The sequence below is a fragment of the Pteronotus mesoamericanus genome, unplaced genomic scaffold, assembly GCF_021234165.1.
Source record: "Pteronotus mesoamericanus isolate MK-2021 breed Mesoamerican mustached bat unplaced genomic scaffold, CSHL_Meso_final scaffold_651, whole genome shotgun sequence".
Classification (NCBI taxonomy): Eukaryota; Metazoa; Chordata; class Mammalia; order Chiroptera; family Mormoopidae; genus Pteronotus; species Pteronotus mesoamericanus.
The window spans coordinates 15245380-15307567 of NW_026555325.1; the positions used below are offsets into that span (position 1 = coordinate 15245380).

The following is a 62188-nucleotide window of genomic DNA, read 5'->3' on the forward strand; positions in this document are numbered from 1 at the left end:
TCCTCTTCCTTCCCTCCCATCTCCTGCCCAAGATTTCCATTGGCCAGATATTTTGAAGGCTAGATCGCACGTGATGTTGTCTATAAACCTCTGCTTCCCAGGAAACAAGAGTAAGGTGGCGACTGGTAGGGTAAGTTATAAAGACTAAATTAGTTAAAATATATAAAACCTTTAGAAAAATGACCATCACCTTTTAAATATTCAATATATCTTAGCAATTATTATTGTTAATTTTATCATCATTATTGTCATTAAGAGGGAAGTATAAAAATTCACATGAAATTAAACATTGACAAACTTTCCAATTGTTTTGTAAATCTCTTTCTTCTTTCCTTAGTAAGATTTTTCAACACAAATATATAACATGTATTATAAAATTCTATTAGTATAAAAAACAACTTTCCACTGACTCCCAGGGAATTTTTTAACTTTCTCCAGATTTATTAATGACACATCATTTGAAATAAGCTTTTATTGGACTTACTGGTAGCGATGTGTAATTCAGAAGTACCATGACTAGATGGAGAAAACTAAAAAGAAACAATTTTCGAAGAAAACATTATGGCCTTAATAGTATTATCCCTTGAAGTAATGTGATCAGATCACCATAGTGCAGTACTTTGCAAAATAAACACTATATTCCCCAGAATTGCTGTATAGGATGGAATAAGAGGATGGGGAAGGTGGGGCACATATAATAATAGAATTGAATCAATCTCAAAATATGATTAGCTCAAAACACAAGTAGTCACTACTATACAAACATACTTCCTCTCAATATTTCCTCTCAAAAGTAATCAATGAGACACAAGTTTAAATAATAATGAGATGCCAATTCTGGTGGACCAACTTAGCAAAGATTTTTTAAATTATGCCATCCAATGTTTGTTGGAGTAGAGGAAAATGGTGTTCATGCTGAAGATGGAGTGTATATTAGTTCAGTCCTTTCTAGAGGGCAAGCTGGTATTACATTCACACCCATCACGGTCTAGTGCAGGAGACAAGTATGTTAAAAGATATCATACTATGCACAGCAGAGATGCATCCCATGTGCAATGGGAACACAGGAGCAGAAATAATTCAATGATCAATTGCTCAAGAGAAGCAAAGATCACTTCACAACTGAGATGGCATTTGGATAGATTTTGAAGTAATAAAAAGTCACCTGGCAGAAAAGAAAATTTCAGGTGTAACCACACTTCTCATGTATCACTCATTACTATGCAAAATCACAGAGACACTGAAAGATCAGGCATTTCATCAGTAGTGAAAGTTCTGATGTGGCTAGAAAGGTGGGATATAGTGTCTGAAGACAAAATGTCATCATTTAACAACCAATGGACAATGAAGAAAGTAAAGTCATCTGCTTTTTTAGTTACGTGAACACTGCTTTTAAAATCACAACGTAGAGAGAAGTAGCAATTGCTCACTTGCAACATCCCTTCCCCCCAACCACCAAAAAATCCCAATCTGGCAAAAAAAAAAAAAAAAAAAGCAACAAGCCTGACATACAGAAAAATTTTAGAAAGCTAAAGTAGAATTTGTTCCATGCAAAAGGGCAACCAGATTAGCAAGGAATGAAAGAGCAGGCATGAAATGGTCAGTGGCAAGGAGCCTGAGATGCCACGCTACCACTGAAAGTTATATTAAGTTTTTAAGATAAAATAATCATATACTTTACAATAATTATATTGACTGTTTTGAGAAAAACTTCCATTTTAATAAAGAAGGGATGTGTTATATACGTAACGCGCAGACACCGACAACAGTGTGGTGATGCCAGAAGGAAAAGGGGGCAAGGGCTAGATGGAGGCGGGCCAAGCGGGTGGGGAAAGGGATAGGGACGTCTGTAACAGTGTCGGCAATAAAAATAAAGTTTTTTTTAAAACAAAAGTCCGGCCAGGTACCTCAGTTGATTAAAGTATTGTCCCCATATGCCAAGGTTGCGGGTTTGATCCTGGTCAGGGCACATACAAGAATCAACCAATGAATGCGTAAATAAATGGAACAACAAACAGGTATCTCACTCTCGCTCTCTCTCTCCCCTCCCCCCCTTCCTCTCTTTCTCTAAAATCAATGAATTAAAAACTCTTTAAAAATTTAAAGTAATATTTGCCACTTTTACAAGTGAACTTTATTGACATTCATCCATAAACATACCAGGAAGGATGACTGACATACATCAGAAGAATTTGAAAGAGATTTAAAAAGAAATGCCCAACAAGATGTACATGCAGCCGATAGCAGTTGGTAGTAACTGGTGTTAACTAAGAGAAAAAAGAGCAGCAGAGGTCTGTCGGCTTGCATTCTGAGTTTCCTTTCTTCTTTTTCCCTGATTTAGAGTGATATTCTATCTCCCCCCTCAAAAATCTCTCTTCCTTCTCCCCATCTTTTCTCATTTGGGAAATCCCTGATGAAAAGGGTTTGGGCCAGGAATCGAGAGCAGAGCGCCCCTGCCCCTCACTCACATCCTGCCCTGCACAGTTTCTCTAACACCCAGGGAGGGACAAAAAACAAGAATGGAAAAAAAGAAAGAAAGGAAATTTCACTAGGAGAATCCTAAATGCATTGCTATCTCCTGGAATGTCTTCTTATTTTCTCAAGCAACGTGTGTGTGTGTGTGTGTGAGAGAGAGAGAGAGAGAGAGAGAGAGAGAGAGAGATGGGGAGAAGGAGAAGGAGGGAAGAGAGAATTTGAAGGTTTTCAATCGCCAGTTGGTTTGCAATCCTGCTGCCATCTCCACCCTGCTCTTTTGGTGACAGAGGGAAATACAAGGAGACTTGCTAGCAATGAGTTTGGTTCTTTGCCTCCTAATATAAAAGAATTTAGATTGGGGAGACTGATAAAAGAAAATGCAGGTTTACTGAAGTCCTACAGAGGGTGAGAACACTGAGACAGGGTCCCAGGTTCATGCACCAAATGTGAGGCTTAGGGGTTTTATCACTTGGAAACACAGAAGTTGCTGGGGTAAGCCAATCAGAGAATAGATGAGCAGGCTTCTCCTTTTTTGGAAAACGGATGCCTGGGTATATGTCAGCAAAGCAAAGCATTGTGGGATTGTGCAGTGCTTATGGGATTCGGGAAGGAACATTCCCAACCAGGTATTGAGTCTGTCTCTGGGGTTTGTGGCTTGGCTTTAGATCTGAAAAACAAACTTAAAAGAAGTCAGGATAGTTCCTGGTCCATTGTTTTAAACCTACTTATTGATAAGTGCCATAGTTCTGGCAGGCTTGACTCAATGAGCAATTTGTTCTGGTAGGGCTTGACTCGATGGAGCAATTTGGGGGGACTTTTTATTCTACATTTCAGAATCACAACTTAAATGGGAAGCCTTTTAAAATATGAACTCACGTTTTATTCTAATTTGTAAATGAAATATTCAGAGACTAGTTGTGATGTGCCATAACTATCGGTAATTTTTCAAAACGAAGAATGTTAGCTGAATTGCAATTCTCCAATGAAATACTTGCTGAAGACTTTGAAAAATGTGCCCTAAAGCACCCAGGGAATTAGCATTCACTAAGTGCCTGTTGTACAATATATCTGACACTGGAAACTTGCTCACTTTTTCACTCACTTAAGTCTCAAAAACCCTACAAAACATGTACAGGATGGAGCATAAGTAGGTTTATAGTTGTTTGTATGGAAATTAGTACAATAATTACTAAATAATAATACAACAATAAACTCTGTGTTCTGCATACTTACATCTGTACACCTACATTTGCCCCACTCTGTATTTACCTACCTTTTACAGAGCAGTAAACTGAAGTTCAATGAGATTAAAATGAAAAGTTCACACCCTGGCTGGTGTGGCTCAGTGGATTAAGCACCGGTCTGCAAACTGAAGGGTCACTGGTTTGACGCCAGATCCCCAGTTGGAGGTGTGCAAGAGGCAACTGATCGATGTTTCTCTCCTTCTCTTTCTCCCTCCCTTCCTCTCTCTCTGAAAATAAATAAACAAAATCTTTTTTTTTTAAAGGCGATTTTTAGGGGAAGAAAGATGGCGGAGGAGTGAATGGGACTCACGCTGACCTCCTCCTCCCAAGACCAAACTGGAATTGCGACTAAATAGTGGAGAAATCACCTGGAAAACAATGGAACTATAGTGGGAGAGGAGCCTTGCATCTGCGGACAGACAGTGGATTCGACTCTCACACATCCCAAAGGGTGAGAAGTGTGGTGGAGGCTGGAGAGGGTGGGCTGACTGCCCACGGGCACCAGCACCAGAGGGACATTGAAATGGCCAGTTAGCTCCCCCCACCCGAGAAGAACAGGGTCTGAATCATAAACAGGGACCCCTAAACTACAGCAGCTAAAATCAGGAAGATACAGGCAAAAAGCAACCCCAAAAAGCTTAGGGGCGCTCTCTGCCAGAGACAGGTGGCTGGGGATGCAAAGAGACATTTAAAGGGCCAACGCAAAAATTGCAGTGGCAGCCACCCACCTTGATCTCTGGGTAGAGATGGCAGCAGGGTGGGCTGGTGCCCGGGAAAAAAGATTGGTGAGGAAACTTGGTGAAGAGAACTGAGACGGCAGCCAGTGCAGCCCAGTCATAATGCACTTCCCACTCTGCAGCTACCATCTAGCTCAGGCATAAGGGAATCAATTAACCTGACTTTTGTGCACCCGGCACACAGCTTGTGCTGTGTCAGCTGGGGGGCTAAGTGCAGACTGGCTGGGAGAGCCCTGAGGAAAGACTGGAGAGGGAGGCATTGGGGAAAGAACGGGAGGAGGAACCGGGGAGTCCCAACTTCCTCCCCATTCTGTAGTCTCCATTCTGGGCAGGCAAAGCGCTCCCCCAAAGAGGCAGAAGTGGGGGCACACGAACCAGACTGCACACGATTGAAACGCAGTCCGCACAGGTGGTGGATCCTTGGCCGAAGGGGTCACAGAACTGCCCAGAGACCCCTGAAGAGAAACTGGAAACAGAGGCACTGGGGAAAGAACAGGAGGAGGAACCGGGGAGTCCATACTCCTTCTCCTTTCCCTACTCTCCATTGCGCAGGAAAAGGACACTCCCCCAAAGAGCCAAAAGCCGAAAAGCACACAATAGAGAGCCCAAAACCACACACTTGGGCCGAGTGGCCGGCGAGGGCTGGCGAGTGTGTGTGTATGGACCCGCACAGGCTGGGGAGGGCTCACACAGGCTGGCAAGACCTCCTCCCACAGGTTGGCACCGATGGGGCCTGCGAGGGAGTGCGCAGATCGGCAAGGACAGGTGTAAATCGACCCGCGCGGGCCGTCAGTGCTGAACAGACCGCAGAAATAGTGGATCCTGGGCCAAAGGGGTCACAGTGCTGCCCAGAGTCCCTGGAGGAGAGACTGGAGACAGGATTAACCCAAGACTCCTGGAGCTGACTTCCTCCCATTTCCGTAGTCTCCATTTGGCGAGGGCAAGCAACGCATCCAAAGAGCCAAAAGCGGGGAAAGAACACAATAGAAGGCCCTAAACAGACCAGTGCCAGGGTGCCCGCCGGCCTGGAGGGCCAGATAAGTACACGAGGTCGCAAAGAAGCCCCCTGGGCTGGGGCAAGCATGTGCGACCCCAGGCGGGCAGGGGATCCTGCCGGCGGCGGTGGAGCGGGATCGAGGAGCCGGCAGGAGAGTGCAGAGCGATCCGCAGAAATAGTGGATCCCTGGCCAGAGGGGTCACCCAGCTGCCCAAACCAGGAGTCAGACACAGACAGTAGACTCCTGGCAGGCTCAAACAAAAGACACAAGGCCATATAGGGTCAACAACTGACATCATCAAAGGCAAGCCCAGAAAGAAAAGTAAAGGCAATAAATAAATAAATAAATAAATAAATAAATAAATAAATAAAAAGGCCCGCCTACTACCATAGAAGTTTAATCCACAAAGTCAGGAAATCTAGATGGATCAACTGAAGCAGAAGCGAAAATAAATAAATAAATAAATAAATAAATAAAAACAATAGACTCTCATAAAAATGGGAAGGAAATGAAGTCCCCCCAAATGAGTGGAAAAGGGGACTCCCCACAGAGAGAGCTAAATGAAATAGAGGCAAGGGAACTATCAGATATTGAATTCAAAACAATGGCTCTAAGGAAGCTCAATGAGCTCAGCCAGCTCAAAGAAAACTATTAGAAACTGCAGAGAAACTATCAGGATCTTACAAAAAACTATGTCAGCCTGGAAAAGGACATAGAAACTATGAAGAAGACACAAGAGGATATGAAGAATACCATTTTTGAATTGAAGAACACAGTAGAAGGAATCCAAAGCAGGCTGGATGAAGCCAAAGATCGAATCAGTGAGATGGAGGATAAGGTAGGAAAAAGCTCCCAGAAAGAATAAGAAATGGAAAAAAGACTCAAAAATAATGAAGAGGCATTTAGGGAAATGCAGGACAACTTGAAATGCAATAATATCAGTATAATAGGGATATCAGAGGGAGAGGAAGAGGAGCAAGGGATAGAGAACCTCCTTGAAAAAGTAATGATGGAAAATTTCCCTAATTTGAGGAGAGAAAGGCTCTCATGGATCCAGGAGGCACAGAGGACCCTACTCAAGAGGGACTCAAGGAGGTCCACTCCAAGACACATCATCATTAAAATGGCAAATGTCAAAGACAAAGAGAATCCTCAAGGCAGCAAGGGAGAAGGAGAAAGTAACATACAAGGGGGCCTGATATGGCTAGGAGCTGACTTCTCAACAGAAACACTACAAGCCAGAAGGGAATGGCAACAAATATTCCAAGTCATAAAAAGCAAGGGCCTATAACCGAGGCTGTTGTACCCAGCAAGGCTCTCAATTAAAATAGAAGGTGATAATCTTTTTAATGTATTGCTGGATGCAGTTTGCCAATATTTTGTTGAGGATTTTAGCATCTATGTTCATCAGCGAAATTGGCCTGTAGTTTTCTTTCTTTGTTGGGTCTTTATCTGGTTTTGGGATCAGGGTGATGCTGGCCTCATAGAAAGAGTCTGGGAGTCTTCCCTCCTCTTGGATTTTTTGGAATAGTCTGAGAAGGACAGGGGTTAGCTCTTCCTTAAATGTTTTGTAAAATTCTCCTGGGAAACCGTCCAGCCCTGGGCTTTTGTGTGCTGGGAGTTTCTTGATGACTGCTTCCATTTCCCCAGCTGTTATCGGTCTGTTCAAGCTTTCTGTTTCTTCCTCCTTCAGTGTTGGAAGATTATACTTTCCTAAAAATGTGTCCATTTCATCAAGATTTTCAAATTTCTTGGCATATAATTGTCCATAGTAGTTTCTGACGATCCTTTGTATTTCTGTGGTATCAGTTGTTATTTCTCCTCTTTCATTTCTGATATTATTAATTTGGGTCCTCTCCCTTTTATTCTTGATGAGTCTACTTAAAGGCTTGTCAATTTTATTTATCTTTTCAAAGAACCAGCTTCTGGATTGGTTGATCTTCTGAATTGTTCTTTTTGTCTCTATGCCATTCAGAATAAACAAGTGGGACCTCATCAAAATAAGAAGCTTCTGCATGGCTAAAGAAAACATCAGCAAAATGAAAAGGGAGCCAACCATATGGGAAAATATATTTGCTAATGATACATCAGATAGAGGTTTGATCTCCAAGATATATAAAGAACTCACTCGATTCCACTCCAAGAAGACAAATGATCCAATCAAAAAATGGGCAAAGGACCTGGGCAGACGCTTTTCCAAGGAGGAGATACAGAGGGCCCAGAGGCATTTGAAAGGATGCTCAGCATCACTAGCCATCAGAGAAATGCAGATCAAAACCACCATGAGGTACCACCTCACACCGGTCAGGATGGCCATCATAAACAGATCCACAAACAACAGGTGCTGGCGAGGCTGTGGAGAAAAGGGAACCCTAGTCCACTGTTGGTGGGAATGCAGACTGGTGCAGCCACTGTGGAAAGCAGTGTGGAATTTCCTCAAAAAGCTGAAAATGGAACTGCCTCTTGATCCAGTGATTCCCCTGCTGGGACTATACCCTAAGAATACGAAAACACCAATACAAAAGAACCTATGCACCCCAATGTTCATAGCAGCACCATTGACAATAGCCAAGTGTTGGAAGCAACCTAAATGCCCATCAGTAGATGATTGGATCAAAAAGTGATGGTACATATACACAATGGAATACTACGCAGCAGAAAGAAAAAAAGAACTACTAAACTTCGCGACAGCATGGATGGAACTGGAGAGCATTATGCTAAGCGAAATAAGCTGGGGGGCGAAAGACAAATACCATATGATCTCACCTATAAGTGGAACCTAACCAACAATACAAAGATGCAAGGAAAATAAGACCAGCAACACTGAAAGGAAAAGAAACGAACAGAGACAAGAGGGAAGGAGGGAGGGGGGCGGAGGAAAAGGAAGGGAAGGGGAAAGTCAAGGAACATATAGCAAGGACTCATGGACAAAACCAAAGGGGAAGAGTTGAGGGTGGGAGGGAGAGAGGGAGGGAGGGGGCAAGGGAAAGTGGTGGGGGGTAGGCAGAAGCAAATGTATTTGAAAAAATTAATTAATCAATTGTTTTTAAAAAAGGCAACTTCAGGATCACAAAATTAATTCATCTGAATAGAGATCTGTTCTCTTCCCAGTACCATACAGTTTCTCTCTTATAAATTATCACTATTATGATTGGTATGCTTCTCAGGTTGAAAGTCACACCTATGAATTCAGAGGAATAACTGCTGTATTTGTGGCAGGGCTTTTCCGAAACAGTGTTATTTTCAAAGAATATATTTGTTCATTCACTCAACAAGCCTTATCATGTGTCATGATATGTCCTGAATTCACTTTTGATTCAGAAAATATTGTTTTCATAATAATGAACTTTTTTAAAGAAATTCTTAGAGAGATTCATTCTACCTGGGAAGGATAAAGGAAGATTTCATAACGGATAAGAAGCAAAACTTTGAATAGTAAATATATTTTTTGGGGTGAAAGGAGGGGAAACATAGATGTGTGTGGTATGCTTGGAAGTGGCCAATAACAATACACCGGGGGGAAAAAAGGCAAAAGTTACTTGAAAAGCAATGCGCAGGCCTCCGATACTGAAGTGGATCCAATGGCATGAAAAAAATGAACATGGAAATATATCATAGTGAAACTTGAAGTCCCTTTTATGTTCATAAGGTAAATTCATGAGTGCTGACGTTTCTGACCTTCATTTCCTCCTCCTCAAGCCAAAAAGAGACAAAGGGCCCACAGTTCTCGGAGCTCATGATCCAAGTCATTCTACATTCTCACAAGAAGCAGAGATTACCAAACCTTAGATATATTTTCATGGTCACTATGAGGTACACTAGAGAGGCCTCCCCTCCCCCTTGCAACACTGTGTCTTTGACCTTGTGCAAAGGTAAACCTGTGAGTCATTATTCTTGCTAATCCTCAAAGCTTGATTAGCTTTAATGGTTCAGCCTAATATAAAAAAGAAGTCCCAAGGCTAGAAATACAAATAATAAACAAACATATGAGACTATATTCAGTCTCTTTGTTGTAGGACCTACCTAAATACATATGAAAACTATGGGGCTATAAAGTAATGTCTCAATATTTCTCATACTTTTCATATTTCTATCGTTTCATATTTCTATCATTTCATATTAGGCCTTGACATAATTCCTCTTTTTAGTTCTCCAGCATTTATTCAATCTTCAGTTATGTGCATTCTACCATTCAGCTCATTTACTGAGTTTTAGTTTCAATAATTGTATTTTTCATTGTCATCACTGTTCACTATTCTTTTTCATAATATTCTGTTCTTGTTTCATGGTTATTAGTTGAGTTTGGTACTTCCCTTTCATGGTGTTGATTTTTCCTTTAATGGTTTTCATTTCATCTGTGGCTTTGCCATCCTGTGTTTTCTTGTCTGAGAATTATGCTTCTGTTTCAGAGTCTGTACCAGTTATTGTTGGGAAGGGGTAGAATCTAATGCCTGATGCGATGGTAGCTTATCCTTTGGAAATACCAGTTCCCCTTCTTTTCTGAGGGTAAACAGTTTCCCAAGATATTGTCCTACCTCTGGCCAAGTGCTCACCCTCACTGCTCCATCCAGGAGGGACAAGTGCTGTTGTCTTCCTCCTGCCAGGACAGGGCTGACCTGGCAGACCATTTCAGAAGTTTCTCCAGTCATTTGGAATGATTGCTGGAAGCATCCTATTTAACCTTTACAGCCAGTGTTGTGCATTCAGAGCAAACCCGGACTTAATCCACCTTCAATAGAACTACTTTTCTTATGTAGTCTCCTCTTCCTGACTAACTATATCTGTTTCTCTTTGGAATTTTCCAAAATTTCTATTTGATGATAGCATTTTTCCTAGTTCTTAGTTACTTTATGGATGTATTCTTTTTTAACTTTTTCTTAAATGGCAGCTGTGGAATTTCTATATGGGAGAAATTTAAGGGCTACAACCTGTCTCTAAGAAGGGGACTATTAAATCCAATGGCATGCATTGGATGCTGTTGAAGCATGGGTAAATAAATAAGTATTTAAAAAAAATATATGTGTGTTTATGTTTGATTATATTTCTATTCATTCATTCATTCATTCATTCATTCTCCCAACAGGGATGGCAAGGTATATCAATACATGGTAATACACACACACCGTCCCCCCCGACACACACACACTTTTCCATTGGATTAATAATTCTCTTCCTTTAAAATGTTGCAGTGCTTTGCCCTGGCCAGGTGGCTCAGCTGGTTGGAATACTGTCCTGTACACCAAAAGATCACAGGTTTGATCCCTGGTCACGGCACATAACTACGTTGCAGATTTGATCCCCAGTAGGAGCATATGCAGGAGGCAACTGATCAATGTTTCTCTTTCACATCGATGTTTCTGTCTCTCAAATCAATAAACATAAAATATTGCAGCCATTAAATCTCTCAAATAAATGTGTATAATTGGTCCAAGGAGTCACTGGGGTTCAAGAACAAGAAAAGACTCTTGAAAAGAGTCTGGAAGCTTGAATTAATTAAGAAAGGAATATGTTGTAGACAGTTTGTTGGCCCCTAAGAGGTGTCCTCTAACTTCCAGGGTAAAATTCAAACTCCTTACATTTACAAAGACTTGGCTTGTGCTTCTACTGTGTCCTGTTTCCAGCTCTACTGAAGAACGTGCTGTTCTTCAAAGGAGTCAGATGTTTCCTTATCTGAGCCTCCATGCGTGTCTTTCCCTTTGCTTGGAACTTTTTGGCCCTGGCAAGTTTATCCCATCCAAATATTCACGCTGTTTAAAGATGATTCTTTGTTTAAAGAATTCGATGGCTGGTGCATTTATTGTGATTCACTACCCTGATTCATCCCATTATATGTGCTATTATCTTCCTTTTCAAGGGTGCCAAAGCATGATTTATGTGCCAGTCTCCTCTAGATCCCAGGGCCGTCCCCATGGCAGGGCCGTAGATGCGCAGTGACAGGGCATTAGATGCGTATCAAGGCTTTCAGAAAACACCCCACTTCCCCTCTCCGGGAGATGACATGTTGACTATTAATGATATGTGAACAGGATTCAACAGACTTGGCCTTAGTCCAATTCTTACAAATTTAACCTTGACAGGCTAAGACAGTTTATTTTTCTGGGCCTCTGTTTCTACACTGAGGGTGTATCTTCTACATGAGGGTGTGAGAAAGAGGCTTCCCAAGCTCTCTCCCAAGTTTCAAATTAGACAACAGATCAAATAGTTGTTTTTAATCTTTAGATTAATTTAATTACTCAGTAACTACATTGTCATTTACATATTCAAATAATACTGATTAAAAGATGTTCCCCTTGAATCTTGGAATTCTTCCTTCTAATTTTTTACACCGCCACAAGCTATCATTTATTTAATTATTCCTTTGTCGATTGACATCGTCGTTGCTTCTAATTTGTCCTATTATACACAAAGTTAAAGTGAGTATCTCAGTAAGAAGTTGCATATTTCCTAATGTATCTCTGCTTTACTTAGAGCAAAAATCTGTCTTCTGGGCTTTGTCCCAGACACAAACCAGCTAAGAAGATCTAAAATAAAGATCTTTAAAATAAAGGTCTCCAGCATATTCAGATAAAAGTCCCTTGGCATGGGAAGTAAGGAATAGTAATAAAGCATTTGCAGTTAATGCCAAAGGAAATCTAACAACTGGGACCTGGAACTAAGTGAACAGCAGCTGTGGGCAGCATTCCTTTGGAAAAAGATGTCAGGACTGACATCTGGGGTGCTAACTCCTTCAAGGTTTGGGCTAAGGTTGAGCATGAAAAGGAGCTTAGAAAAGGGAGTAAATCCTTAAGAGAACCCTGGAACCTCACAGCAAGGTGAGCCCCTTAGCTTTCTGAGTCACTAGAAAGACAGCAGGCACGCAACAGGGAATTTCTTCTCTCACTCCTTATATAGCACTGTGGGTCTCGTAATCACTAATCAGAGCAAGAAGGAAACTGGAAGTTTCACTTCTGCCAGCAGGGAAGTTGCTAAGAAAGGTCAGTGACCTCCCTGACCTGAGGAATTGGCACTACTGAGGAAGAAGCTCTGGATGAGGAGAGGGCGGCACTGCAGAACAAAAATAGCAAAAAAATTAAAAAATAAGAAAAGCAGTCTTATCTGAAGTTTCAAATGAGCCAAAGAAAGTTGGTAAATTGACTTCAAATGCAACAGGAAATGTATAAACCAAACACTACTAAACACAAGTATGATGCTAAGGGCTTTTATAGTCAGTATCTCCTGTAGTCCCTACAAGTACTCTGAAAGGGGTGTTTTTACATATCCTCACTGGACATAGGAAAACATAGACACTCAAAGAGATCCATTCTCTCTCCCTCTCTCTACCCCTGCATCCTTCCATCCCTTCTCACTCCCTCCCTTGCACAAATATTTGTTCAGAGTCTATGATATACCAGGTACTGTTCTTGGCACTGTGGATATAGAGATAAACCAGGAGATAAAGTCCCTGGTTTCATTGTCCTACATTCTAGTGGATGACAAATAATAAAACAACAAATGAGTAAAAAATACAAATGAGTACGTAAACAAGAAGAACATTAGGTTGCAAAAAGTTAAATGTGGAGATTCAAAATACAGTGATAACGAAGGAATTTCAATGCGGTAATGGAAATGCTCTACATTTCTATTATGGTGGTCCCACAACTGCATGTAACTTTTATCTCAATAAACTTGACCTTTAAAAAATAGAATTCTACAGTAAAAAGTGATAGGAGGCTACTGTAGATTGGGCAACTAAAGCTTCATTGAGAGGGTAGCAATTAAGTTGAGATATGAGAACCAGAAAGAAAGGAAGGGGAAGCTCATTCCAGAGAAAAGAAACAGTAATTACAAAATCCTTACTATGGTAATGAACTTGGTAGATGAGGTTGAAGATGTTGACAGGAACCAGAGAATGGACAATTTTAGAAACCAAGATCAAAAGATTGATGTTATTTTTTAGTGTCGCAGGAAAACTTGGATTTTTAGTGGGGGGCTCCAACTTTTGACTTACACTTTTAAAAGATCATTCAGGCTGCTCTGCTGAGAATGACTGTAGTATGCATGAGTAGAAGATGGAAACCAGGAAGCTACTGTAATAGTCCAAACAAGAGATTATGGTATCATGAACTAAGGTGGAAGGATAAAGGTAGGAAGAGGCAGATACTCTGTAGTTCCCCCTTATTCACAGGGAATAAGTTCTAAGACCCCCAGTGGATGCCTAAAACCACAGATAACACTGAACTCTATAGATACTATGTTTTAGCCTATATATACATACCAATAATAGTTTAATTTATAAATTAGACACAGCAAGAGATTAACAACAATAACTAATAAGACAGAGCAATTATAACAATATACTGTAATAAAAGTTATGTGAATGTGGTCTCTCACTGATAACTGATCTGATATCCAAGATGGCTGCTGAGTAACTAAAGGGCAGGTAGCATCATCAGCCTAGATACACTGCACGAAGGGATGATTCACATCCCAAGCAGGAGGGAGAGAGAGAGCATGAGATTTCATCGCACTATTCAGAATGATGCAACTTAAAACTTATGAATTATGTTTTTTCTAGAATTTTTCCTTTAATATTTTTGGACCACCATGCCTACAAGTAACTGAAACCTCAGAAAAACCAAAGACAGAGGGGACTACTGTAATATAATGTAATATAATAGTATCAGTTAGAGTAACAAATCCCACTCTCAGTGGCTTAACACAGTAACATTTTATTCCGCATTCCTGACTGGTGTGCTTCTCTCTATCTGGTCACATAGAGAATGAGACTCCATCTACCTCTTGACTACTGGGGGTGCAAAAGTCCTCCTCATTCAGTCATAAGAGGGCAAATAGGTGACCACATGTGAGAGCTTTCTAGGGACCTGGTCTGCAACTGCTTTACATCAAGTTAACCCACACTCTATTAATTAGGCATATACTATATGCTCCAAACTGCAAAGGAGGCAGAGACATGTAGTTTATGACTGTGTCCAGTTTATGACTGAAGGGAACCTGGTTTGGTAATTATCTAATAATCTCTGCCACCATTTTGGAGGTAGAGACCACAGAAGATGGAGAAGACGGAAATTGGTGAGAGGAAGAAAGGAATCAAGAAGGAAGCCTTGGGCCCTAGCCGGGTGGCTCAGTTGGTTAGAGGTCATCCCCATACGCCCAGGTTGCAGGTTCAATCTCTGCTCGGGGCACACATAAGAAACAACCAGTGAATGCATCACTAAGTGGAACAACAAAATTCATGTATCTCTCTCTCCCCTCTCCCCTTCCTCCCTCTCCCTAAAATCACTTTAAGAAGAAAAAAAAAATGAAGCTTCAGATTTTTTTCACAGCTTGGTAACAGATGTGAAGGAGGATCTAGGAAATATGGTTGATTCCTCTACTTTCTGTGGTTCCATCTGTTGTACTGAAAGGAAGGATGATGAATGGAAAGAGTCACAAAGCAATTGAAGACTTAATCAGACGGAACAGTCTGATTGGAATGAGAGCATATCGGGACGTACTAGTAAACAAATTTAGAAGGCAGCTCATAGACCACTTGGGGAGCTCTGTGTTGTAGGAGGTGGGATGGAGGAGACAGAGGATAGTAAGTATATTAATCATTGTTTCTTTCTCTTTGTTTTCATTCCTCTTTCTCCTCCTTGTAATAACTTTCACATCTGAATGTCCTTAGACTCCCAACCTTCTGAAATCATTCTTTGCTTCAGTAGCCATATAAGCTCACTTCTTCCTATAAATCAGGACAGATTAAATTTTGCTAATAGTAACAAACAACCCCAAAATATCAGTGACTTAAAACTAGGTTTATATTTTGTTCATGCTACATAGCATTAGAGATCAGTCAGGGATTCAGGTGATCAGGCAGCCCCCCTCTCAGACATTACCCTCCATGCCCAGGGAAAGAGAGTTCTGGAGCATCAACAATCAAATGCTCATCTCTGAGATAACGTGTAGCATTTCCAGTCACATTTTGTTGGCCAGAAATAATCACATGATTCCACCAAACCACAAAGGACCAGGGAGTGCAACATTAATGTGCTGCCAGAAGGTGGACAGCCAGAAATGCTTGGTGGGCATTACTAATGACTATCATACCATATACCTACAGAAAGTTCAATGTCAGTTTCAGATCTCTTTCTGACGTGCTTCCTCATAAATTTGAAAGCACATTATTCTATGTAGTGTCATATTCGCTTTCTAAACGCTTTTTGATGTAAAATAATTAAATATTTCACCTTTCCATATACTTGCCATTGTTTTATATAGGCTCTATTCTGCTTACTGGTCCTGTAAAAGTTTGCTGCATTCTACCTCAAGATTTTTAAGATCTTGATTGAATGAATGAGTGCAATGTCATATATTTCATTTCTTTAAAGTTATTCTATGCTATGCATTAGAATTTCTCTCCAATTGTGTTAAATCATGCTCAAGGAGAATGAGCTTTATTTTTTATTTTGCCTCTATTCCTATCCTAGTTCCTGTGGAGATCTTAAGGTGGCTGGGGGCATTCCTGTACTGTAATTTCATGGCCTTGTTGGCTGTGTTCTTAAAGATGTCCTCTACTGATGTATTTGGCAATTCACTGAGCTCCACCCTTTTCTTTCCTTCTCCTCTTGCGTTTTCTTTCCAACAATACAAAATACAATCAATATATGATATAATTTATGTTTTAATTTTCACACTATTCACCAAAGAATTGCAATTTTCCACAATGTCTTGTTATTCAAATCCAGTCTTTTTTAAATTCTTGTTTATTCTATTACAGGTGTCCCAATTTTTCCCCCTTTGGCCCAGTTGTTCCCCCCTACAGTTCACCCCCAAACTATTCTCCATGTTCATGGGTCATTCATACATGTTCTTTGACTAATCCTTTCCCCTTCTTTCTCTCATTCTCCCCCGCCCTGCAACTATAAGTCTGTTCCCTGTTTCCATGTTACTGCAAATCCAGTCTTTAAGTAAAATGTGATCTTTTAGAACTTCTATCTCTTTCCTCCCTTATTTTCCTGCATCTGTCTATATCCCCCTAACATTTCTCCATACATTTTCCCTGTCAGCAGAGACTGAGCGGTTAAGTCAGGTGGAAGAGCACAAAATCGGTATGATCTCACTCATATGTGGAATATAAAACAAAAAGTAACAAAAGAACTGACAAAGCAAAACAAAACAAATGCACAGATACAGAGGACAGAGTGGGGATTACCAGAGGTGGTGGATGGGGGAAATTGGGAGAAGGGGGTCAAATACATGGTAATTGAAAACTAGATGGAAACTAGACTTTTGATGGTAAACACACAATAGAATATGCAGATATTAAATCATAGTGTTGCATATATAAAATTTATGTTATAAACCAATATAATAACCTCAATAAAAATTAACTAATTAAAGTTTTAGAAAAGACTTTAAAAGGCCTTATCCTCTTGCCTTCTGATGTTTGAAATTCTGTTTTAGAGTCTCATTTTATTTTTTTAAGAACATTTGTGTAATAGTGTTATCAACAAATCACTGTGCCGGTTTAGGAGATCTTAGTCTTCTTGTTCAGTGCAGTCTCAGCTCAAACCGGATGTGGACTTCTCCCCACCATGTCTTTAGGTATCTAGTAGCTGCTTAGGTTTATGGCCATTGGAACATTGTGGGAAAGCAACCAAGAGGGGAGCTGCCTCTGCAAAAAACAAGCAAACAAGAAAACAGTCTTTCTGGGTTTTCAGCCAGTCACTGGAATGTGCAAAAGGGGTCAACAAACACCCTGCCCAACAGATGGAGGGGCAGGGGAGGGGAGGCAAGTTGAGGGTGTGGTGGCATTTAATCGTCAAGGCAGAGCATTTCGCCGGTAGAATTTTCTACACCCTTGAAAGGAATTTTTATCCAATGTATCTTCTCTCTGCTCCTCACACACATCCTGGGTAGTGCGTATCGGGAGTTGGGTGGGGGTGCCCACTTACCTTAGGCAACTTCCAAGGTAGGTTCCTAGGTAACACTCCCTCTGCTTCTCCCTCTTACTCTGCTGCTTCTCATCTACACCCACTGCATCTTTTCCACATAAAAATCTCATTCTCTTTTCTTCCACAAAAGAATTGAACACCCCCTTGTGGACAAAAATAAAAAAGGTCCGTGTACTAAACCTGATAAGCTCAGGGGAGGCCAGCATGGCAGGCCCTACAAGCTCACAGACTGAAAATAACCACGTAAGATGATCTAAACATAAAAAAAGCGGGTCATGAAGGGTATTCATGTCTTAGGCCTGTAGCTTTCCAGACAAAGGTCAATTTTTACCTTAAGTGAGGCTTCCCCATTGTCTTTTTGCATCTAGGATAACATATCTTTGAATTGTCAGAGTAATCTCTTTTCCAGACCCCTCAAGGCACACATGTAACCTTCCTTATGTCTCCACCTTTGATTCTAATGTATAAAATAAGCTGCAAAACTGCCATTTTCTGGAGCATTTTCTCAATTCATTGAAATTTTGCTTCTTGGCAATTGTGGTCAGTTTAGTTCAAATAAACTCATGAAAGTTCTCTACAGGTTTGGATGTTTCTTAAGTCAGTCCTCAAAACCAGAGCCCACATCATTAGGCACTATTTTTCTATTTGCTGGGTGATAGGACAGACAGGGTTTCCAAACTTTGCAAACAGAAATCCTTGTCCTCTGCATGGGGAGCTAGGAAAGGGGGGAAAAAATTCTCCACTCTGGATTGGGTTAATCCATCACAACAATCATTAAATTTTCATGTTAAAACAAGATGAACATTCACACCCTGCTGTACCTGGAGCTTCATTAAAATGCAAATGAATAAAGGAAGGGTATGTGTTGCTAGTTATTTGACCCAAATAAAGGTTAATTTCTAACCCTTTCCTGAGAGTAATTCTTGATAAATGAGAACCAGGGACAGACATCTTAGATGAGATGCAGAAGGCATGGCCAGAGGTTGTACCGGGCAAAGAATAGGGAAGGCTGTCAGGGTTTTGCTGTTTCCCTGTGCAAGGAAAGTTATATTTACTTCCTAAACCGCACACTTAAAATACCCATGTAATTCTACTTTCCAAAGCAATATCACAGTATGTTCCTCCCAACTATCTATTCATCCATTCTTGCTGACCATGCTTAAACTTGGTAACCCTATCAGTGAACTGGGATGCAATTCTCTCATCTCTCATTTGCGGAGGGCCCCAAATAGAGATTTTGAGCCCTCTTAACATTATGTGTATCTCAATGAGCATCCAATAAATTCTGTACCCTCAACCTATATCCCCACAACTGCTTTTCTGAGGAGAGATGAAACCAAGGCACGCCTTCCATATTCAATGCAGTGTTAGCTAAAGGATTCAAGGCTGACTTCAGACCAGAGCATGTCCAGAAAGTTGGTTTTTTCAAAGAATTCGGATCACTGGAGGAACTAAAAAAGTGTTCAATATTAGAAAAGTGAACATAAAGGAAGCAAATGGGAAGCAGTTTAGTAGCAAGACTAGAGATACTAAGTAGCAAAGAACAACTTTCAAGAAAGAGAAGCCAAAGTTGCAAAAAATTGGCTGCGAGTCCACAGGAAATGCCACTAGCATCAGAGCACTGGGGTTATTGCCAGGCATGTTATTGAAAGACCCTACACATAAGGAGAATGAAGTTTGGGATATTTTAGGGTGTGGAGACTTTACTGTGATAATTATTACCTACTATTTTGATCATCTTCAAAGTTAGAGTGGCTGGGGAAGGTAGGACCGTATTTTTATTAAGTATAACTATCACTCCTCCATCTTTCCCCCCAAATTTCAAGGATTTGTGGCTTGGGGAAATTTGTGTTAAAATGCTGCTGGAATGTCCTAAGGCTCCAAAACTGTGTTACTTTTCTGGGAGTTGATGTACTTACCTGCCAACCACAATAAAGCAAGGACTGCAACAGACCCTACAACAGGAGAAAAGCAGACAGAGTGTAAAGAAATCCTACGTCACTGCAGATGGTTTAGGATTTGCCAAATTGTGCACACTTTTTATTTTAAATCACTGCTGACACTGCATCAAGTTACACGAACTTCCTAATAGAAAAGTGTCTGTGACTGATGGAATTAATGAACACCTTCTTGAGTAAGTGAATTTTAAAATGTAGATGATCACTATATCCTTAGTTGTAGTTGCCAATGCAAATGAGTCAAAGGATTTGCTTCAGACACTGAGTTAATTGTGAAACTCTGCAGCGGGGAATGCCATTGGAGAGGAGCTGCTGACCTCACAGTTGAAAAAACTATTTAAAAGATGTGGAAACCAGATGTTTCAGTCACATTGCAGCCTCTGCTCAGAGGTTTTACCCTGAGGAGCCCCTGGTAGGCTATTACCTCTCTGCGACGGAGATATGATCATCCTAATTTCCTTATTTGCCTTGCTGTGGGAAGAGGCTGACGGATGGGGATATAAGAATGGCATTTTCCATAACTCCATATGGCTGGGTAAGAAACTTCGCTCATTCAGCTTCTTCTTGGGAATCTCACTTCTTTGAATTCATGAAGAAGTGAATCAAAGCAATAGTTTTTTCTGTTCTGTTCAAGCCTGATGTTTTCAAAGAAAAAAATCTTAGGAAAGGTAGCTTTCAGAATGTCTATATCATTTTTAAGTAGCATTCCTGCCTTCTAAAATTTAAAAATGGCTTTTTATAAAGTAAATTGTTCAGTAGGAGACAGAGGTTAATAGTTATATTCCATATGAAAAATATACTTTAAATTTTTCATAGCAGATGTGGTGGTACAGTGGGGAATGTTTCTTCAACAGAAACACCAATATATTATTTTGCTTTTATTTCAATGCATTTGCCGTTAGATTTTATAGCAGGTAATAGTAACAGGATCATAACAGGTAAATTGGAATATACAATAACTTTGTAATCATTACTCCATGTATTCTGACCTATAGTGCATATCTTGCTCTTTCCAAACAACTTTTGACTAGTTTGGCAAAGCCAGTTTGTAATACAGAAAAAAAAAAAGATTTTAAAGCTTGTATTTCTTAATGCATCCTTACCACTTTGATTCCTTTTGTTTGAACTATCCATGTACTTTTTTACCCCTTGTGTTAAACAAAAAAAGTTCTTTTGTTGTTTTGTTTTGTTAAATGTAAGTGAATGACATGGGCCTGTGAATATAAACAATAGACCAGAAAACAAAAAAAGCCAAATACTCAAAACCCAAAATACACTTTACCGTATTCTAAACAATGTTTTGATTTTCATGATACAAATTAATATTGTTTTATGTTCATGACTGTGTTTGATAGTGAAAATATTTTGAATTCTCAAGAAGAAAATTTAGGGATTCCTGTATAAAATAAAGAAATAAAGAGAAAGCAAAATTAACCTACATCCTGGGTTTGTGCTTGCTAAGCAGCACACAGTTATAGAATATTTCAGCATGTTTCTCCCTGGTAATAATAACTGCAGTCATGCGGATTTCATTAAAAAGCTTGATTTGCAATGCACGGCCTTGCTGCCTCTTTTTGCAGCTTGAGACAGTGAACTAGTTTCGTGCTGAGCAGTGAGATCCATTTGGCCAAGATGGGGTCTGGGATTTACTAGAGGAATGAACAAGTCTCTGTTTATTGTCACTGCACACAATCAAACTTAGGAAATATACACATTTTTTTTAGACATAAGAAAGATTGTCATGGAGCCAGTAAGAATCAAACCCACATGGATGAACTTTGAAATGCTGTAAAACTCTCTGATGATCAAGTAATTTGGAGCTATTGTTGGTTTTCTTAAAAAGTGATTTTGTATTTTACAAAAGTTCAGTCCTAGAGGTAGAGAGGAGCAAACCCAAATGTTTGTTAATAGTATGCTGCAAATTTGAGGCTTGGGGTAATTGCACATTGCTTCAATCTGGGACAAATTATTGACCAGCCAACCTAGCACAAATTATTTGCAGTTGGTTATCTCAGGAGAGTATGAGAAACTATTTAAGGAGGAAAGAGAGTTGGATTAGAAGGCAAGAATCAGGTACCAACTATAAAGAACCAGGCACTTTAAACTCTTGGTCTCAGTTCCACCCTAGTAAAATGAGAAGGTTGAAATAGAGGACCCCTAAGGTTGATTTTTAACTCCGGTATCATAAGTTGAACCACTGTAAATGGGGACCACATGTGCTGGCATTGCCAACTAGTGTCCAGGTGATTTGGGAATGCGGCTTCACCCACAGCACCTAGCGAAGTACCTCACGGCATATGCGCAAAACAACCAGATTGGAAACTAGTGAAATTTTCTTTAGTTACTGAGGCTTTACCACATAAAGGGGAAAATGATGACCTTGTGTTCTCTGACTTATAAGTATCAGATTGATTAAGGTCTTCAGTAATGGCCCTTTACCATATAATGTATAAGAGTCCAGAAAAACAGGGAAAATGCCAAATAGCATCTCCTGTTGAACTGTGGCAATGTCCACTTTAGCCTGGGGAGGAGAGCAAGGAACAATATTTCTAATAGAGCTGGCTTCATGTCACTATGTGCCAAGATATATGCGTTCTCATGGAAAATGGTCTTGATGGTGGTTGCACAGGTCAGGTACAGGAACTAAACCATTACGACAGTCTACATGGAACTAATAGAGCTATGTTATGATTATTGTCCTGGGACTCTTTCCACATTGTTTCCATGGCAAAACGCACTCCAAACTCAAAACAGTCAATTTAAATAGTGATCTACTGGGAGACAACTCATGTGTGATTTAACACAACCAAAAATATGTTGGGAACAAATGAGAACTCAAACAAAAACCAAACAGATAAAGAACTTAGGAACCAGTAGTTAGGTGTGCCCAGGTTTTTCTCTGCTGTGTTTGAATCTAGTTTGGTTTTTAATTTTTTTTTTTATTGATTGATTTGAGAGAGAGAGAAAAACATTGATTTTTGTTCCACATGTTGATGAATTCATTCGTTCATTTTTTGATGTGCCCTGACTGGGGATCGAACCCACAACCTTGGCATTTTGGGGACAATGCTCCAACCAACTGAGCTACCCAGCCAGTGCAGTTTTCTTTTCTTTTCTTTAATGCAATATTTGTTTGCTTTGGATTCCTTTAAACTTTCCCTCAGTTTTTGATTTGTTTACTAAGTTCTCAATTATATTGCATTAGTCATTTCCCTCAAATGGATATTTTGGCTTATTTTTCCCCATCGTTGTGAGCCTACATAATGGATCAATTTTCATGGTTTCTTTTGCCTTCACCTCCTTTCTTCTCCTTTATTACCTTTCCAAGTATTTAGATGACTTAAAGCCAAAAAAAAGTAAAACTGTATCACCTTTGGTAGTACAGAAATACAATGTACTAAAAATCTTTCCTGTTGCCAGTTCGGAAACATAATTTAGCCTCAAATTTCTGTCTACGCCTCCAGATTCCCCTAAAGTCCCCCCTCATCTGTATTTTTTTCTCCAAAGCTTTCTAATAATGAAAAATGTAGCTACTCAATAAGGCAGCTGGCCCAGGGAACCCTTTGGCAGGAACAATAGCTGATGCAATCTTCCAGCTGAGGTCACAAAATTTCCTCTCTTCCACAAGATTTATAGTAGTGCATTTACAACATTTTGTGAATTCACAGAACAAGCAGCAGGCGTGTACCACAGAGAAGCTCGGTCTGGCAAATACAAGCTCACCTACGCAGAAGCAAAGGCAGTGTGTGAATATGAAGGCGGCCGTCTTGCCACTTACAAGCAGCTAGAGGCAGCCAGAAAAATTGGTAAATGATTTGACAATGACTTTCTTTCTCTGTCACCCTTGGAAAATATATTCCACCTTTCCTGTAACAACCCCCCGCCCCCCACCCCCGTAAGTCTTCTCTATTCTCCCCTGCTAACTGTTCTCTAAGCCCCTATTCTCTCTGCCCTATGGCTTTTCCCAAGTTCTCTACCTGGAGCTAGCTGGTGGAAATTTCCTAGTACTAGCAACTTATTTGGGGTCACAGCCCATTGTGAGATAATAAATAAAAATCATAAGATGAAGACATTAACTCGGTATCATTTAAATTCCTCATAAATTTAAAGCCATTGCTATTCATCTTTAATATTGTTTCATCTCTTATTGACTTCTGAACATAGGTTTCCTCAGCTGTTAAATGATGTTACTACATTGAATCTTACATGGAAATTTACTTGGTAGAAAAAAAATTGAATTTAGTGGCTTTTTTCAAGTTTTTTCAATTTTTCTTTTTTTTTATATTAAGTAGGAGAATGTATTTGTATTTTAGGATCAAAAGCTATGAGGAAAAGGAGGATAAGTAAGTTATAAGATGGCAGGAGAAAGGAACTGGGAAGATGATGTCAGGAGACCTCATGAAAACCCCACAATTACCAAGTGCTTTTAGTTTCTTTATTTAAAACAAAACAAAACAAAAAAGCCTGCTACCATCTCTCCTAGGCTTTCAGGAGTCCCCAAAAGGCCACCCACATTTGGAACCTTTCTCCAATGAAGAAACCTCTTTGCTGATAGGAAAATAGCTGGCAAAGCTTATGCTATTATTATACATTACCCAAGGCAAAAATACAGGTGTTCTCTCAAATTCCCCACAGTCTCCCCAAGATAACTGCTCATTCTGTTCCCACAGAACTGAGTGTCACAATAGCTGGAATGATGGGTACAAACCCAGAGCCATTACTAGCTGCTCTGGGCTTCAAGTAAAATTGTCCTTGGATGGTGTTGGCAAATATTTAAACAGCCACCAAACTTGAGTAAGAAAAAATAGGGCTGAGGTTTTGTTTGAAATTTATGAGTGCTTTTATCCCTCTTCAAATATTTAAAAATGTTAGCAATATCTTAATTGATCCTGAAATATAAATTAATTAAACTATCATCTGAAAATTTTTTTCATGATTGATAATAATTTCAGAAATTATTTCTGAAATTGCACTAGGTAGGTCATTGGTGAAAAAAAGCCAGCCCTGAACTTGTATTGTTTTCGTATTTATGGTATTATAATTTCTAGTTCATCTGCATCTTATTCTTTGAGATGTCATTTTTCTAGTGAAAGTCAAATGTTATATTTTATAGGTGTTCCACTTTTATTTTATTTTTTTTAAAGAAAACAGTTTTTCCCCTTTTACAAGAAACTGTCACTGTTAGAAGGTCATCACCGTAAAGATGACCTTCTCTCAGCTAAGTTTACCAGTTAAAAGTAAAACCGCTTCATTCTCTTGCAGGATTTCATGTCTGTGCTGCTGGGTGGATGGCCAAGGGCAGAGTTGGATACCCCATTGTGAAGCCAGGGGCCAACTGTGGATTTGGAAAAACTGGTATTATTGATTACGGAGTCCGTCTCAATAGGAGTGAAAGATGGGACGCTTATTGCTACAACCCACATGGTTTGTTAAATATAATAATTTTACACTTTGCAAAAAAAAGTTACATGTTACTAAGAGGTTGTTAAAACAAAATAGCTTCTTTTTCCAGAGATAAATCAATTTAGTGATGATAATCATTAACAAATACCATGCGCTGAGTGATTATGCTGTGTCAGACACTGATTTATGTTCCTTAATCTACACTATCACTCAATATTCACCACCTTGCAAGGAACTATTTTTATACCCATTAAAAAAAATGTTAAATATGTTTGTTGATTTGACAGAGAGAGAGAAACATCAGTCAGCTGTCTCCCACACCTACCCCCACTGGGGATCAAATGTATAAACTAGGTACCTGTATTCTGCTGTGTATAATGTGCACCCACATTTTTGACCCAGACTTTCAGGAAAAAAATCTTCTGTTTCAATTTTTTTAATTCAATTATTTATTTATACTTAGATATTTAGATACTTGTTTTTTGTATTATAAAAGAATTTCAGCATTTATTTTTGAACATTTTTTGTATATATTTGCACAAGAAATTTTATGTAACAAGTAATTACAAAAACACAAAAATAGATACAAGGTACAAGAAATTTTATGTACTGGTAACAAATGTATGATATTTACCCATCATAGAAGGCCATAAACTCTGTCACTGCCAATATCAGAAGTATCATCGTCTTCAATTTCTACATTACATTATAAACATAAATAAGAGAATTAAAGACATTTATATACATAAAGGATTAGTACCACCCATGTATAATGTATTTCCTTATTTTTCCCTCAAAAATTTGGGCAAAAAGGTGTGCATTATAATCCTGACAAGAAATTGGGCCTTCAACCTTTTGGCGTATACATAATGCTCCAACCAACTGAGCCACACTGGCAAGAGATACATACACTTTTAGAAATCAGGAAACTGAGAGTTTAAGAATTGGCCAAATTGATGCCTTTCTCTCTCTCTCTCAAATCAATAAACATTAAAAAAAAATTTTAAGAAGAATGACTTCAAAAAACAAACATAAAAATCTTGACCAAATCCTTAAATAAGATTAGATGTTAGTTTAAAACCCATAAAGAGTGTAGAAAGATTATAAATTATTCCTTTTAACTGGATTAGAGTGACCTTCAAGGTCTCTTGTAATCTTGAAAGTCTATAAGGATTTTTCAAACAGAACTTACTCTACTCCTTATTCTAAATATTCAAGTCCCTGAAGACACAGTGATGATACTGGGGGACAAAAAAATCCCTGCCATCTTGACTGGGCTACTAGTAGCATGAATACACGTATTTGTCAAAACATATAGATGTGTACTCATAAGATTTGTGCATTTTATGCTTAAAAGAAAAATAAGCAAAAAATGTAACCAGGAACACAATTAAACTTCTATTTTTTATTGTTACTTTATTTTTTTAGTTCACAAATGTCTGTTTATTTTAGAAAATTGAGCAACTATTGATGAAAAATACATTTATTCTTTAGCTGTGAGAATACATTACATACTATAAATGATGTATTTAAGCTATTGCTTTACTATTTGATAAAGAGTAATAAATAGATGAACACTAGGATGTGAATATCATTTTAAAGTAGGAATAGTTTTTTTCTAGTGCTTTCTTATCTGTTTTTCTTTTTTTTCCTTTTCAGCAAAAGAATGTGGTGGTATCTTTACAGATCCAAAGAGAATTTTTAAATCTCCAGGTTTCCCAAATGAGTATGATGATAACCAGATTTGCTACTGGCACATTAGACTCAAGTATGGTCAGCGTATTCACCTGAGTTTTTTGGACTTTGATCTCGAAGATGACCCAGCTTGCTTGGCTGACTATGTTGAAATATATGACAGTTATGACGATATCCATGGCTTTGTGGGAAGGTATGTGTTGTTTCCCTGTACAGGGAGTTAAAGGAATATTCAATATTTTGTTTAATGTTCCTTTAATTTTTCCCCAACTGTCCCTACAATGTTGATTTTCCAGTGTTTCTACACTCCTACAACACCATATGCTTTTTAAATGAAGATTTTTTCTTAGCATGTTAAGTCACCCTCAGCTGCTACTTATTTTTAAAATAGTGAGAGCTGCCTTTTGATTATGGTAAGCTGTAACAATTAGTTTATTTATAAAGGCTCAGGATTGACTAACAACAGGAGGAGGAACGATGTGAGATGGGAAATTCGTTGAAGTTTTAAGTGTTCTAATTTCTGTCAACCTCTAAAAATAATGATAAATTCATTATTTTGTGCCTTTCTTCTATGTACAAAGCATTGTGCTAAGTACTATGGGTATAAAGTAAATAGGTAAAGCATAGTCCCTCTTTCATGCAATTTAGCTAAACCTACAATAGGTAGCTTTTTAAAAGTAGCTCTCTTTGCCAAAGAAAGCGAGTGCTCCTCTCCTCAATATTTCTCCCTTGGTGTTCAACATGTGTGCTGGGACACAATTCTTTTGTGTTTTCACTCTAAAACTTTAATATTGTTTAAATTTTGAGAGCCTTACAACATATTGCAATCTCAAGAGTATACAATTAGGTGTTTATATATTCAGGTCATTATTTAATAATATGTATTTTAGACTATCCATTGTCAACAGACTCAATTATCAATTCTCCATTATCCATGACAATAATTTAACAAAAGAATATGATATGGGGACCATTAAGAATCACAGACTTAATAGTTTTTTATGTTAACTTTGAAATGTATAATTAAATACAAAGGGAAACAAAGACATTTTTTGCATAAATGAACGACAATTTTTAGAAAGTATTTTTTGCTTTGTTTCGCTTTGTTCTTTGGCTGAGACTACTGCTTTATTTTTTTAAAAAAAGCAGTAGTTTTTAAAGTATTTTTTAAAAGACAAGAAGAAGACTGAAGGAATTGAGAACAAAATATTTTTTGAAACAATGTACCTCTCCTTTGGGAATTAGGATGATGTTTTTATTCTAAACCTAGTTTCACAAATCAATTACAGCCCTAGATTTTTTTAAAAATTACCATTTTAAAAGGATTTCAATAGGTTATAAATTTTTATTGTGTAATTTACCTTTGTAATAGATTTTCCACCCCCTGAAATAAATTACACTTTTAGACAGTGACAGAACCCTTAACTTTTATATAACGTGTAAGGGAGTCCCTTTCAAAGAATGATTCTAATTAAATTCAAACCCTCTTAGACCTATAAGCTCCAATGTAATTTTTCCATGTTTAAAACTTTAGAATTCCAAAATATAATATCACCAACTATATACTCATTGTCCTTCTACTGCAAAGAAAACTTGATGAGATTAATCAGAAACAAATTTTTAATTTTTCCAAAAAGATTCAAATTGTCAGTTACACAAATAGTTTTATAGGTACAAAGAGTAGAAATGCCACATACACTTTCTTAAAAATATCATTACTTCTTTCAGATTACTTCAAATAATGTTTTACCCTCTTCTCCCTTACAAATTCAAATTTTAAAAAAACAATGTGATAAAACATTAGTAAAATGAGCCATTACTTAGGGGAAATAAAGCACTTTAGTTATCAGTAAGAGCTACTTGCAATAGCTATATAATATTCATTCATGTGACCTCTCTTTTCAAAAAAATTTCTTTTCAGATACTGTGGGAATGAGCTTCCAGAAGACATCACTAGTACAGGTAATGGCTCAAAATTAAGGAGCAAAAAATTATGATTTCTTTTCTGAATATCATTGAAAGTGAAGGACCCAGTAGTCATTACTATTTACTTTTTAAAGTTGAGAGAACTGTGGACAGATTTGGATTGCTGGCTCGTAAAATTCAAAGAAGTATTTATTTATACTTAGAGACACATTTATGCCAACTTCTTGCACTGAAAATGTGTAGACTCCTTATTTGCAGGAAATGCAGTCTGAGATAGTCTTGAATCTGCAATTCCAAGAATACTGCTGTGGCTTATGATTTCTGTAAAATGTAATGAAAGGCCCAAATTTTCATTGATAAAGAATTGAAGTAATTTATAAAATAGTTAAAAATACCTTCTGTTGCCATGACGGGGTGGTTCAGTTGGTTGGAGCATCATCTCGTACACCAAAAGGTTGTGAGTTTGATCTCCTGTGAAGGCACATACCTAGGTTGTAGATTCTATCCCCAGTAGGTACATATATTGGAGGCAACTCTTTGATGTTTCTCACATGCATGTGTCTCTTTCTCTCTCTTTCCCATGCTTCTCTCTCTAAAATCAATAAACATGTCTTCAAGTGAGGATTAAAAAAATACCTTCTGTCACTGAAAAAAATTTATATCTTATTTATTGCATTTTTTAATCTTGGTAAAGCATTTCCCAAAGTACTATGTAAAGAACATAGTACTGCGAAGTTTTTAAATAGGCGCTACATGAGAAAAGGACTCTAAGGTCAAATAAATTTGGGTAACATTGGGTTCAATAATGTTAAACAGGTTTCTTTATTGGAAGACAGCAGAGAGCTTTTAATGTGTTTATTATGCATAGTGAATCTCAAAAGGCTAGCTGTGGTAGGCAATGCTTTCCAAATTGTTTTCCTCTTGCAAATTATTTTGTGTGCCTTGTTCCGTGAAACATAACCTCAAGAAATATCCTTGTAGTAGCATAAACTTATTTCATTAAGTGATACCACTGCTATTAACCCAAACTGCTATTTTCTGGCTAAGAATTTTTATTTTCTTAGATGTCATTTTCTTTTTTTTTATTTTCATCACCAACTTTAGCATTTGGCATTTTACACACTCTTTTTCCTTCAAGCCATAAAATTATCACAACGCTTATGCAACTAAAAACAGTCCTTAAGCTCAGATATTACTAGCTACATGACTCCCACACTCTAGCCTTGCACATAATTTCATTTATTCATCTCTATCCCAAGAGATGGAACTACTTGTTCAATTCTTGAATGCATAATGCTTAAAACTTATTAATTCATTACTCTGTTACAATCTCCCCAGGAATGACAAACTTTTTTTGTTCATCTCATATTCTTGTCTAAAGGATATATTTTGTTAACTGACAGTTAAAAGAAGACGAGCTGTAGGAGGTAGATGGGAGGTGAGAATCCTATTTTTAGAAAGAGAGGGAGGGAGAGTCAAAAGGAAGCCCTGAAAAGACATTTTTGTCAGCTAAATTGAAGGAAAGTAACATCTTTGTTCTTTTGCATCCTCTTCCTCCCCAGGAAATGTCATGACCTTAAAGTTTCTAAGTGATGCTTCAGTGACTGCGGGAGGTTTCCAGATCAAATATGTTGCAGTGGATACCCAATCAAAATCCGGTCAAGGGAAAAATACAAGTACTGTTTCTACTGGAAATAAAAACTTTTTAGCTGGAAGATTTAGCCATTTATAAAACAAAAAAAAGGACATTTAGTATTTATGTTTGTATCTTTTGGAACTCCTTGGATCTCACTTTTTTATTATTATTATTGTTGTCATTAACATTTATTTATTACTTTTCTAAATGTAAATGCAATACCTAATAATTTTGAGAAAATTGAAAAATGCAAGAGTGCATGCATATGCTGTGTTGTAAAGAAATACAGAAAACTTTAAAAGAGAAAATAAAATCTCTCATAATCTCACTACATGAAAATAACAGGTATTAACATTTACATATTTTTCCTGTAGTCATTTTTTTGATTTGTGGTATCTGTATATATATGCATTTGTATTTGAAATTGTGGAATTCTGCTCTGTATTTTATCTTTTTTTAACCTTGAAATATGCATTTTAAGCATTTTCCCATATCACTGTGTATTATGCAAAAATCATGATTTTGAACAGCTGTAAAATATTCTGTGGTATAACTCTTCCTTACTTTATTAACCTGTCTCTATTATGGGATTTTTAGGTTGTTTTTCATAAATATTGCTTCAATAAACATTCTTGAACATATGCATTTGTATAGTTCTCTAATTATTTGGAGTAAGGTCCTGGAAGTAGAATTACTGAGTCACAGATAAAATAGAATTTTATTTTTTGATAAGCAAAAATAACATAACATTGTGGGTTATGATTGATTTATATGTTATTTGTCGTTTCATTTCTTTTGTAATTTATTATTCTTTTCTACTTTTTTTAGTATATTATGTTGATTATATTATTAGAGTTGTTGCACTCTTTTCCCCTTTCTCCCCTTCACCTGGCACCCCCCCTTCCCTCTAGCAATCTCCCCCCTTAGTTCATGTCCATGGGTCATGCATGTAAGTTCTTTGCTTCTCTATTGCCTATCCTATTCTTAACCTCCCCTTGTCTATTTTGTACCTACCAATTATGCTTTTTAATCCCTGCACCTTTTCCCCCATTCTCCCCCTTCCCCCTCCCAACTGATAACCCTCTAAATGTTCTCCATATCTATGACTCTGTTCCTGTTCTGGTCGTTTGTTTTTTTGTTTGTTTGTTTGTTTTAGATTCAGTTGTTGATAGCTGTGAATTTGTTGCCTTTTAATGTTCATAGTTTTGGTCTTTTTCTTAAATAAGTCCCTTTAATACTTCATGCAATAATGGCGTGGTGATGATTGACTCCATTAACTTTACCTTTTCTGGGAAGCACTTTATCTGTCCTCCCATTCTAAATGACAGCTTTGCTGGATAGAGTAATCTAGGTTGTAGGTCCTTACTTTTCATCACTCTGAATACTTCTTGCCAGTCCCTTCTTGCCTGCAAAGTTTCTTTTGAGAAATCAGCAGATAGTCATATGAGTATTCCTTTGTAGGTAACTGCTTTTCTCTTGCTGCTTTTAGGATTCTCTCTTTATCTTTAAACTTTGGCATTTTAATTATGATGCGCCTTGGTGTGGTCCTCTTTGGGTCCAACTTGTTTGGGACCCTGAGCTTCCTGGACTTGTATGTCTATTTCCTTCACCAAATTAGGGAAATTTTCTTTCATTACTTTTTCAAGTAAGTGTTCAATTTCTTGCTCTTCCTCTTCTCCATCTGGCATCCCTATGATTCAGATGTTGATATGTTTGGAGATGTCCAAGAGTCTTCTTATTCTATCCTCGATTTTTTTTTGAATTCCGCATCTCCGTCCCTTCTACCTGTCTGTATGAATATAGTTTCTTTAGATCCTTGGTTATTGGACTTCCATAGAGTTCAGTTTTCTTTCTGACAGTTCTAGGTGTTATTTGTTTTGATATTTAGTTGTAATTCCTTTTTGTGGTTGCACGAGGAAGTGAAGCATGTCTACATACACCTCCATCTTGACAGGGCTCTGAATTATTGTTCTATGTATCTCACCCATTTTTTTAACCTGTATCATCTTTCCTCTTACTGATTTATAAGAAATCATTATATATTAGCCATATAATTTCATGTGTCATACATGTTGCAATTTAATTTTGTTAGAAGTTTGATTATTTTATGCTGTTTTTAATGTACTAAGATTAAATTTTATTTGCTGTCATACTTATTGCTGAGGTCATTTGTCTTTATATTTACAATAAATATTCTCATTACAAATTGTCAAATGAACTCAAAAAGAGTCGAGAGGCTTTGCTAGAAAACAAAGACAAAGACTTATTCAAGGATCTTAAGAGTTTGCAAACTGGAAACACATCAAAGAGAAAACTAGATGTGTTCTGAAGGAAAAAGAAAAGCTGAGGGTTGGTTCCTATTGTAAAAAAATTTTTGAGAAGAATAGGTCTTGCATTCTTAGTGTCAGTATTTGTCCAAGATAGTGTGAATGAAAAAGGAGCCACATACTAACCCTGACAAACTCAGGGGAGGTCTGATGGCTGGCCCTAAAAACTCAGAATTCAAAAGCAACCACATAAAATAGTTTGAACATAAGAATTCTTAAGCAAAAGCAAGTCACGTCCCTTGCCAGTTTGGCTCAGTTGGTTGGAGCCTCGTCCCATACAACAAAAGGTTGAAGATTCAACTCCCAGTCAGGGCACATACCTAGGTTGTGGGTTCACTTCCTGGTTGGGGCACATATGGGAGGCAACCAATCAGTTTCTCTCTCTCTCTCTCTCTCTCTCTCTCTCTCAAATCAACAAACATATATGTGCCCTCGACAACGGTAGATCAACAAGATGTCCAGTAGCCTGAACAATGAAAAAATTTCTTCTTGAGGTAATTCAGATGATCGTCTGAGGGTTTGATGTATGCCCAGGTATCCAGGGACTGATGCGTGACTAGAAAGTTCAGAAGTTTAAGTTCCCAGACCACTTAAGGTGAGAATAAAATTGTACGTTCATGCCTCAACCTACATTGTTTTAATAATTTAGCATCTTGACCATAGTGACTCCATTTTCTATAACTTCACTCTATTCTTCAAAGAGTAGATATGTATTCATTCATTTATATTTTATTCTTGTTGCTTTATGGCTTTGCTTTTTTAGAGGGAAAAAGTCATAGTTGCTAATCTGTATATGAAGGGTAACACTCACTATCCAATTAAATTGAACAAAAATTTATTCTAGAACCCTTCTGGACACTTGAGTGTTACATACATTGGACTACAAAGAAAACTAATTTTATTTAAACAGTTATTAAATCATTTTAAAAATTGAATCTGTAGTATCCCAATGCATGTTCTTCTTAATTAATGCTAAAAATAATAAGATCTAACATTAGGCCTAATAACTACCATAATTTCAAAGTAGGGATATGTGTGTACAATATTGTGAGATATCTGCAAAAACTGTTTTACAATATAAATATAGGTATTTATGATGTCTACTGATGGCAGAAGTATAGGTATTGTTAATGCTATTGTGGTTCACTGTGGTTTGCTACCTACATCATAGTTGAAGGAAATGCTAGACTTAGGAGTGAATGGAAGTAAAGATGCATTTTTGCATGCAAAATCATGAATGTCTGGATTCAGCCCAAAGATCCTTAGGAGGAAGGCAGAGTGTGAGAACAGAGAAGCTGACCTGTGAAGAGATACATGGGGAATCTGCAGAGCCCTCTTCTGCATGCTTTGCATTTCTCAGTGAGGAAAGAGTCAATTCATGAGCCAAGAGGGAGGATGGGGAAGTAGAAGTAAAAGGTATAACAAGGAGAAGGCAAGAAATAGTCTTCTGGGAAAGTAGGAAAATAAACAGACAAGGAAAATAACATGCCAAGCAGCATCAAGGGCTCATTTGAAACCTGGAGGAGACTGGACAGCAAGACTATGTGTTACTCCAGCCATTCTCAGCTATACAAGGACAAGATTAGGGAGAGAAATGGAGTCACCAAAGTTTGGATTCTACCAAGTGAGTGTGACAAAAGAGGCCAAGGGTGTAGAGGATGTACATAAGAAGTAAATGTAATGATAACCCATGGAATTTAGTTTAATAAGAAGGAGAAAAATGATATTAAGAAAACGATGGACCGTGAAAAAACAGTAAACTTGATTAAGTGAAAGTCCCAAAAGAGCTCAAGGGATTGTAAAATCAGGGTATGAGAGATAGAAAGAGGTAAGCAGTGTTCAAAGAATGGGATTTTAAACATAACCTTTTGTGGTAGGCAGACTAGTGCCCCACCCTCCCCTGCCCCAACAAGTCTTCATACTAATCATGCAAAGTTTGTGAATATGTTACCCTATGTGACAAAAGGAATTTTGCACATGTAAGTGAAGAACCTTAAAATGGGATATTATCCTGGAGTATCCCAAGGGGCCCAATGTGATCACAAGGGTCCTTAAAAGTGAGTGAGGTAGGTATTAAAAAAACGTTCTTTGGTAGGTATCAAAGAACGAGATGCGATAAAAGAAGGAGGATCAGAGAGATGCAACTTTGATGGCTTTGAAATGGAGGAAAGGGGCCATGAGCCAAGAAATGTGGGTGGCCTCTGGAAGCTGGGAAAGGCAAGAAAAGGGATTCTCCCCTAGAGTTTCTGGAACGAATACATCCCTGATGACACCTTGTTTCTAGCTCAATGAGACCCAAGTCAGAGTTCTGACCTACAGAACTCTAAGATAAATTCATATTGTTTTAAGCCATTAACTACATTATACTTTTTTTACAACAGTGATAAAAAATAAAACGAACACATCTTTTAATCAGTTTCATCCAGGCATAGACTTTGAGGAATTAAACTATAATTCTAGATGGCAAAGCATAAACAAGAAGAAGCAATACACCGTAGATAGCTATCTTTTTAAACTTGCAGAAATTAACCCAGGTGAAAAATATTTAAGGCTATTGTAACATCTCTCTGTTTATATGTTCTCCAGCCTACATCTAATACTTTTTCACTTCCTTGCTCATGAATAATCATGAATTTTTTTACTCTTCTTTACTTTTTTCCTCACTTCCCTAGGCTTTTCGGTCTTTATCAGAATTCACATTTTTTGTTTGTGTTCTTTGGGAGTCTTGATGAATGGGATTTAAATAGGAAATTGAAGAATGGGTGTAAATTTGAAAAGTATAATGCACTCTAGGATATAAGGTATTATTACTCATAATGTCAATAAATGTAAATCATCTAAGATTTTCCTGAAAATATTCAGTTGTGTGAAATATTTAGAATGATATTAAATGCCATCTATTACCACTGACCTACATTCCCCTAAATCTCAACAATGTAGTGAGAGTAGCATGCACAGGATTAGATACGGGTTATAATGACTTCCAGAGACTTGGCTGCATCATATCCAAACCTTCCCACCAAGCTTTGTGATAGATTATGATTATATTCTAAGACCTATAGCAATAGTTGGAAAGGAAAAGTTGTAATAAAAATAGATGATTTTTTTAAATAAATTGCTAAGTGACCTTGTAGAACATTTCCCAAGATTTGATTTTCTTTATTCACTTTAACATTCTTTTGTACGTCTACGTTAATATTCTTTACATTCTACTAATTCTACTTTATTTGAATGTTTTCGGTTTAATATCTGCTCAGATGTAGTTATAAAATATTTTTCTCTTTGTCATGTTTGTATGGATTTGGGAGTTTCTGTTTTTTAAGTTGTCTTTACTTTTAATTTAATGTTATCTTTATATCAATATTGTTTATGAAAATAAAAAATGTACTGAGGTTTGTGTATGTATGTACATTCAGTGTCTTATTTAATATGATACTTGAGTTCAGATTTTTATGGAAGAACATTTTGAAAAGGAAGTTTTTTCAGAAATACGTTACAACTCATCTCCTTCAAAAAAATATTTTTTCTAGGCTCTATTATTGTGAAGGCAAGTTGTTTACATGTCTTGCAATGTTTTTAAGTTTTCTAAAACAGGTACCTGCAGCTGTTTCATTTCCTTCTGAACAAATGGCCAGTAAAAAAAACCACTAGAAATCACATCCTGCAAAGCCTAGGCGTATAAAAGTAAACTCCCTAACAACACAGGCTCCACTGGAATAGCCACATTCTTAAGAGCACTTATACCCACGTTCACGTTGTTTATGTACCAGGTAGAAAAATAAAGATGCCACAAAGGAGATTGTAAGCTTAAAAACAAAACAAAACAAAACAAAAAACAAAACAATTTTTGAGCATTTATTTAATTGTCAAACAATTATAAATAGCCTAACATTAACATCCTCACAGTGATTCTCTTGATGTTGAAGGAAAAGTTACATTAGATTTAATTGAATCAAGACCTTTTTAAAATAAAGTTATATGTACAGTACAGTATAAAAACTAATTTTCACATTGCTCTCTGAAATTCTATCCCTCCTAGAGTGAATGGGTATCACTTACAAAACAATCTTAAAAGGGTTATTTTTGTTTTTCTATTCTAAAACACCAAATATTTTAATAATCAATATTTTTCAAACACAAACAATTGCACTTAAAATAATAGTGACTCAATGATGATGATAATAATAGCCTCCTATATCCCTCAGAAAAAAAAAGCCAGTTATTCCTGTGACCTAGAAGACCTGTTACGATCTGACCCCTCCTCTGAACTCTCTCATCTCATCTCTTATTCCTCACTGACCCTGCCTCTACCATTATCTCCACCAGCCACACAGGTCCTCACTGCACTTTGACGTAGCACACGTGTGTCTCAGGGCCTTTATCAACGCTATTCTTCTGCCTGGAATATTCTTCCCCACTTAGCCCTGTGGCTCACTCACTGCCTTTAGATCTTTACTCAAAAGTCACATTCTCTATCTTCCTAGACCTTTTATTTTAACTATTATCTATCATCTCATATCCCCTTTCCTACTTTATCCTAAGAGATTATCATTGTTTTGTGTGATAAACAGAAGCTGCCTTTAAATTTGAGTTGGGAGAGCCTGTAAGGGCAGCTCTGATACCCTGCCTCTCATTATCAATTATCCCAAACAGGAAGAGACTGACTTTTCATCTCCAACAGAAAGATATTTTATCTCCTCTACTACTCCTGCAAGAACAAGGAGAATCTTTTCCCCCCAAGCAACCAGTCAGCCAATGGAAGACGGTACAACTCGGGACAGTGAAAAGCCACTACACTTCAGACCCCCACTGTCTTCCCATGGACACTTTGGTTACAACAGCCGCTCTGAGCTTCCCCTTTCCTCTGTTGAAAAAAGCTCCTCTCCTTCATGCCCTGGACCTGTGGTTCACCATGAGACCATTGCATTTCCTGAATTGCAATTCTTTGTTGCTCTCAAATAAACTCATTTTGCTAGAGAACTATCTGGCTGTCTTATTTATTTAAGAACAACATTAGCATACTACATATTTTAATTATTTACCTTGGTATAGTCCCCCACTAGAAATTAAGTTGCATAAGAGCAGTAATTGTTGCTATTATTGTCCCCACTGTTGTATCCACCTGCCCTGCAACAGAGCCAGTACATTAAAGATCCTCAATTAAAAGAAGAAACAGATTATTATTAGCCTTTTCTTAGGAATGGAATATGGTAATAAAATATAATTAGCTTAAAAATTATAAAGCTAAGTGGAAAAACTGTTAAAGTATGAGCTATCATGAACATTCTTACTATTTGCCAAGAGCTAATTAATAGAAAAATGTATGTTTTATATCTGTATCAGTTAGAGTCCTGTCAGGAGAGAAACCACACAATAACTTAAACAGGGAAAGCTTATACAAAATAAATAAATAAAATCAATCTGCATTTAAAAAAAAGAAGGAAGGAAGGAACTTTTTGCAACAACATGGATGGAACTGGAGAATGTTGTGTTAAGCGAAATAAGCCAATTGTTGAAAGAGTAATACCATATGATCTCACCTGTAAGTGGAATCTATTCAACAAAATAAACTAATGAGCAAAATAAACCACAGGCAAGGAAACATGGAGCAGACTGGAAGTGACCAGAGGGGATGGGGAAAGAGGACAATGGTGGAAAGAAGGAGAAGGGACTAAACAAAGAACATGTATGAATGACCCATGGACATGGACAACAGAGTGGGAATTGCCTGTGGGGGGGCGCGGGCAGGGTGGGATGGGAGGAGGAGGGCAAAAGGGGAAAAACTGAGACAACTGTAATACACATGATTTTTTTAAGAAAAGAAAAAAATTAGATAATCAATCTGAAAACAGTCTTAATATGCTGAGAAGTTTGAATTACCCAAAAGGAAATCAAACTCTCTGCCAAGCTATGAGGAACTTGACAACGGACGCTCATTATTACTGCCTTAAGCTTCTTTATATAGCTACAGAATTCTTACTTATAGCAACATGTGCTCAATAAGAAATTATTAAGTGAATGGCTAAACTTCCATTTTCAACTATTCACAATTATGGTAACTTGTCATTAAGATACTTTTTCTTTTTTTAATAAACTGCACCAAGTTTTAAAAAACTGAAAAAAAAAGAAAGGATTATCAACCATTGCAGGGAAATGGAGCAACAACAGATTGACTGGTAGAAAGTAAACGTATAAAGAGATACAAAGCATACATGTATACAATGCAGCCGCAACCCCTAGGGCAGAGAGAGAAAACCCTAGCAAGCATGCCCCGCAACCCTCAACAGCCCAGAACTGAGATCCAGGCCTTGCTAGAGAAGGTAAGAGTGTTGTTTAGGTGACAGAGGAGTTGTGTGTGGTGTGGCTCTGGTGGAACGTGCTGGAAAGCATGCTGCCAGGGAAAGCTATTTATAGAGAGGTAGGTGTCTCACAGAAGACCTTTCATTACCAAAATCATCTGAGGTGGGTGCCTGAGGAAGCTGGGTATTGCTGTCCGGATGGCATTGCAGGAGCTGGGTGCTGAAGAAACCATGCGCATTGAAGGAACTTGCGGCGCAATCACACTGAAAACGGAAAGAAAAGCTTTCCCCTCCCTCTCATCTTTCCTGAGCCCTCTGCTGACAAAGTTTAACATCACCTAACATGAAGAAAATAAAATTTAAAGGGCTTATCTCCATTTTCACAGGGCAGGTAATCCCATTCCCATTTTCACAAGGGAGGAGCGATAAACTTAATACTATATCTATGTCCAAAAATTATTATAATAAATTCTGTACTATATTATATAACCTTGAATATTTGGAAAAAATGTTTATTTCCTACTCTAAACCTGTATTCTTAGAGAACTACGTGGCATGAAGGTCTATACTTTCTTCCACACAAGTACTGTCTGAAATATGTAGGCATTCAGAGTAGTTGGACTTCTATACTGAAAATGCCATCTGTGCTTAGTGTTCTGGACAAATTCATTCAAGTTTCACAAGTCGTAGGTATGTTGATGAATTAATGAGCTGTTTAGGAATGGTAAATTCAAGGGTAAAAATATAGAAGGACAAAAAGAAGACTTTAGAACTGGAAACATTTACTGTTAACTGCAGCAATTATGTAATGTCTTTTATGTTGTCATGTTTGGTATGTTCCTATTTTAATTACAGTGATGTAGATTTGCCCAAAATATTGTGGTGCACTTTGAACAGCAGTCCAGGAGATGGCAACTCTTAAGAAAACTCGGGTCTATTATCATAACAACATGCATGAAAATTGCCTCTTTTCTACTCACTTACATTTTTAGTTGTTATGTTTCTTTTTAATCCAAAGTGACCAGAATGTTCTTGGACAAGGCTGCTAAACATTCTGTCTCAAGGGCTTTCGGTCACAGTTACCCTCAAAACATTTTCCAGTAAAATCCCACAGTTTCTTCTTTGTATAGCTTACTCAGGATATATTAAGCGTAGCTACTGCCCTAACCTCAATCTGAAAATATAAGATAACATAGGGCTTTTCAATGTCACACAAAGTCAGATATTGGAAGAATGCATGCTGAGGAGTCATTGACAAGACCCAGGAGGCTGAGTCTGGAAGGTTTGTTGCATTTGAAATCAACTTTTCCCACATTTCTGATACATTTATGTATCAGGTAAGTATGCCTTATCAATGGTTTAGTCACACATTTTAGGCAGAAATAGAAAAAACTGCTCCCGTGTGTGAGCTATTTCTTACAAAACTGGAACAGCACACTTAGAAGGTAAAAATGATTCTAGAGTTGCAATGCATTTTTTCTTTTAAAACAACCTTTAAATTGCAGTTTACATTCAATAATTGTATTAGTTTCAGGGGTACAGCATGGTGGTTAGACAATCATATACTTTACAAAGTGTCCCCCCTGATATTTTCAGTACCCAACTGGCATCATACATAGTTATTAAAATATTATTAACTATATTCCCTATGCTGTATTTTACATCCCTGACTATTTCATAATTACTAATTTATACTTCTCAATCCCTTCACCTGTTTGACAAGTCTCCCAATTCCCTAGTGTTCTTTTTTTTCCATGCAAAAGTTATACGTGGTCAAGTTTAAAAGTGCTGTCGAAAATGATGCAGTGTTAGACAAATCATTAGTCCTGTCCAAAGGTGAATGCCTTGGAGGAAAAGCAATGTGTGCTCTCTGCTTCAATATCACAATCTTCATCACACTTTTATACTTATGTATCTAGTCAACCAAGATTTCTTTCTTCCAATTTAATTTAATTTTGGGGTGGTTCATCTGATTATATTTACAGAACTTAGAATTTACAGATGCTGTATTATGAATAGTCTTCCTTCTCTCCTGGTCTCCATCTACCCATTTCTACTGCTCAGGAGCTATTATTCCAGTGTCTTGCTATCTTTCAAAAGACAGTCTACTTAAATGTGTATATACGTGTGTGTGTGTGTGTGTGTGTGTGTGTGTGTGTGTGTGTAAAATCTTTTCTCCCTTCCCCACCCCATTTTTTGATAGCATATTACATATTTTTTAAAATTAATTTTATTGGTGTCCACCTGTTATATTATGATATATTGTACATAAAATGCAATTCTACCAAGCCTATGTGTACAAGTCAATGAGCTTTGATAAATGTATACACTCATATAACCGCCACCATAAATATTATATAGATTATTTACTGAAATTGTGATTTTCTGCCTCCGTAGTCAGTCTTTTCCTGTCATCCAGTGGAATCTGACAATAACTGAAATTTTCTTTTTTTTTTTAAATAACTGTTGTTTTGTCTTTCCTAGAATTTAATATAAATGGAATCATAGAGTATTTCTTATTTTGTGATTGGCTTCTTTCATTTAGCACAGTTCTTTTGAGATTCATATGTTGTTGCTTGTATCCTTCCTTATTATTGCTGAGTACTATTTCATTGCATACTACAATTTGTTAATATTTATTAGATGGTGCACATAGACTTTTTCCAGTTTTTAACCACTATGAATAAAGCTATTATGAACATTCTTGTACAAATTTTTGTGTTGACAGATATTTTTATTTCTCTTAGGTAAATACTTAAAACTGAAATTACAGGGTTGTATGGTGAATTTATATTTAACTTTTAAAGAATTTCCCTACTATTTCCTAAAATTCTGCCATTTTGTATTCCTGTCAACAATGAATAAAAATTCTAGCAAGTCATATCATCATCAAAACTTGGTGTGATAAAATTTTTTTAAATTTTGCCATTCGGTAGATGGAGTGGATTAAAAGTTGTGGTACATTTACACAGTGGAATACTACACAGCAGAAAAAAGAAGGAAGACTTACCTTTTGCAACAGCATGGATGGAACTGGAAGCTATTATTCTAAGTGAAGTAAGCCAGTCGGTGGAAAACAAATACCATATCACCTCACTTATAACTAGAATCTAATGAACAAAATAAACTAAGGAGAAAAACAGAACCAGAGACGTGGAAACAGGGGAGGAGGGGAGTGGTGGAAGGAAAGGGAAGGGACTAGTCAAAGAACATATACGGGTAACACATGGACATGGACAATGGAGAGGGGATTGACTGTGGGCTAGAGGGGTGGGCTGGGTGGAGGAGGGCAAAAAGGAAGAAAATTGGGACAACTCTAATAAGTAAATTTTAAAAATTGTCACTCAAGCAAATATCTGGTGGTATTAATTTACATTTCCTTAATGACTAAAGGTGTTGAGGCTCTTTTTATGTCCTTATTTGCCATTTTTATATCTTTTTTTAGTGGAGTGTCTGTTCACATCTTTGCCCATTTAAAAATTTTGCCTTTTTATTATTCAATTCTAAGAGCTCTTTGTTCTGGATACAAGGCCTTTAGTAAATACATGTCTTGCGAATATTTCTATCAGTTTGTTCTTTCGTTCTCTTGACAGTGTTTTTTGAAGAGCAAAGGTTTTAAGGTTTTAAAGTAATTTTTTATTTTTCAGTTACAGTTGATGTTCAATATTATATTAGTTTCAGGTATACAAGATAGTAATTAGACATTTATACAACTTACAAAGTGATTCCGCAGATCAATCTAGTACCCATCTGACACATACACAGTTATTGTAATATTATTGACTATATTCCCTATGCTGTGCTCTACATACTTTTGACAATTTTGTAATGACCAATTTGTACTTCTTAATTCTTTCATCTTTTCACTCATCCTCCCAACTCTCTTCCCAGGTGGCACCTGTCAAAATGTTCTCTATATCCAGGAGTCTTTTTCTGTTTTGCCTGTCTGTTTATTTTGATTTTTATCTTATTTAGTTAGTTAGTTTTTTAGATTCCACATATAAGTGCAATCATCTGGCATCTGTCTTTGTCTGACTTATTTTACTCAGCACAATACCATCTAAATCCATCCATATCATTGCAAATGGCAAGATTTCATTCTTTTTTTATGGTTGAGTCATATTCCATTGTATATATGTACCACTTCTTTATCCATTCATCTGTTGATGGATGCTTCGGTTGCTTCCAAATCTTGACTATTGTAAATGATGCAGCAATAAAAATATATAGATGCAGATGTCTTTTCAATTTAGTGTTTTCAGTTTCTTCAAATAAATACTCAGAAGTGGAATTGCTGGATCCTTCTTTGTCTCTTGTTATAGTTTTTGTTTTAAAGTCTATTTTGTCTGGTGTAAGTATTCCTATACCGCTCTTTTTTTTTTTTTTTACCATATCCACTTTCATAAAACATCTTTTTCCATCCCTTTATGTTCAGTCTGTGTATGTCTTTGATCTGAAGTGAGTCTCTTGTACACAGCATATATAAGGATTCTGTTTTCTTTTTCAGCAGCACTATGTCTTTTGATTGAAGCATTTAATCCTCTGCATTTAAAGTAATTTTTTTAAGAGTTCTGAATGTTGATATTACAACTTTTGTTTTTAAGAAATAAGACTGAATTACTTTTTAAGGGTTTGTTTTTATTTTTTAAGCAGGTATAATTTACACAAAATGCACAGACTTTATATGCCCCATTCAATGAGGTTTTTTTAATTTACTGATTTTAGAGAGAAGAAGGAGAAGAAGAAGAGAAGGAAAAGGAGAAGGAGAAGGAAAAGGAGAAGGAGAAGGAGAAGAAGGAGGAGAGGAGAGGAGAAGAAAGAGGAGAGGAGAGGAGAGGAGAGGAGAGGAGAGGAGAGGGAAAATATTGATTTGTTGTTCCACTTATGCATTTATTGGTTGATTCTTGCATGTGCCATGACCAGGTCTCAAGTCTGCAACCTTGGTTTATAGGGACAATGCTCTAACCAACTGAGCCAGCCCGGGCTTAAAGTGATATTCTTTTAATTTTATTTTTTAAAGATTTTATTTATTTATTTTTAGAAAGAGGGGAAGGGAGGAAGACACAGAGGGAGAGAAACATCATTGTGTGAGAAAAACATCAATCGGTTACCTCCCACATGCCCTCAACTGGGGACCTGGCCCAAAACCTAGGCATGTGCCCTCACTGGGAACAAACCAGTGACCTTTGGGTTCGCAGGCTGGTACTCAAGCCACTGAGCCACACTAGTCAGGGCTAAAGTAATTGTTGATAGATATGTATTTATTGGCATTTTATTATTCATATTTTTATCTTTTTTTCCTTCTTCTTAAAGATCCTTAACATTTCTTCCCATGCTGGTTTGGTGGTGATGAACTCCTTTAGCTTACTCTTTTCTGGGAAGCTCTTTATTTTTCCTTCAATTCTAAATGATAGTTTTGCTGGATAATCTTGGTTGTAGGTCATTGTTTTTTTTTTTTAATCATTTTGAATATTTCTTGCCAATTCCTCTGGACTGCAAAATGTCGGTTGAGAAATCAGTTGACAGTTTTATAGGTAACTAACTGCTTTTCTCTTGCTGCTTTTAAGACTCTCTCTTTGTTTTTAACCTTTTGCATTTTAACTATGATGTACCTTGGTGTGTGCCTTTTTAGGTTCATCTTCTTGGAACTCTCTGCACTATTTCTATTTCCTTTGCCAGGTTAGGTAAGTTTTATATTATTATCTTTTCAAATAGGTTCTCATTTCCTTGCTCTCTCTCTTTTCCTTCTGGAACCCCATATGATGTGAATGTTGGTATGCTTGAAGTTGTCCCAGAAACCCCTTAAACTATCCTCATATTTTTTTATTCTTTTTTCTTTTTGCTGTTCTGATTGAACATTTTCTACCACCATATATTCCAAATCTCTGATTCAGTTCTCTGTTTTGTTTAGTCTACTATTGTGTCCTTCTATTGTGTTCTTCATGTAGTTATTGTATTCTCATTTCAGACTGGTTCTTTTTTATAGTTTCTATGGCCCTTTTGTGCTCCTAAGTGTTGTTTTTATTTTCTAATCTTCACTTGAAGATATGTTTATTGATTTTAGAGAGAGAGAGAAGAATCAACCTGAAAGAAACATCAATTGGTTGCTTCCTATACATGCCTCAACCAGGGATTGAATCCAAAACCTATGCATGTGCCCTGACTAAAATTGAACCTGCAACATTTTGGCATATGGAATGACACCCCAACCAGCTGAGCCACCTGGCCAGGAATACTCAAGCATTCTTATGACCACTGTTTTGAACTCTGTATCTGGCAGTTTTCCTGCCTCCAGTTCATTTCATTCTATTTCTGGAGATTTCTCCTCTTCTTTCATTTGGGACATGTTTCCTTGTCTCTTCATATTGGTTGCCTTCCTGCATTTCTTTCTATGTATTAGGTAGAGCTGCTATATCTCCCGACCTTGGTAGAGTGGTCCTTTATAGTAGGTGTCCTATAGAGCTCAGCGGTACGCCTTAACATTGCCCCTAGCTGGGCAATCCAGATGCATCCCTCCCACTCCCTGTGTGGGCTTCATGAACCTTCCTGTCGTAGTTGACCTTTGATCACTGTTGGCACACAAATGAGAGGGACTGACCTCCAGGCCAATCATCTATGAGGACCAGCCACAACTACAGTGAAGGAGCTGCTGTGCAGGTGCCAACCCCATAGGGCAGAACTTGCTTCAGCGGCACTCTGATGTGCAACTAGTCCTATGCTTGAGTGTCACTTGTAGAGGTGTTTGGGTGGAGTTCTGGTGTGGTCCAAAGCTGTTCACTAGCTGCCTGGCTCTGGGGCCGCCTCAAGGGTGCAGACCAAGGTAAGTCTCTGCCTGTGCTCTGACTAGGGACACCTGGCATGAGTACAGAGTGATCTGTTCATGGCTGCTACTTGTTTTGGGCTTGGATGTTCCTGAGAGATGCCAAGCTGTGAAACAAGGCTGGCTACTACTAGTGCCAGGCCTGGAGTCATTTAGCAAGAGATTTGTAGTACACAAGCCAGATGCTGGTCGTTTAGGGTTTGTGAAACTTCGAGGAATTTTAGGAAAGTTTGAAACTTGAACCAAGACCGATCATTGGTATGGAAAAGCCACTAAAAGTGGCTTGGGTGGATCCATGAGTTGGGTGGGGTGGGATTTCAGGGAATCACCAGGGCAGGGCAAACAGTGGTAGCCAGGTTGATGGAGACTCAGATACGGCACCAACTTTCATCTTCATGGGTAAGTTTCAACAAAAGAATAATGGCTTCTGTCCCCTTCTGGGAGAAAGCAGCCTCTCCAGCCTTAGCCCCAAAGCCAAATAACTCAGTTTCTCTCCTCTTGTCCCTGATGCCTTTCAAACTGCTGTCTCAGGGATGGAGCTCAGAATGAGTGAGTCCATCTGTGCTTCTGACCATGCACAACCCTTTTAAGAGGAATGTCTGGGACTCGGGAAGCAGTTTGTTTCACTGAACCACAATTTCCACGGGTTTTCACAGCAAGAAGTTATGAAGATTTCTTTTCACTGGAACCCTGAGCTGAGGAGTCTGGTGAGGGGCTGGGACTCCTCACTCCTCTGGGTGGACCTCCACAGTTGAGATGTCCTTCCAGATTTTTAACTGCCACAGATGGGTGTAAGACCAGCCTGTTGGAGTCTCTGCCCCTCCTACCAGTCTCAATGTGGTTTCTTCTCCTTCTCCTTCTTTTTCTTTCTCCTCCTCCTCCTCTTTACACGGAGATATGTTTATTGATCTGAGAGAGAGAGAGAGGAAGGGGGCAGAGAGAAAAACATTGATGTGAGAGAAAAACATCAATAAGTTCCTTCTATACTGAGGATCAAACCCCAACCTAAGTACATTTCCTTAAAGGGGATCAAACCTGAAACATTTTGGTGTACTCGGTGATGCTCCAACCAATTGAGCCACCTGGCCAGTGCTCAATGTGGCTTCTTATTTATATTCTTATTTATAAGACTTATGTTCAGCTAGACTTCAGGTGGTCTCATTGATGACTGTTATATAATTTAGATGGATGTAGTAATGGGAGAATGTGAGTATTGCATTTACCTACTCTGCCATCTTTACTGGAAGTTTATATATAAAGGTTTTAAGTTTATGCCTACTTAGAAATATTTGCCTACTACAAAGTTGCTAAGATTTTCTTTTATGTTTTCCTCCAAAAATTTTATAGGTTTTATTTTGACATCTAAGCCCATTAATAGGATTTAGTTTTCTATATGTTATAAGGTAACTCTCAAGTTTCTTTTTTCTCTTTCTTTCTTTCCTTTTTTTTTATACAGATATCCAATTGTTCTAGCATCCTTTTCTTTAAAAATTATCCCTTTTTCCACTGAATTGCATAGGCATCTTTGAGGAAGTTCAACTGACCATACATGTGTGGGTCTATTTCTGTACACTGTTCTGTACCATTGACCTATAGGTCCAGCTGTATACCAATACCACATTTTCTTGATTACTGTAGCTTTACAACAACTTTTGAAATTAGAAAGTTTTGCAAATTTCTGCTTATTTTTCAAAATTGTTTTAGCTATTCTCTTGTTTTTATTGTTATTGTTGTACCTGTGATTTGGCCATGTTTTCCTGTTTCTTCGTATGCATTTATTGAGATTCAGATATTTGAAAAACCAGTCAGTTTGTCTACAGATTCTGGGGACTACTTGAATGTTTCCTGGCGATTTGTGTTCTCAGGGTTTGTGGATCTAATTTCACAGATAAAGAGGTTTGCTCCAGCTTCATCTCAGGAAATCATAATTTCCTTTTCCCCCTAGTGTCTCTCTGCAGTACTGCGGTCTCTCTCATCCTGTGACAAGCTGTGGCACTGGCCATTGTTCTCAGCTACCTCCAGCCTAGCATCCAAAGTACACTTCCCTTCCCATAAGCACTCTGAGTCAGGTAAGACAGACAACAACCTTTTGAGCAGCTCACTGAAAAGCCAGAACATTAAGTGCACATTCCACCTTCTCTTTCCCTCCCCAGGGAGAAGCAGGGGAGTTGGGTATTTTGTTCTGATAGCTAGCACGATGCTATGCTTGGGAGGGTAAGGACTAGGACAAACAAATGGGAAAAACTTTCCTACCTGATCACATAGACCTCTTCTTAGCTTTGCACTCTCTTGGGGTAGGGCAACCTGTTAACTGCTTTGTAGAGTTCTCACAAAGGTGATTTGTCACATACATCTTTAAGTCAGTGTCTCCATGGCAGAACAAGGGCCTGGAATGTCCTATTTTGTTACCTTGCCTATGTCATCATTCTCATTTATGTTTTTTAATTTTGAAAAATATTTTGAATTTACAAAAAAGTTACTATTATAATGAACTTTCACCTAGATTTGCTAACAAAATATTAATATTTTGCCATATTTGCTTTATCTCTGTCTTTCATATGAATGAACTTTTCTGAACCATCTGAAGTCGCAGATATTACATGTTTTACTTTCAATATTTCCTGTGCTTCCATCCTTTAAGAACAGGCTCATATTTCTCATATGATAATAAGGCCAACACTCAATATCTGACATAAAAGAATGTTGAACTCACTGTTTACCAGAGAAAAATATTTTTATAAGACTTTTAGGATTGGCAGATTTTCAGAGGTATACATGGATTAATGTCATCAGTAGAAGTGTGGTTAGTCAGGTGAGGCTGTTGTTGATTGTTTGGCACTCCAAGGCATGTTTACTGGAGTGAGTTCATACCTGATTGGAAGACTTTCAAAAGTGATGAGCTGATGTTCGTTAGTTGACTTTTAAAATTGTATTCACTGAGGTGAATTGTTGATCATTTGAAGAGGTTTAAGACCAGTTCTAATGGTTACCTGTTATCATGGCTTCTGAACAAGCAGTTTTTTCTTACATCTGTGGAGACTCATTCTCAGTCCTCTCTTTTGGTCCTCATTCAGCCAAAGCAGAAAACAGAGACCACAAGTCCAGATCTTCACCACTGCTTTTTTTAAAAGTGTGTTATTTATTTATTTTTAGAGAAAGGGACGGAGAGAGGGAAAGAATCATCAATGTGTAGTTGCCTCTTGAGCATACCCAACTGGGGACCTGGCCCGCAACTGAGGCATGAGCCCTGACCAGGAATCAAACCAGTGACCCTTCGGTTCACAGGCTGGCACTCAATCCACTGAGCCACATCAGCGAGGGCTGCTTTTTTTTTTTTCTTTAATGCTAGAAATTTCTTTAGTATTACTTATTAAGCACCAGCTTACTACTGCAGAAAATTTCAAATCACTCTTTGCCAACTTATTCTTCCCTTCCTCCCAAATTCTTGATAATGAACTTTTCAAGTAATAATGTTCTCTTCTCTCTTCTGTATAAAACTTTATGAAATAAAGGCAAATAACAGTGTATATCTTGCTGTTAAATGCTGCCCATGGTCGTGGAAACAGTGTCTGCCCAGACTCCTTTTACTGTCCTGGTCCTGAAAAACTCTTGTTCATGAATTGTCTCTTCACAAAGCAAGTCCACTACTTGCTGGGTTTATCATTCTGAAGGTCAAAAACTTTCTCACAAAGCCTCAGTCCAATCTCTTGCCTTAGATTCTGTAAATAGGCCCTTATCACTTTGTCTTCCAGTTTCTTTGCAGGTTTGGCATAAATTGTGTTAAGTAGAAAACCAGACTCCCCAGGAATGGGAGAATTAATGATTCCCAGTATATACAATACCTTTTTTTTCTTGCCTTGACTTTTGGAATTGCACTTTTGGAGTTTCTTGAGACACTCAGAAATTTAGAGTTATGCATATCAAGGTTCTTTGAGCTTCATTCATAATTTTATAGTTTTTGAAGAAGACATTGGCCTTGAAGTAATAGATGGCTTCATCCACAATATCTGTATGTTTTGTCTCTCTACGGGCTGGTCCTTTGACTTGACTCTCTGATTGGCAGGAGTCCCATGTTTCCATTGAGTTTGATGTTGGGGTCCCTGAGAGAAGAGTGGTAAGCAAGCATCTTCATGGCCCTCTAGTTTCACCTCAGATGAGGATGATCCATTTAGAAACTGGACCTGGGTCTGGAGGCTCAGGAGGGAGTAGGCCAAAGTAAACTGGAAGGGGAGAGGGAGGGGGGACCATGAGCTTTTGGTCTTGCTGTTCTCCACTGGCTGCTGCTTCACAACTGCTGTTGATTCTTCTTGAATATGAAGTTTCCTTTGTGGAAATAGGATTTTCAATTTGCACATTGATTATTGTGATTTTTGTCTTTTTTTTGTCTTTGAATCATCTGTTAGATCACTGTTAGCACAGAGCCTGTGTGGAAACATCTATTTTGAACAACAGACTTTAAACAACAGTGAGACAAACAGGTAAACTAGAAGTACCTGTAATTTTAAAAAGGAAAGGAAGGTACCTCACAACGTGGACCAAGATTTCACAGGTCTGGTAAATAAAAGAATGTTTATCAATTGCCTGACTCTTAAGTCAGTTTGTGTTTTCTTTTAGCATGCATATAAATTGTCTTTATCTCCCCTGACGTTAGTCCCTGTGCAAGAAGTTGTAGTAACAGCATAGACTCCTTGCTGGCTGGCCAGGAAGAAACCTTAAAGTATTCTATTCTCAGCCAGTGTGAAGGAACACATTTTTAATTAACACCTTAAGCTGTGCTTCTGGATGATGGGAAAATACCTTTGGGAAACTTTTCCCAGAAAAGAGTTTATCCTTCACACTCTTTCTTTAAGATCTGTATTTCATTGAGAGTTTTGGGAATTATACTCATGGACTGTCCTGTAGATCAATTAACCCTTGGTTCTGGGTCAGCATTGAAGAGACTGACTTCTACATAGGAGAAAAAAATCCAGGAAGTACCTAACAGAAATGATTAATTTTATTTGGGTTGTAGAAATATTGTTTCTAGGTGTGGTTATAAAAACCATTATTGCTATAGCCCAAGAATAATTTTACCCTCCTCTTCTGGCAAAAGAACACTTTCTTCATTATTGTAAACAATATAATGTAATTTTATATAATTTATATTTAATATGTTGTTGACTAATATATTGTATGTTAATATAATTATTAATTCATACATGTTATAATATAATCTTGTTATAAATTATTATATTTTTATTATATAACATACCTTACTATTATGTTTCAAATTGGTTGTATTACCAAAGCTCAAGAGAGCTAAATTACAAAATTAGGAAAGTGAGGGTTTTTCTTTTTAATTTTTTCAACATTAAAAATGTTATTTATTTTTTTTACTTTGGTTTTTATTGGGGAGAGGTAATGATTTTTTTAGTAAAGCTTATGTCTAAGCACATCATTATTAATGGCTAGGGGAGCATGATAGACAGAGTCAAAGTATACAACTTTAAATCAGTAAAGCAAAAAAGGATGAATAAATAAAATTACTTAAGCAAGTGTGACATGAAGATGTAAAGTACAGCATAGGGAATATAATCAATAATATTGTAGTAACTATGGTGCCAGATGCATACTAGACTTATCAGATTACACTGTAAGTTATACAAATGACTAATCACTATGCTGTACACCTGAAACTAATACAATATTGAATGCCAACTGTAATTGGAAAAAAAGAATAGACATACAAAAGAATATTGTTCTATGGTCTTAGGCATACACATTCTGTAGTGTGTAGTTGTCAGCTTATTCCTAAGATTTTGAATTAGGTGTTGGCTTTCAGGAACCATCAACTTTTGGAGGTTCTCTGGAGAATCTCAATTTAGAATCTCTAACAGATGTAATTTTGGTTATGTTAAGGTCCTTTATATTTTTCTAGAAGATTGTCAGTGATACAGACAGTGAGGTTTTGAAGTAAGGAGCAAAATTCTATGTAGATAAAATTTCAGGAATAACTTCCAGTTAAATATATTTCTGTATTCTGGATACATAAGATGAAATGCCCTATGCAGGAAACCCGAGATCTAATAGCATTTTAACCTTTGTGAGCACTGTGGCTGTTCAATAGGAAATGCCTTAATCTATCCTGAATATAATTTACTATTATTAGTACGTACTCCTAAATGAGGGAGGGAAGCAATTGATACAATTCATTCAGTGATGCCCAAAGGATCTTGCAGGGCATGATCTTAGTCTATGCCCTTCCTTTACATTATTTCCTGGTTAATTTGTTTCCAGATGGGACATGAACTGGCTAAATCCGTTGTCCTAGAAGATGTCCCACAAAATTTGATTCTGATGTTAATTTGTTTCTACTGTAGATGGGTTATTTCATGGAAGATTTCTACAAACATTCATTTGACGTTTAATGGGTGCTATCAAATGGCCATTTTGGATTTGTTAGATTTTATCTCATGGATCTTATAACCTGTGATTATTTTCTCAATGATTATTTTCAGAATTTGGGTATCCAGATTTTATGAATCTATGGTAAAATCTTTGAACTTCTACATAGATTTATTAGTATGTTTTTGTTTTATATGATTTCCTATATAAGGGATTTAATCAGAGAAATCTGTTCACCATGAAGTTCTGTTAATGTATTTCTATAGTATATGTAAAGTTTTCTATATTAATTGTAATATAACATATTAATTTCTGTAATACCTTTTCTGAGACTCTGTAGCTTTATGAAAGCAATTATTTTAGCATGAAGACATCAAATAATTGATGTATTTATTATTCGGTTTTGAAGGGTAATTTAGAAGTCTGTGTTTGTATATTCTGTTTTAAAAAATGAATTATTGCCCTGGCTGGCATGGCCCAGTTAGTTGGACGTCATTCTGCGAAGCAAAAGGTCCCTGGTTCAATCTCCGGTTCAATTCCTGGTCAGGGCACATGCCTGGGTTGCTGGACAGGTCCCCAGGTGGGACATGTGCGAGAGGCAATCCATGGATATTTCTCTCTCACACAGATGTTTCCCTCCCTCTCTTTCTCATTCCCTTCCCCTCTCTAAAAATGAATAAAAATCTTTACAAAACCAAATTATTCTAAAAGTTTACCAATCTTAATCTACAAATATATACATACTTTTACATATAAGCACATATACATGTATACATACATACATATAAAGACACATATACACACACACACACACACACACACTTTGTTATACTAACAATCTAATATGCCCTAGGAAGGATCATGGTTCACTCATTTGAAAAATTTGGCTTTTGGTAAGAAATTGGGTTTTATAAGGGACAAGACTACTTTTTATATATCAAGCCTGATTTTTTTAGTATTTTTTATTTTTTTATTGTTGTTCGGTTACAGTTGTCCCACATTTTTCCCCATTGCTTTACCCTGCCATGCCCGCCCCCCCCAAATCTATCAACAATGTTGAGTTAGGATTTGGTACTATATTGTTAAAAGTTCTTTTTTGATCATGGACATCTTGAATTACAGAATCACAAGAATGGGATCCTCCTTCATAGGGTTATGGAGTTGCTAGATTAAGTGTGCTACACTAGTATTTCATTTAATGAGAGGAGAATGAAAATTAATTAATAAGTAAAAAATATTGAGTGCTTTCTGCTAGCAATAATGATTTAGTTCATGTGCCAACATTAGATTAAAAGGCCTAGTAGGAGATCTGAGGCTATTTTGACTTCTTATTAGAGAACTGTAATTGCTCTGACACTAGAAGGCTTATAGTTTTTCATGTTTAAGGGTTAGGTTTTATAGATAATGTTGTTATAGTAGTTAAAATACCTAGAGCCTAATATTTTCCTATTTGTATAAAAGATAGATTTATATAATTAGGAAAAAAATCAATCTGTTTTCTATGGGCTCTGCTCCAAGTTAATCTGCCTATCTGTGGAATCTTTCACCTATAAGAATTCTACAATCTTAGCCTTTTTTTTTTTTGCAGTTTCTTGAGTCATATATAGCATATACATTCTAATATCTAGATGAACTATAATCTGACCATGTGTAAGACCTGCAGTACATTTTGTCTAAAAGTATATGTTATTAACTTTGTAGATGTTTGGGTTAGAGATCTGCAAGACCACCCCAAGTACCATGATTTTCTAGGAGGACTCAGGGACTCAGCATATAGTTGTATTCATGGCTAAGGAATATAAACATTATAGAACAAAATCAGCAAAGGGAAAAGGCACCTGGGCATAGTCTGGGGAAAACCAGACACAAGCTCCCAAGGATCCTCTCCCAGTGAGTCACACAGGGATATGCTTTATTCCCCTAGCATTGAGTTGTGGCAACATATGTGAAACGTTGCCAACCTCAGAAGCTCAAGATTCAGTGCCCAGGGTTTCTACTGGGGGCTAATCACATAGGCACACCCTGCCAAAGCTCTAGACTCCCAGGAGGAAAAGAAAATGTTCAGCAAAAACCATATTGGTTCTATGGAGTTTAGTGAGGCACTCTTACCAGTTAATGTTGGGAACCTCCAAAATCTAAGTTTGCAGATTCCAGCCAAGGGCCAACCTTACAAACAGTCTTTTCCAAGGGTAGCAGTTCAAATCTACTATTATGACTGTATTCTGTACAATGTTGTGTCACAGAGAATAAAGAATATTCCTTTGATAATGCTCTCAAAATATCAGTTACAATTGAGATACTGAGTTGTTGGAGATTTTTTTTTCAGTTCAGCAGTTCTCTTAAACCAAGGTAGATAAAGTTTATTTCTCCTCAAGCCTGTCATAATTTACAGTACATATTCAAATTTGTCTTTTCTTTTTTAAAAAAAATCTGACCCTATCATTTTTGCTGTAACGTGAAAGTTTTTTCTTGTTTTCTTTCTAATGCAAAGCCAATTTGTCTTTCTTCTTGGTTTTTTAGACAACTTAAATTTTTACTCTGATATAGAGGTGGAACTAATAGTAGATCAGCGATACATATACCAAAAAGAAAGCTGTTTCGTTCCCCTTGGGAAATGAAAAAAAAGAAAATAAGAATTGGCAATTGCTGGGTGTTCTTGTCTACACTGAAACTGTATGACTGGGTAGATTTTTGGATAGCTGCCCTGTTTTTCAGCCAGTGTGGTATGTAGTTTCTTTAGTGGCTCTCCTACTTGCTATATTTACAAATATCCTTACATTAAGTCCCTACATTGTAGGGAGCAGAAACACTTTGGGATATTTCATCTACAGAGCCATAAAATATTCTGATCTTTATCTCATTTATTTTTTAAAGCTATCTGGAAATATTAAGCCACATATTAGATATTTTCTAAACTGGCATCTTCTTATTTTTAATTAATTTATTTTTTTATTAAATTTCCTAAGTCAGGTTTGAGTCCATTTATAAGAATAGAAGATAAAGCTCCTTTTGCTTCAGATACTGAATGTAACCCCGACTACTGTTTGGAAGTTTCCTGAAGTCTATTTTGTAATTGTATTTATGTTAACAATTTTAAATATGTCTACCTTTAAAAGAAAGGTTTATATAATTGCTTTACATAGTGCCTTTTCTTTTTTATTTAAAAATTTTTCACAACTGAATTATTAAAATCTCTTTCATGCCTCTCTGTCCTTAGACATTTTTTCCCTTTGGAAGGGCTTACAATTTAATTAAATTAGTTGATACAGATCTGTAGTCCAGAACAATAAGTATCACTAAGGGTCCTGGCTTCTACAGCAAAATTTTCTCTGTCTAAAGATTAGCAAATTCTTTCATTATAACCTTTAATTTGGCTCTAGACCAGGATTTTAAAAAATTTTTCAATTTCAGTGAACATTCAATATTATTTTATATTAGTTTCAAGGTGTACAGCATAGTGGTTAGACATTTATATTTATAATTATAGTTTATGAACTAACACTTCCATAAGTCTAGTACCTACCTAGCATCACACACAGTTATTACAACAATATTGACTATATTCCCTATGCAGTACTTTATATCCCCATGACTATCCTGTAATGACCAATTTGTACTTCTTAATCATTTCACCTTTTTCATTCAGCTCCCCCAAAATCTTCCTCCATCTGGGAACTACCAGTTTGTTCTCTGTATCTATGAGTCTTTTTCTGTTTTGTTTGTTCATTTATTTTGTTCTTTAGATTCCACATATAAGCAGAATAGTATTTGTCTTTCTCTGTCTGACTTATCTCCCTTAGCATAATACCCTTTAGGTCCATCCATGTTGTTGCAAAAGATAAGATTTCATTCTTTTTTATGGCTGAGTAATATTTCATTGTATATATGGACCACAACCAACTTCTTTTTCTAGTCATCCATTGATGAGCACTTAAGTTGCTTCTATATCATGGCTACTTTAAGTAATGTTGCAATGAAAATAAGGGTGTCATATCTTTTCAAATTAGTGTTCTGGATTTCTTCAGATTTCTACCTGGGGTCTCTTGTAGACAGCATGTGTATGGGTCTTGCTTTCTTATCCATTCAACCGCTATATGTCTTTTGATTGGAGCAGTCAATCCATTTACATTTAAAGTGATTATTAATGGATACATAGTTATTCTTATTTTATTATTTATATATTTTCTTTCTTATTATTTTTTTAGTATATTTTATTGATTATGTTATTACAGTTGTCCCATTTTTTCCCCCCTTTGCCCCAGTCTGCCCGGTACCACCCTTCCCTCCAGAATCTCCCCTCCCATTTAGTTCATGTTCATGGGTCGTCCATATAAGTTCTTTGGTTTCTCCATTTCCTATACTATTCTTAACATTTCCCTATCTGTTTTGTACCTACCAATTATGCTTTTCAATCCCTGCACCTTTTCCCCCAGTCTCCCCTTTGCCAACTGATCTGATAACCCTCCAAATGATCCCCACACCTATGATTCTGTTCCTGTTCTAGTTGTTCATTTAGTTTTTTTTTTTCATTCAGTTGTTGATAGCTGTGAATTTGTTGCTTTTTTAATGTTCATCATTTTATTCTTCTTCTTTTTCCTTAAATAAATCCTTTTAACATTTCATGAAGTAATGGCCTGGTGATGATGAACTCCTTTAGCTTTACCTTGTCTGGGAAGCACTTTATCTATCCTTCCATTCTAAACGATAGCTTTGCTGGATAGAATGAGAAATCTTGGTCATAGGTCCTTGCTTTTCATCACTTTGAATACTTCTTGCCAGTCTCTTGCCTGCAAAGTTTCGTTTGAGAAATCAACTGATGGTTGCATGGGTGTGCCTTTTTAGGTAACTCTCTGCTTTTCTCTTGCTGCCTTCAAGATACTCTCTTTATCTTTGACCTTTGGCATTTTAATTATGATATGTCTTAGTGTGGCCTTCTTTGGGTCCAACTTGTTTGGGATTCTCTGTGCTTCCTGGACTTGTATGTCTATTTCCTTCACCAAATTAGGGAAGTTTCCTTTCATGATTTTTTCAAATAAGTTTTCAAATTCTTGCTCTCTTCATCTTCTTTTGACATCCCTCCCTATAATTTGAATGTTGGCACATTTGGAGATGTCCCAGAGTCTTCTTATACTATCCTCATTTTTTTAATTCTTGTTTCTTCTTTCTGTTCTGGTTGAATGCTTATTTCTTTCTTATGTTCCAAATCATTGATTTGAATCCTAACTTCTGTCCTTCCACTGTTAGTTCCCTGTAGATTTTTCTTTATTTCACTTAGTGTAACCTTCATTTCTGCCTTTATGTTGTTGCTGTACTCAATGAGTTCTTTGAGCATCCTGGTAACCAGTGTTTTGAACTCTGCATCTGATAGGTTGCCTGTCTCCATTTCATTTAGTTGTTTGGGGGAGGGGTTTTGTTCTCTTCTTTCATTTGGGCCATATATTTTTGTCTCCTCAATTTGGCAGCCTCCCTGTGTTTGTTTAAGTATATTAGGTAGAATTGCTTTGACCTTGTAAAAGGCATCTGTAAATTGTGTGGGCACAGAGTCTTGGGTAATTGCCAAGCTGGGGCAACCCGCTTCACGATTTTGTGGCTTTATGTGGGTGGAGGGCTTAGAGAGGGGACTGTGCTGCTGCCTGGCCTCTAGAGGTCTGCCTGGAACTAACCCCATCTCCGGTTGCTTCACTCACTCCCTGTATGTGACTGGTGTGCTTCCAGCTGTTGCCCTGGTGTTAAACCCCCAGAGTGGGTGGGTTTGCTTATGTTTTAAAACCATGTTGGTCCTTTAAAAAAAGTCTTCTGAAAACTTGGCAGTTTTTTCCACTGGCCCAACCCCCATAGGTCTTTACAGCAAGAAGTTACAGGGGTTTATCTTCCTGGTGCTGACCCTGGGCTGTGCTATCTGGCCTGGGGCTGGCATCACTCACTCTCAAGGTATCCTTCCCGATTTTTATCTACCACACCAGAATGTAGGACCTCCCGTGCCTATTCCACCACTGCCTCCACCTCTCTGCACCACACCATGTCTCCTCGCCTCTCTGCCCCATCTCCACATCTCTGCCCCTCCTATGTCTCAGGATGAATGTAGCTTCTTTAAATCCTTGGTTGTCAGACTTCCATACAGTTCAATTTCCTGACAGTTCTGGGTGTTTTGAGATTTAGTTGTAATTCCTTTTTGTAGTTGTGTGAGGAGGTGAAGCTTCTCTATCTACACCTCCATCTTAACTGGAAGCCATTCTTCTTCTTCTTAAAGAAGTCCCTTTAGCATTTCTTATAATACTGGTTTGGTGGCAGTGAAATCCTTTAGCTTTCTCTTGTTTAGGAAGCTCTTTATCTGTCCTTTGATTCTAAATGATAGTTTTGCTGGGTGGCATAATCTTGGTTGTATTTCCTTGCTTTCTATCACCTTGAATATTTTGTTTTATTCCTTACTAGCCTACAAAGTTTCTGTTGACAAATAAACTGACAGTCTTATGAGAGCTACCGTGTAGGTAACTACCTGCTTTTCTGTTGCTGCTTTTAAGATTCTCTGTCTTTTACCTTTTGCACTTTAGTTATGATGTGTCTTGGTGTGAATCTCTTTGGTTCATCTTGTTTGGGATTCTCTGCTTTTGCTGGACTTGTAGATCTATTTCCTTTTCTAGGTTAGGGAAATTTTCAGTCATTATTTCTTCAAGTGGGTTCTCAATCCCTTGATCTCTTTCTTCTCCTTCTGGTACACCTATGTTGTCAATGTTGGTATGCTTGATGTTGTCCCAGAAGTCTTTTAACTATCCTAATTTTTTTTTTCTTTTTGCTGTTTTGATTGGGTGTTTTCTGCTACCTTGTCTTCTAAATTGCTGATTCAGTACCATTCTTTGTCTAATCTGCTGTGGATTCCTTCTAGGATATTCATTGTCTTCATTTCAGTTATTGTTTTCTCCAACTGACTGGTTCATTTTTATGATTTCTGTGCCCTTTTTAATGCTTACTATCTCTTTGTTGACGTTTTAAGTTCCTTGAGCATCCTTATAACCAGTGTTTTGAACTCTGTATCTGTCAGACATTTGCCTCCATTTTATTTATTTTTTTCTGGTGGGGTTTTTTTTTTCTGTTTTTTCATTTGGGACATGTTTATTTGCCTCTCATTTTGGCTGCCTCTCTGTATTTACTTTCATGTATTAGATAGATCTGGTATTTCTTCCAGTCTTAGTAGAGTGGCCTTATGTAGTAGGTATCCTGTGGGGCCCAGTGGCACAGCCTCCTTGATCATCTATGCTCCAGGAGTGTCCCTATTGTGCGCTGTGTGCACCATCCTTTTGTAGTTGGGCCTTGATTGCTGTTGGCACATAACAGGTGGGGTTGATCCTTAGGCTGACTCACTGAGCATTTGCCATGACCACAGCATATGAGCTACTGGGTAAAGGCTAACCCCATGTAGCAAGATTTGGCTCAGTATGGTCTGATGCCTGCCAAAGCCACTCTTTGGGTTTGCTGCTTGTGGAGCTAATCGGGTGGTCTTTAGTTATAGTCTGAAGCCAACCACCAAGTTTATTTGTTCTGAGACCTCTTGGAAGGGGCTCTGGTGCAGGCCAAGTTCAACTGCTGCCTGTGCCTGGCCCAGAGCTACCTGGTAGGAGCTACAAAGTGAACAGCAGTTGATAGTTTGTGCTGGGCCTGGAGGTGCATGGGAGAGGCCATGCTCTTAATCGAGGCCAGCTGCCACCAGTACTGGACATGGGACCACTCAACAAAATAGCACTCCAAGGCCTGCTGCCACATGCTGGCTTTCCCTAAGGCTCAGCCACTTAAAGAGCTTCAGGCTGTACATGAGTTGGGTGAGGCAGCGTCCCAGGGAGTGAACAGGGTAGGGTGAGTGGTATTCACCAGGTAATGTTGATTCAGATTTGGCCTTGTGGGGTAGAGCTTATCATAGGAATGATGACACCCCCCTGCCAGCTATGTAGGAGGAGGGCTCGACACAGAGACAATGGTGTTTGTTCCTCCAGCCCTGTCCCTGAAGCCACACAACGCAGTCTCTCCCTATGTCTTGGACACCTCCTGAGCCACTGTTCCTCTGCCAGAGCCCAGAGTGAGCGCCTGTGAGTAAGCGAGCCTGTGTAAGGCTCTGTAAGAGGCCGCCTTGGTTTTCAGCAGCCTTCTGCTTCACCACACCAAATAAATCCCTGCTGATTTTTCACAGCCAGATGTAATTTTGATGTGGTCATGGGAAGAGGTGAGTCCAGAACTCTAGACCAGGATTTTTTAAAATTGAGATATAATCGATAGGCCAGGATTTTAATTCAACTTCAAATGTCCATCAACTGATAAATGGAAAAACAAAATGTGGTTTATTTATTCAATGAAATATTATTCAGCCATAGAAAGAAATGAAGTACATGTTACAACATGGATGAACCTAGAGAACAAAATGCTAAGTGCCAGAGCCAGTCATAAAAGTTCACGTTACATGATTACAATTATAAAGAATGTCCATAATAGGCAAATTTATAAAGACAGAAAGTAGATTTGTGGTTGCTTGGGCTGAGGTGAGGGGAGTGTTCAGTAGAGAGGGGAGTGATAGTTAAAAAGTACAGGTTATTTTTTAGATGAACAAAAATGTTCTAAAGTGGATTTTAGTGATGATTGCACAAATATGAGACTATATTAAATACCATTGAACTACACACTTTAAAAAAAATCTTCACCTGAGGATATTTTAAAATTGATTTTAGAGAGAGAAAAACATTGATGAGAGAGAGAAACATCAATTGATTACCTCCCCTATGAACCCTGACTAGGGATAGAACCTGCAACCTAAGTATGTGCCCTGCCCAGGAGTTGAACCTGCAGCCTTTTGGTGCACAGGACAATGCTCCAACCAACTGAGACACCTAGTCAGGGTGAACTATACACTTTAAATGAGTAACTTGTATGGAATGTGAAATATTTTAATAATGCTGTTAGGAAAAAAGGAAGGAATGAAAGGCATAACATCTACTTCACATAAGAGAATAAATGTAAAGAGCTGCTCAAATTCATTATTAGGGAAATGAAGAACACCACCACAGTGACCTACTATTTTATACCCATGTGACTGGTTCAAATTGAAATTATCAAGTGTTAGACAAAATGTGGATCAATGAGATCTATAAAACAGTCTGTGGAATTGTAAAGTGGGAACGCCACTTTGGAAAATACGTTGTCATAGTCTTATTAAGTTAAATGTTCTCATATCCTATGATTCAGAAATTCCACTGTTAACTGTAATATCAATGGAAAGACCTTTCTGATGAGATTAGTTGTAATGTTAACAAATGTGGTATTCAGTAATGTACAATAAACTGTGTCAACATTTGAAAGATCCATACAACTCAATGACAATATTTTGCAAATGACCAGTGCATATTCATACAAAATCATGCATGGATAAAAGACTCATTCAAAATTCAGTGATCAACCAATGTGTTTAATGTAAAAGAGTATGAAAAGTTCATTGACATAATTTCAGATTCCACAATGCAATCAATTTTCAAGAAACTATTGCTTGTCAAGTTTTGGTGTTATGTCAAAGAAGAATATCCACAATTACCAGAAGATGCTATTAAAATATTGCTTACTCTTCCAACTACATACCTGTGCCAGACTGGGATTTCTTTCTCTTTTTTCAGTAAAACAAGGTAGCACCGTAAATTAAAGGCAGGAACCTTTATGAGAACTTGGCTGTCTTCTATTAACACAGACAAAGAAATGTAATGCCATGCTTCTGACTTTTTCATAAAATCTTGTCATCTTTAAAATACAATATTTGTTAATATAATGGGTCCATTATTGTTTTTTAATAAAATTTTAAATTATTTTTTTAATTTCTAAAAACAAAACCAAACAAAAACCAAAGCAAGAGAATAAACAAGTTAATGGCAAACATTTTCAAATAGTAGACCTCCAAAACAAAAGGATAATAACCTTACTAAATACCTCAGAGTAAGTACCAACTGGCGTTATCCCAAACCAAAAGGTCTAATTACTTAGAGGAAAGAACAAAATCTCATGATCTTATACAAAGATTTACTTGGCTACGCATCCTAGGATAAAAAAATAAATATAGTAATGAGAATACAATAAAAATAGAGCTCAGGTGGTTCTTCAGACTGAAGCGTCTTGCAGCTGACCTAAGTAACCCAAGGGTCCCAGTAAGTCCATCTGTTTGCCCAAAGGTTACCTAGAAGGCTGCCAAGCAAGAGTTTTCAAAATGACTTTGGTGGAATCTCCAGAATTACCAAAGGATAATGTAGCTACTAATCAATATCTTAAATAAAAAGACAAAGCTGAATTTACTTCTTACTGTAAGGATGGAGGTTATGCTGGTCAGGCATA

The 62188-nt window shown here is 37.5% G+C and overlaps 1 protein-coding gene and 1 pseudogene across 1 annotated transcript; one reads left to right on the forward strand and one right to left on the reverse strand.

The window, feature by feature from the left end:
* Nucleotides 1–19715: 19715 nt before the first annotated feature.
* TNFAIP6 (TNF alpha induced protein 6) lies at nucleotides 19716–30101 on the forward strand. The gene is made up of 6 exons (XM_054562659.1): nucleotides 19716–19880; nucleotides 23014–23151; nucleotides 24608–24769; nucleotides 26408–26636; nucleotides 28365–28405; nucleotides 29932–30101. Exons 1-6 carry the CDS (start codon nucleotides 19787–19789, stop codon nucleotides 30099–30101), a joined length of 834 nt encoding a protein of 277 aa, XP_054418634.1. The 5' UTR covers nucleotides 19716–19786.
* Nucleotides 30102–49007: 18906 nt separating this feature from the next.
* Nucleotides 49008–49583, reverse strand: LOC129061854 (actin-related protein 2/3 complex subunit 3-like; annotated as a pseudogene).
* Between the last annotated feature and the right edge of the window lie 12605 nt (nucleotides 49584–62188).

Excerpts from the sequence above, each read along its gene's own strand:
- TNFAIP6 (XM_054562659.1), top strand. The coding sequence starts at position 19,787 with ATGATCATCCTAATTTCCTTATTTGCCTTGCTGTGGGAAGAGGCTGAC. Across the intron at positions 23,152-24,607 it reads AGAGGCAGCCAGAAAAATTG|GATTTCATGTCTGTGCTGCT; the intron begins GTAAATGATTTG and ends ATTCTCTTGCAG. Across the intron at positions 24,770-26,407 it reads TTATTGCTACAACCCACATG|CAAAAGAATGTGGTGGTATC; the intron begins GTTTGTTAAATA and ends TTTCCTTTTCAG.